Source organism: Hakea prostrata, chromosome 7, assembly GCF_041222555.1.
Source record: "Hakea prostrata isolate BN-2017 chromosome 7, UWA_Hpros_2, whole genome shotgun sequence".
In the NCBI taxonomy this organism is placed as follows: Eukaryota; Viridiplantae; Streptophyta; class Magnoliopsida; order Proteales; family Proteaceae; genus Hakea; species Hakea prostrata.
In genome coordinates, this window is record NC_142606.1 from 64126254 (window position 1) to 64190489 (window position 64236).

At 38.6% G+C, this 64236-nt stretch overlaps 1 long non-coding RNA gene and 1 pseudogene across 1 annotated transcript; both read right to left on the minus strand.

Annotated features, from left to right (window-relative positions):
• Positions 1 to 42080: 42080 nt before the first annotated feature.
• On the minus strand, positions 42081 to 43217 carry LOC149011677 (transcription termination factor MTERF8, chloroplastic pseudogene; annotated as a pseudogene).
• A 1511-nt stretch (positions 43218 to 44728) lies between these two features.
• On the minus strand, positions 44729 to 47879 carry LOC149011678 (uncharacterized). Its single transcript, XR_016174590.1, has 5 exons — positions 47755 to 47879; positions 47371 to 47475; positions 47205 to 47267; positions 45171 to 45230; positions 44729 to 44906 (listed from the first exon to the last, which is right to left on the minus strand). It is a non-coding gene; the product is annotated as an uncharacterized LOC149011678 (long non-coding RNA).
• Positions 47880 to 64236: the final 16357 nt, after the last annotated feature.

Here is a 64236-nt window from a genome sequence, read left to right on the forward strand (position 1 = left end):
TCCCTTTCGGGTGAATTTTCTCTGTACATAGATACACTTTGGAAAGCGGGGTTCACTTTCCCTTTTTTAATCCTTTATTTTCCATGAGTTTTGAATCAACTGGAACATTTGTCCCGGAATGCTCCTCCCCAATAGCTGGCGTCTCATCGTCGGCTTCTTGGGTTTGTGTTTTGAGCTTGGCATCACGCCATCTCTTTCTCTTTTTGTACATTTTCATGTTCTTTCTATCTCCCATCCTCCCGGATGGGTCTTTCTTTCCAAACGCAATAGGGCTGAACTTGATTGGAGGGGCAGCATCCTTGCCAAAGGAACTTGCCCTTCTAACCACAAAAGATGGCGCGGCGCGAACGATATTTTTTACTGTCGAGCGCCTCCATCGGATCTTAACTTCCCGACCACCACGGAGGAGGTTTACTTCTTCGTCCGAAAGTAACCGGGGCCTTCCCTTATCCAAAGAAGACGAGGCGGCCATCGGGAAGATCAAATCCATTCCGTGGTATCAAGAGATACATGGATATGAAATGGAGTATAACTCCATCCTTCGATCTTGGGGCTTGGCTCATTGTGAGCTTCTAACCATCATCCTTTGATTTGGTGAAGTGATATGTCTTGAATTCCGATTCTTGTCCTTCTTCTTTGCGGTGCCTCCCCCGAACAAACCACGAAAGCTGCGGGTGAAGGCCGCTAGAGCCGTTGTGACAGCCGAGCAACGATCGCCCGGGGTCTTGGCTGTAGATCAAGAGGCTTCTCTTCCCTCTCCCGACCCCTCTTACGGGGGTATCGGGAATATCGGGCCTGCAGCTGATGCTTCGGGTAAAGGGAAGAAACCAATGGTGGAGAGGGCCACCGTCTCCTCCTCCGTCCGAACCAAGAGGAGGCATGACACAATTGATGCTCCCTCCAACAAAAAATCCAAAGCTTCGACGGATAGTGAGGAAGTCTTCCTCCCTCGGTGGACCACGAAGATGACCGATGGGGTCACTCGGGATCTGAGAAAGCTGCTTGAGTGGAGCTCTCTCGGTCTTGCTCCTTCGATCGCCGGGAGTTTGAAGCCCTGGATGACACTTCCCTTGTGAGTCAATCTACAAGGTAACGGTCTTCTTGCTTATTTATGTTCTCATAATTTCTTATGACTTCTTCGATATCTTCCGTCTTCCCGGGAATGCTTTGTGTTGAGCTTTTATCAACACATGGAAGCTTTGAGCCGTGTTGGTCGCACCAGCTCCTTGCTTGCAAACTTGTGAAGAGAAATTGGCCAAGGCCAATTCCGAAATAAACCAGTGACTGCAGCTCTTTGTAGAGTTGCGAAAAAGCATGAGGAAGAAGTGACTTCCCTCAAGGAAGCCCTTGAAGCTTCAAGAATTCGCGTCTCTGCTGCCGAGCGCGAGGCCGGGAAGCAAAGGCAGCTGCCACGTTGTTTGGTGACCGCCTTGAAGTTAAGAGTAGGGATCTCGAAGATCATCCGAAGTTGGCAATCCCTAGCAAGCTTTGAGCATATCAAGCCAAACCTTCGGAAGGAGTGCATCCGGAAATACCGAGACAGCGTACCTTTCTCCGAATTGCTAGGTTTCTACAACATTCGGGCTTACCGCATGGGGCGGAACGACGTTTGGGAGCAGATCCTTGGAACGATCCACGACTTCGACTCTTGCTCCTTTTACGTGAGGTATGCCACCCCGAGGTCTTCGGGAAAGTTGGTATGGATCTCCCAGGTGGGCCCGGGGAGTAGAAGATCCTTTTCAGCTGACCCTCAATATGAGGCATATCTAGATGACGAGCCGGCACTTCCGAGAGGAGAAATCACAAGCCGAGTCTCAAGTTGTTGCTTTGTAGAGGATTCAGCCGATGACATTCTTGAGGAAGGCTCTTCTCGGGATCTGAGAAAAGTCATCCCGACCCGGGGTCCTTCGGGCAACAATGAAGAAAAGGCTTAGGGTGTTGTTCCTTTGTAAAGATGTACCCTCATTTTAATGAATAGACATTTCTTTATTCATATTGGCCTCAAAATTTCCCCATCTCTTGCCGAAGTATTGCCTTGAATATCAAAGTATTAATGATAAAACTTATCACTTAACTCTTCATTCCTCGCCGAATAATGATCTTGTAGAAATATTGTGAAGATACGTTTCGGGAAGATGCGTTAATCTTCCCCACTTCTTCATTTATTGCAAAGTCCGCACGTTTCCCTTCTGCGAAGTTCAAACGTTTTCTGCTTTTGTGTTCCATTCACTTGTTTCCAATGAATCGGAAATACCTCCATTATTTTAATGGCGGTGCGACGATTGGAGGTTTCTCTGCATCGGTGCTCGCTTCCACATGTTTCCATGTGGCATCCCTTCGACCGTTGATCTTGCTTTTTACGGATTTCGAAGCGTCGTTTCGATACGGGTCGTCGGTTGTCCTTAGCCTTCAACCGTCGTCTTATACACGAGGCTATTTAAAGCCTTCGTGGGTACCCTCCATCTATCCCGACTTCTGCAAGATAGATTTGCTAAAGTGCCAAAGCAACCTTTCGTCCTTCGGCTGCCTCCGTATTCCTCGTACTTCAACGACAGCTCTATCCATTTACGAACAAGTGAGTTTTTGATTTCTCATCTCTTTCCCCTCTTCCCCCAAAGTAAACTGCACAGTAGTTATACTTGGGGTTTAGTTTGTTGGTGCATCGGAAGCTTTAGAAAACTAGGGTTTCCCCATTGTTCTTTGTCGTTTTATTTACTGTCTTCGATACGGCTGTTTGTTTTTTTGTATAGTGGCTCCCAAAATCAACCCGGACTTTATCGAGCAAAATCTCGCAAGAATATCGTTCCGTCGGTGGTGATTGGGGCCGGTGCGGTGGTTTCAGCTAGTGAATCCTCCAAGCGTAAGGCGGCTGGCGGTGAATCTTCAAGTCGATTCCTGCAGCTTACGTTGATGCCGTCCCTGCGCCTCCTTTGCCCGAAGTGACCGCTTGTCTTTCCCGGGAAGATCTTGATCACTCCGTTGCCGATGGTCTTTGGCGGCAATCCTGCTGGTGAGCTTTGTTGGTGAGCACTTGTCGGTGCACCCCCCGAAGGAGACTCTTCGGGCATACGAGGCAACTATGTTGGCGTCGATGAAGGTGTGGCCCCAGCAGTGCTGCTCTCTATTTCCAACTCTAGTGCTTGTTTGGCATCCTCCTCCTCTCCTTCGAGTTGGAGGATTTTGCCACCCGGAAGCGCCGTCGGATGACAAGTGATGCAGCTCATCCTTCTCTTGGTGTAGTTCGTCCTTCTCTTGATGTAGCTCATCCTTCTCATCCTTCGCTGAATTAGTGTCAAACGAGTTTGATAGAGCGTTGGAATGGTGTCTTGCTGCTCGAATGACTTACGAGAGCGCGGTTCTTTCCAAACTTCCGGATGAAGTCTTTACGAAGTCACTTGGTGATGTAAGTCTTTCTTCATTTTTCTACGATTTGGAAAAATTACTTTTACTGCTCCTTGCTAACTCGAAAGTTGTTTGCGGGAGTCTTCTTTGTAACTTCCACAACCAAGTGGAAGCGGTTACTAGACTCGGTAGGTTGAGCAATGAAGTTTCTAGGCTTCGGGGAATCTCTGAAGCTAAAGATGTTGAGATTGCTCGCCTTCGGAATCTAGCTTGGGAGGTGGCGGGAGAAAAGAATTCGATGATTGGTCGTCTTCGGTCGGATTTGGATGATGCCGGGGAGAAGATCCGGCGACTGGAACGGACGGTTGGAAAGTCGGGAGCTAAAGGATCGAAACATTACCCGAAAGGCAAGCCGTCGTTCCTTTGCCCGAATCCCTTCCAAGCGATGTTCGCGAGCTTGTGTCTTCAAGTATTTACACGGTAAGCCTTTTGTTGATATGTTGAATGCTTACAACTTGCGGGCGTACCGGGATGGTGAGAACGAAGTATGGGAATCAATACTAAGGAAAGATCCTCATTTTGATACGACTCCCTACGATCTTGTTTGCCATCCTGAAGTATTTACCAACACGGGTATTCCTCCTCCCATTGGACCAAGGATAAGATTGATCCTCCACCTTCCGATCCAGATATTATGCAATATCTCGGAAGATTCTCCTGTTTATTCTCCGCTGGAAGAAGTCAATTATGACGAGCTTGTGCCGAATGCGAGTTTGGTCGAGGACCATTCTTCTCCTGGACAAGGTGGGCAAAGAGTATGAAATTGCGAGAGGATTTTCTGAATATTGGAATATTTTTGTAATCCTCATTGCTTCTCTTCTTTTCCTTGACTCTTCTCAATGGTTGACTCATATGTTTGTTCTAGCAAAGTCGCATCGATCTTGTATAACTTGTTAACAGTCACTGTAATGACCTTCTTCTTTGATCGGGAGATTGTATCCAGCTCTTGTAATTGTTTTGATACTTTGGCCTCTTTGGATCTTCCGAAGAAATAAGAAAATTACTTTATCTTGAACTTTGCTAGCCACTTGAATCGTCGTTGTATTAGGTCTTGGTTATGCAGAAACAATGCCTACACTTAAGGATTTCCGGAGAAATACAATAAGTCGAGAAGGTACTCACTCGGGTTTTAAACCGATGCCTTATACTTAAGGATTTCCGGAGAAATACAATAAGTCCGCGAAGGAACTCACTCGGGTTTTAAACCGATGCCTTATACTTAAGGATTTCCGGAGAAATACAATAAGTCGAGAGAAGGAACTCACTCGGGTTTTAAACCGATGCCTTATACTTAAGGATTTCCGGAGAAATACAATAAGTCTGAGAAGGAACTCACTCGGGTTTTAAACCGATGCCTTATACTTAAGGATAATTCAAAAATTCAATAAGTCTCGAAGGAACTTACTCGGGTATTAAACCGACGCCTTGCAAAAGGAACTCACTCGGATTTTCATCCGATGCCCCGACTTAAGAAAGTTTGAAAGATTTTCCATAAGTGTTGAAGTGTTGAAGGACCCACACGAATTTTCATCCGATGCCTTATAGTTGGATCTTGTTCTTGAATGTGGTGTATGATGCCCCCCAATCAAAAGATAGTTTGTTGAAAACCAAAAATTGCATTGATTGGGTTGAAAATGATTACATCGCGAACAAAATTGAAATCATCTTCAAGGATAAAATTTTTTGAGATGCCTAGCATTCCACGAACGATCCAATTCTTTATGGGAATCAATGTTCTTCAGCTTGTAAGCTCCTGAACCGACCGGTTTCACAACCATATAAGGTCCTTCCCAGGAAGGGTCCAACTTTCTTTGGTGACGCGGGTCGGAAGCTAGGGTGTTTCTCAACACCAAATCTCCGGCTAAGTACCGATGATTCTTCACTCGAGTATTATAATGAGACGCTATCCTTCTTTGATAATGTTGAGTTCGTGCTATTGCCTTTGCTCGAACTTCATCCAACAAATCAAGACTATCAAGCAGTCCTTGTTCATTTGCTTTTTCCTCGAACTCACGATCCCTTAACGTCCCTGCCATTATCTCCACTTGGTGCCAATGCTTCGGATCCATATGCCAACTTTGAATGGAGTTTCTCCTGTAGGTGTTCGAACCGTAGTTCTATAAGCCCACAGTACATTATATAGTTCTTCGACCCAAGAAGCTTTGTCAGCTTCGAGTCTTCTCTTTATTCCTTCCAGTAGCGTTCGGTTAGTAACCTCTACCTGGCCATTGCTTTGGGGGTATGCCACTGAGGACATACGATGCTCGATCATATATGTTCCACGAGAATTGCTCAAATTGTGGACGGTCGAACCGAGTACCATGGTCGGTGACAATTATCTTTGGAATCCCAAAGCGATATATGATTGATTCAAGCACAAATTTCTCCACTTTTTTCTCGATAATTGTCACCGGTGCACTGCTTCTACCCATTTGGTGAAGTAATCAATTGCTACTATCGGATATTCTCGTCCGCCCGATGCCTTGGTGAATTTGCCCATGATATCAATTCCCCACATTGCAAAGGGAATGGGATTTAGAATTGAAGTCATAATCTCCGCCGGGCGCTTAAATCTTGTAGCATGAATTTGTCAGATTACTACATCGACGAACGTAGTCCATAGCAGCTTCTTGGATCTTAGGCCAATATAACCCCAATCTTAGAATTTTGTGGGCCAGGGCTCTGCCACCCATGTGAGCGCCACAAATTCCTTCATGAACCTCAGCCAAAGCTGAGTTTGCTCCTTCGGGGCCTATACATCTCATAAGGGGTCCAGCATAAGATCTTTTATATAGTCTCCCATTTTGAATGACAAATCTAGCTGATCGAATCTTGATCAACCTTGCTTCTCTTTGGATCCTCGGGTAACTTGTCATCTCTTAGATATTCAATTATTGGATCCATCCAGCAACGTTCTACTTCAATATAAGAAATTTCTTTCTCATGATAACTTGGAAAAGTTACCTCTTCAATATAGACCGAAGGGTCTAGATTCTTTTCCTTGGCATTGGCTAGTCGGGATAGCTCATCTGCCACTGAATTTTCATTCCTCGAAATCTGAGATATCTTCAAATTCCGAAATTGGTTACGAAATGCTGCACTATCTCCCGATATTTTTGCAAGCGTGGTTCCTTAATGCCATACTCCCCTTGGACTTGGTTGACTATAAGTGAGAGTCACTATAAATAGTAACATCTGCAATAGCTAATGCCTTTGACAACCGAAGTCCTGCTATTAGGGCCTCGTACTCCGCTTCGTTATTACTCGCATCAAATGCGAATCTCAAAGCATATCGAATAATGAATCTGCCGGACTTTTTAATAGAATTCCAGCGCTTTGCTCCATCTTTATTACTCGAACCATCCACATATACCTCCCAAGTGGTTGGTATAATGGGATCTTCAATGGTGGGTTCCATTGGTGCGGTAGTTTCTACTACAAAGTCGGCTAATGCTTGAGCCTTGATTGCGATCCTGGGCTTAAAGCTCACTTGGAACTCACTTAGCTCAACCGACCGGGATACCATCCTTCCGGACAAATCGGGTTTGTTAAGAACTTTACTAAGAGGAAAAGTTGTAAATACCTCAATTGGATGAGCTTCGAAAATATGGCCTTAGCTTCTGGCGGCCATCATGAGAGCCAGAGCACTGCTTCTCAATCTGCGAATATCTCGTCTCCGCATCCGGCAACACGTGGCTTACATAGTAAATCGGCCACTTGTTTCTTATCTTTCTCCCGAACAAGTCTTGCCCGACCGCGGAAAGGGATGTCGCTAGATATAGCTGTAATATTTCCCCCTTCTCTACGCTTTGGACAAGATCGGTGGTTGTCCAAGTGCTTCTTTTAATTCCTCAAAAGCTTTACGGCACTCTTCGATCCACTTTGCTTCCTTGCTGCCCTTCGGGTCTTTAAGTGCCTTGAAGAAAGGCAAACATTTCTCTCCGGAGACTTGGAGATAAATCGATTTAAGGCAGCAACTCTCCTGTCAAACATTGTACATCCCGAACGGTTTTGGGAGCCTCCATATCAATCGAGCTTGTATTTTGGCGGGATTTGCCTCAATTCCCCTCTGTGATACCATGAAACCCAAGAATTTGCCCGAGGAGACTCCAAAGGCACATTTTTCGGGGTTCAACTTCATTTGATGTTTCCTCGATCTTGAGAAAACCTCGGTCAAATCTGCAATGTGATTTGCTTTTGTAAAGCTTTTCACCGACATGTCGTCAACATATGCTTCAACGTTCTTTCCTATCAGCTCTTTGAAAATCTTGTTGATGGCCCTCCGATATGTTGCTCCTGCATTCTTCGAGGCCAAAAGGCATGACCTTGTAATAATAGCTTTCACGATCAGTCATAAAAGCCGTATACTTCTCATCTTCCTTATTCATAAGGATCCGATTATACCCTAGTAGGCATCCATGAAACTTAAAGTTTCATACCCTGCGATAGCATCTATCAAGAGGTCAATCCGAGGCAACGGGTAGCAATCTTTTGGGCAAGCTTTGTTTAGATCCGTGTAGTCTGTACACATCCTCCACTTCCCATTCGCCTTTTTCACCATCACCACGTTGGCCCACCAAGTTGGGCACTCGATTGGTTCTATGAAACCAGAATTCTTAAGTTTTTCAACTTCATTCCGAACGGCTTCATACTTTTCAATAGAGAAATTTCTTCTTTTACGTATCCTTGGTTTCGCCTTAGGGTCTATCCGGGAGTTTGTGCTCTGCAATGGCACGATCGATCCCGGGCATGTCCTCGGCGGACCATGCGAATACATCTTTATTCTGTTGAAGAAATAACTTCAATTCATCTTTAAACTCTTCCAGCTGTTTAGACCCGACATAAGTAATCTTTTTCGCATCTTCGGTACACAGCTGAATTTGCTCCAGTTTCTCCACTGGTTCGGGCCTTTGCATCTCTGTCTCTTCCCGATCATCTCGAATTTCTATGGGGAGGGTAGTAACCTTCTTCGGACCCTCCTTGTCTTTTAAATAGGCAACATAACACTGCCGAGAGATCTTCTGGTCAGAGGAGACTTGACCGATTCCCATATCAGCCGGGAATTTTATCTTCAGGTGCTTTGTCGAAACAATAGCACCTATCTTGGATAAAGATGGTCGCCCAAGATTCATATTATAAGCTGGTAGTTCTCGAACCACCAGAAAGTTGATTCGGACAGTTGTTTCTTTGGGAAAACTTCCAATGGAAAGATCCAACTGAACCGATCCTTCCGCCATCTGCTGAGATGACCCTGCAAAGCCATATAGGTGTGTTGATGAAGGTTTCATCAAATCTTGATCCACCTTTAATTTTTGATACACTTCGTAAGAAATTAGGTCAGCTGCAGACCCTGTATCAATCAATACTCTATGCACTTCCCGCCGTGCAATCTCTACCTTGATGACTATAGCATCATTGTGAGGTAAACAAACATCTCTCTCGTCTTCTTCGCTAAAGGTGATAGAATCTTCACCATTCAGCTTCTTCCGCTTTTGCGCCTCTCCGGCTCCAACAAATTTGGATTTGGATTTTAAACTCCGGAATGATTCAGGCTCTGGACCCCCGAAGATGGTAAGGATCGGTGACCGAGTAGCAGCTTCAATCACCTCCTTACCTTTTTTGGACTTCGGGGCCTCCCTTGATCATTACGAGCCTGACCGAACGATTCCTTTTAGGGGCAGCCGCACGTGGCCCACGTGGCTCCTCCCTTCTCCTGCTAACAAAGCTGGACGGGATGTCCCCGAGATATCGGTCTCTCAATATCTGCCTTCGGGTGACGACAGTCATTAGTGTAATGACCATAGTCCTCGTGGAATCGGCAATACTTTTCCCGATCCTGCTGCTCTCCGGGTTTCAAAAGAATTTTTGGCGGCCACTTCAAAATATTTTTTCTTTTGAGGATATTCAGAATATCGGCCCGAGGAGCATTCAATGGAGTGTACTCACTTCTGCCGGGGGGATCTTTGGCGCCAAGGTTGGGATCTTCCAACCCGATCACGAACATTCTTCTTTGGCTTACGCTTTCGGCCTTTTGTTCCAGAGACTTTATTATCTCCTTGGCGCACATCTAGAATCTCCATGACTTCAGCTCAGCACGGCATCTCTGTACCAACTCGGCATAAGTCGTGGGTATATCATGTAGTAATAACTCCGGGAGTTTCCAATTTGTGAGTCCCGTGAATAGAGCGGTTACGGCTACTGTTCATCCAAGTTTTCTATCTCCATCGTCACCTTGTTGAATCTTTTCAGAAACTCTCTGATCGATTCGTCCTTTCCCTGTCTGACAATAAACAAGGTTTCTTCCGTTTTCTTGACCTGTATCCCACTCTGGAATCGCCCTATGAATTGGCGTGCCAATTCGTCAAAGTTTACGATCCTTCCAGAGGGGAGGTTAGAAAACCACTTTTGTGCCGCTCCGGTTAGAGATGATCCGAAAACCACGCATAAAATTTCATCGAAATTACGTGAAAGCGCCATGGTCTGTTGGTAATAGCCAATGTGAGCTATTGGATCTCCGGAGCCATCGAATGTTGAGAAGGTAGGCAAACGGAAGTTATGGGGAAACCGATATCCCGCGATTGGCTCAAAGAAAAGGAGTCTTCCGAATGACCGAGTATATATCCTCAGTTATCCTTCCCTTAGCCAATTGCCCTAACTTCTCATTGATGTTGGCCAATTCTTGACCAATCTGGGTCGGGTGATCTTCAGCAATACGATCACGACCTCGATTAACACGATCATCACGTGCTACTCGATCATCACGAACAGCCCGTCCTTCACGAACGTTTCTCTCGTCACGAACTGCTCGATCATCACGAACGGTTCTTCTGACAATGGGTGAGTGAGTTCTTACCCCAGAATCCAACCTCGTATTTGAATCAGTTGTACTCTCTTGCGGTCTATCAAACCGATCGCCTCGCCTTGGTTGATCATCAATCCTCCGAAGTCCTCGATCTCCTTCACGAAAATTCTGATCAACATTCCGGTCTTCAGCCATTCTTTGGTCACGTGGTAATGCGCGTCTCCCGAATCGTGTTGATCGGGTTCTTGTGGCAAAACCACTCGTCCGGTGAGCAAGCGAAGTGCTTGGCTCACCTCCAAGAGTTGAATCTTTAACCGATCCAATTGATCTTGGATTGTATCGGGAGGATTACGTCCTCCCGGCCTTTATCCACTTTGATAGGATTTTGGCTTTCCGGGGAATATCTGGATTATTCACCCCGGTGTCTCGAACACCGGAATTGCGTTGTGCAGCGGCTGCTGATCTGATCTAGTCACCATGGCTTTTTCAAGTCGTTTCCCACGAGACGGCGCCAAATGATGCGTCCAAAATCTGCTCAGCCCTTGGATCTCCACGTAATGTCTCCGCAAAACAAAAGCGTCGAGATGTGGCCCGACCGCTGGGGTCGGGAGTCCACCTCCGAAGGCTAAGTTAGTTGATGAACTTAATCACAAACGGCTCTGCTAGAAGTACAGAGCTAATGAATGAAGAAATGGGAAAGGTGATCTAGATAGCAGGACGCCGATAATTGAGGTCTATCAGTATGTATCTGAACCTGAGTTTCAGATAGTATTCTCCTTGATCAATTGATCCGTTCCTCACCTTGTATAGTAGTGAGGTTTATATAGAGTGTACCTTCGAATCTCCTTCGTTGGATGCACTCGAGCCTTCTTCGGGTAGTCGTTGGATCTTATCAATAAGACCCGTTGAGCGATAGACTTCTACTAGTTTGGGCTAGTAGAGGACTCCTGAGATAACCGTTAGGTTTATGCGATAGTTATCCCTTTGATGATGATTATCCGCAGCCGTCAGTTTGAGTCTGCTGTCATCAGGGTGATTACCCTAATCCATAAGTAAGATTAGGGCACGCTTGCAGCAGAATAATCTTTCTTCTTCAGCAAGCCATCTTCTGGATCCGGTTCGCTCGGGAGCGATTCGGTTTTCTCCGTCTCGACCGGGGTCGAGGGTTGGACCAGGTGTGAACCCGGTCTAATCATAAACTCTCCATATCACTAACCTTGGCCATAATAATCATTCAACAAAACCCATATGGTAAGGGTAACCTCCCAAGTTGTTGGCAATTTCATTGATTGCCTTACCTAATTCGACTCCTTCAAACCTTGGAGATCAATACATTGCTTCCAAGAAAGGAGATGTGCATGCTAGTCTACAGAATGTCTCCTAAAATATTTCTTCCTTTGCAAATGTGGACGTGATAACTTCTAGAGGGAGAATATTTTTATTTTTATTTTTTTAATAACCGGGCTAGCCACATTTAACATATTACCACATTTGTCATGTTGACTTTTGAGGACTAAATCACTAGAATATAGTTGGTAAGATTGCTCATTAATCTTGAAGATTTTGCTATAAAATGTCTTCCTATCTCTAAATTATTCTATGTAGATTCTCCTAATTACATTTAACACATTGACTTTTGATTTTTGAATCATTAGGATAGAATTGGTAAGATTGGGATAGAATCGCGAGAGAAATGACCTAAAAAGTGTAACAAATAGCATAAAAATCGCAACAACAAAAAAAATGATATTTTCCGATATATCGCGAGAAATGGCAGAGAATGGGCAATATTCCGCCAATCTCGTTTCGGGGGCCCTTTTTAGTTCGGTGATTACTGATATCACTGAAATTGTTCCATGGGTGGAATATTACTAATATAGGTGCCGCTGGATGGGTGCGAATCCAGGATCTCCTGGTAGGAGGGTGGGCTTTTAACCGCTCAACTAATCCACCATTGGCACCCCGGCCTTTCTTCTCCAATGAAAAATTGAAGAGAAGCTGGGAGGCAACTTACATCTAAATGAATCTCTTCCACAACAAGGACTTAGCCGGCAAGAACAACACACCCACTCGGGTGGATATAGAAGCCCACGTGGCCGAGTTAGACAGCAACCTTCTACTACTCAGCCATGAAAATTTGTGGGTCGGAACTTCAAGTAAACCTGTAAATAGATAGCCACCTCTAATTGATATTTGTAATTATTTAAGGGTCCAAATTCGGAATCTTCTTACGGAAAGATATCCAAATCCAAATTCATTTGATAAACAACAAGATTTGGATTTAGATAATTGCTTCTCAGGTTGGATAAATATCGGATTAGAGTAAAATGTACTTTTTTCTAACAAACTAATATAGCATGCTTACATTTTAATCGTTCCTCGCCAAATGACATTTTGTCACTCCCTAAAGTCTATACCAAAACCCTAGTTAACATGATGAACTCGCCCTAAACTATGGAAAAACCATTAGGTAATACATTTTTTTCTCCAAGAACGCTGGTAACTGGATACCAAAACTGGTAATCAAGCAACCGCATTTGGAAATCAAAGACAAAAAATGACAGTCGACAATTAGAAATTATATAGTTGATTGGATCTGATAATTATTGATATTTGATGGAGTTTCAGATTTGAATTCCGATACATTTTGTAAATATCTATTGGATCGGAATCGGATAGGGTTTTTCTTATCTGACCCGAATCTGATCCATTTATAGGACGTCAGGGGTTTGAATAACTCTGGTAAACAGAGAGCCATTATGGTTTGGATTAAGCAAACCAACTTTGCGTTATTTGCTCTTTTGGAGACACATGTCAAGAAGTTAATTTTTGAGAGTATCTCATATCAATTTAGCTACATATGGAAAAAGGATAACCACTATTGCCCCGCCTACTATAGGTTAATTATTAATCTAACCATTTTCTATATGAATTTACTATTTCCCCCCTCACTTCTAACGGTGTTGGCTGTTAATATTGGATATGTCATGTCTATTTTGTCCTCCATTAGAATTAAGAAAACAAAATGCAATATTACCCTCATTTATAAGAACCATAATGAATACCAATTTTACCTGTGCATTTCTATCATTTGGAATTTCTTTTTTGACCAAATTGCTCCAACGCCTTAAAATAGATGCCTTTAAATTGATTATGTATAACTGTTGAAAGACCCCCTTGACCATTGAAACTATAATTTTATCTAACAGTGCCATTATGTTTATTTACTTTTTAAGTGTAAAATTTAATACAAACTACAATTAGAAGTCCTAAATTGATATACTAAATTCACAAAAGAAGGATTAATTTTTGGAGGAAAAAAAATCACTCGATGCCCAAAGAGTCACATGAATTTACTGTCTCAATAGCTTGAAATCTTCAATCTCCAATAGTTCCCAACTCAAGCTTGACATTGTCTTCAAGAGATCCATGAATTTGCTTCTCAAGTTTGATTGGATTTAAGTTGGAATAATAAGGGCAATATCCACATCTGGCTTTCCTTTTTCTTCTTGAGAATAATCTAGGTATGTTATTTGCAGGAAGCTTATTTGATGGGATGGGGGGAAAAAATATTAATTAAATAAATCTGGTTCATTTGCTAAAACATAGGCTATGTGCTTATGCCTTGATTTTCATAACTTGGTGAACATGGTCTCTTTATTACTTTTGAACATCATAGGACTGTTATACATGCTTTAGAATAGTTGTATTGTGATTTCATATATTCTTGTTAAAATGATTAATTATTATTGTCACTTATACTTATGATGAATCATTTCAATATTATGACTGAACTTCCATGATGATGATGTATCAAATGTATGTGAGATGTTGGACTTGAGTATGTGGTTGCTTAGGTATAACTTGGGATTGGGGGGTGTTCTATTGACGCTTCTGTCCTTGGGCATCGGAGGGAATAGTATGGTTTGTTCTTTGAAGGTGCCCATCGACACTTTCCCGGGTTATTGGATGACATACATAGGATTGTCTAGTTGTGTGGCTAGGATGTCCCTGTCGTATCAGACCCGAATCGGAAGGGCATTGAAACCGAACGACCCGTGGTAGGGAATGGTTTGATGGGCGCTTAAGACCGGTAACCAACCCATGAGAGGACATAAACCATACTACGGATACCCGAAAGGGGCCATTTATTGGTAGGGTTGCAAATAGCTAGACTTGGGCTCACGGGTGCTCAAGACCGATAACCAACCCATAAGAGGACGTGAGAGCTTCCCGTTCACTATTTTTGGATGACCAATAGGGTTGATGAGTCCGTAATCTGGGATTACGCTAACTCTAGTGTGAAGGATACCTGAAAGGATCGCCCGGGGCAAGGAATGGACGTATCTGGATCTGAGTTGATATGACTGAGTAGATGACTTGCATTGGGCTAGGCTTTACCCTAACATGCGCCAATACTTATACCAAATGGTGATGTGAGAGAGTGGTAACCGAATCCCCTACCATGGTTTGAGAGGACTTTACCCAACTACCAAGGCAGACCCAAGATATGGAATGGGTTGAGGGGGAGTGACTGACGACTCAAAGAAGTATGATACTATGACTTAAAGCATGTCTACCTTAGAGACTAACATTCATAGAGTTAGAATCATACTTGCATCATGTGTTTCATAACATATTGCATCATGTTGTGGTTTGTATCATATGGCTTATGTTTTATGGAATAACTGCCTTGCTGAGTTCTTTTGAACTCACTCCTTTTTGCAACATATTTTGTTAGACTTTTCTGCAGGTACTACTACTGTTGACTGTGACGGTCAACTCTCTGAAGACCAAGTTGGTGACTCGTACCACACTGGTTGCGGTGAACATGTTGATAAAGACTAGCAGTCCGAGAATAATATTTGTCAAGAGCATATTCGACCTGGCTTAGTTTATTATGATTTTGTTTTTTAGGAAACATTGTATAAGCTAGAAAAACTGTAATTTAGTTGCTTACCTTTTCTTTCCCTTCTTTTGAGAACCGGTTGTAACCTTTACTTTTATTCGATCTACCTTCCGTTATTGTTGTAGAGTGGGTTTCCGCCTCCTTCCACATTTCAATTATTTATTTTATTGCTATCTTTTCCGCACTCTGATGTTCCTTGTGATTCTTCTGATATTCTTTCCTTGACTTTGATTATTAAATTACTTGAAAACTATGAATTGTTCTTGCTTTTGATTAAGTTATTGTGCCAAGTGGTTATGATCGTTCCTAAACTTGATCTTTTGGGCTGTGGATCACTCCACCGGGTATTCCAGATAAGGTATCCCCTGAGTGGATGTGACAAGAACTGTAGTCAAATCTATAAGCTCTTGCTAGAAAAGATGCTCTGGGTTTGTATGCATCACCTCAGCATAGAAACATGGAACATATCATGCACACCAACTAATGAAGGAGGAAGGGCTAATCTAAATGCAACTAGCCCAACCTTCTCAATGATCTCGAAACGTCCAATATACCTGGGGCTAAGCTTCCCTTTAATGTTGAACTTCATCACACCTTCCATTAGTGACACCTTTAGGAATGCTCGTCCACCAACTTGAAAGTCCAAGCCCGTTTTTCTTTTATCCGCATAGGACTTCTGCCTAGATTGTACAACCTTAATCCTTTCCATTATCATATCAACAATAGAACTAGTGGTCTCTATCAATTTAGGACCCAAAATTCGTCTTTCTCCCACTTCATCCTAGTTGAGGGGAGTCCTACATGTACTCCCATATAAAGCATTGAATGGGGTCATGCCAATTGTTGATTGGGAGCTATTGTTGTAGGCAAACTATACCAAGGCCTGGTGGTCATCCTAGTTACCACCCATATCCAAAACACAAGCTTATAGCATGTCCTTTAGTATTTGGATGGTCCTTTCTGATTGTCAATCTGTCTGAGGATGATGAATTGTACTCAAATTCAATTGGGTCCCTAGTACTTTCTGTAGGTTGTTCCATACTAGAGAGGTGAACCTTGGATCTCTATCCGTTATAATATTAACTGGTACTCCATGTAATATTACAATATTATCAACATACAGTCTTGCCAACCTGTCCATAGTATAGGCAATTTTGGTTGATGTGAAATGAGTTGATTTGGTCAATCTATCCATTACTACCCATACCATATCATTTCCTTTTCTTGTATGAGGCAACCTTTGATAAAATCCATAGCAATGTCTTCCCACTCTTAGCTAGGTATAGGGAGTGGTTATAGGAGACTTGACGATGCTTGTCTAATAGCTTTCAGTCACTAGCAATTACTACATTTGGCAACAAAAGTCTTCAACGTCATTCTTCATGCTAGGATGAATGCTGAAAACAGACTGATGAGCTTCACCTAGGATCTCTTTTCTAATTTCTTCCATTGGTTGTACAAAAATTCTTCCTTTGAGCATCAAAGTACCATCAGGTTCAGCTGAATTGATATGGCTGCTAGGATAGCTTTTGAACCTTCTAGAAAATCTCTAATCCACATTCAATGAAGAAGTACGACAAGGGCTTCCTAAGAGATGGCAGATCTACAGTCTGTCAGTTTCTCTTCCTACTTAAAGCATTGGCAACCACATTTTCCTTCCCTGTGTGATACTGAATATCGCAGTCATGATCCCTTATCAATTCCAACCATCTACTTTGCCTCATGTTCAGCTCCTTCTAGGCGAAAAATACTTTAAACTCTTGTGGTTGGTGTATATAGTTATTCTCTCACCATATATATAATGATGCCATATCTTCAAGACAAATACTACTGCTGCAAGTTCCAAATCATATGTAGGATAGTTATTTTCATAGTCCTTCAGTTGCCTACAAGCATATGCCACTACCTAGCCATGAGCCATTCTGCGTCAAGTCACATCCTAATCCAACTTTGGATGCATTTGTAAACACAGTCAAGCCTCCAAAATCATCTAGTGTGAAATCCAGCCCAAACCCTAACTTGGACACCCTGTCTGTTTTGGATGAAGAAGAGCTTGTTTGTTGTTTGACCTTGAAGTTGGACCTTGAGTACAATGTTGATATCTATAGAAGGTCCTAAGAAGTCAAGTCAAACCTCTCCCTTAGTGTAGATCTAAAGACCCGAAGTGAAGGAAGAAGGCTTTATGGGCCATCTCAGTGGAACACATGGTGTTTGACCAAAAACCCATGGAGATTGATGATGAAGTTCCCTCTTGGAAACCTTTTCTATTTGGATTTGAACTACATCTTGATGTTGAAGAGCTTAGTTGATGGACTTGAGGCCTAGTTGGACATGGTTTGGAAGGTCCCTCAATGATAGGTAAGTTACTTGTTAAGTTAGGAGAAGCCCCACTGAAAATCTTGAGGTTTGGAGCTTCAATTTCTCTAATTTGGGCTTACTATCAGCCTGTGTCGACTGCTTGGGTCGACTGGGCCATCGAGCCATAGTGTTAGGGGCAATTTGGTAAAATTCTATTTTTTTAAGGGTTTTGATGCTCTATTTATTGGGATTTCGTGGTAATCAGCCCCATTATGTTTCTAAGCCTCTAGAGAATGTGGGAAGGACCTTCGAACCTCCTCTTCAAAGCCAAGGAAGATCCCCAAGCATCCGTTAGAGTTTCTCCGTCGAATCTTCTTCTTCAAGTTTAGTAATCAATTTATTTCTCTCTAGATCTTCTCTCTCTACTATTTCTTCTAATTGTTTTGATTGTGAGGAAGGTATTACACTACTGTAATGGTCTATTCTCTGATCCTCATGGTCTTAGAGTGAATCCCCATTCACTCTATGTTCTCCCTTGAAGCCATATGGTGATGTTCCATGTTTTTTTTATCTTGCCTAAGACCATGAGTTACTATCTTCTTTACTTTCTACCTATCTTTATGATTATGAGGAAGACCTCATACCATTACCATGACCTTTCCTTATATCCCCATAATTTTTGGGTGAATTTCTTTCCCTTTTCTCTTTGTGAATCTGCGGTGGGTTGTTTTTGAATGAAAATTTTAGGGTAACCTTCAAGAAGGGGTATCCATTTGAAGACCTTGTTTTCTTGTTCTTGTTAGACCCTTCCCAATGCCAATTCTTGATTTTGAAATAATATTCTTTCTTTCCTAGAGTGAAACCCCTTTCTCTCTAGTCTTCCCATGAGATACACAGACTCTCTTCGGTAAAACCCTAATTTTATGGTTCGATTAGAATTCTTTTCCTTTGATTTTATTTGATGCTTGAATCATCCAAGATTGTATGAATATGTTTCTGGGGAACTCCCCTTCGAATTTCAGAGTAATTGGACTTCAAACGAAGAAATTATGACCGATTTAGGGTTTTCTATCCTGTATTGTTCGCTAGGTCGACCGCCTGGATCGATTGGGCCAGTAGACCCAACCAGTCAACCCACAGAGTCAGTAACTCCAATTTTGCTCTATTTTGCTTCCATTTTGTCTCTGATCGTTAGGGTTTGTTCCTTATGTTCAATACATGTTTGTTTAGGGTTATTTTGGTGATCTTGGACTTGCCCATTGATCTCTTTCTCGAAGTTTACAAAGTTGAATTCAAGGTGAGTACTCCACTCACAATATGCATATTTACATACCTTGTTATGATGTGATTTGAATGTAATGATTTAGCTACTATTATTTTACCTTTTTAACATTATATCACTTCTATAATTACAGTAGCATATTCATATTGGGATTTACATATTAGAATTGATTATGAAGTAATGTGAATGTGATTTGGACTATGATGTGAATGTGAATGTGATATGTATGAAAGCATGATGTGATGTGAATGCATAGGTTGTGATTGGGGAATGGGGAATGCCCTTTTGGCATTTCTGTTATTGGACACCAGTGGAGGTGGTATGGGACGCATTCCTATGGTGCCCCTTGGCGTTTTCCCTGATTACTGGTTGACATACCTAGGGCATGTCTAGAAGTGTTTGGCTAGGAATACCCTATTATATCATACCTGATTTATAAGAGTATTGAGACCGAGTGACCTGTGGTAGGAATGGGGGTTTGTGGGTGCTCAAGATCGGTAACCAACCCATGAGAGGACATGAATGACATTGTGGGGGCCATTCATTGGTAGGGTTGTAGTAGTAGACTTGGGCTCATGGGCACTCAAGACCGGTAACCAACCCGTGAGAAGACATGAGAGCTTTCTGTTTGCTATTTGTGGATGACCAATAGGGTTAATGAGTCCGTAGTCCGAGTTGGTTGTAGCCATAGGATACGATGACTCTAGTAGGAAGGATACCGGAAAGGATTGCGAGAGGCAAGGAATGAAAGTATCTAACCGTAAGTTGATATAACTAAGTAGAGGACTTGCATTGGGCTAAGATTAACCTTGACATGGACCAATACTCATACCAATGGTTTTGTGAGAAAGCGGTGACCTAAACCTCAGCCATGGAATGTCCGAGAGGGATGCAAGACCCAATTACCACCGGAGAACCCAAGATACCAAGATGGTTGAGGGAGACTGATTTGAGATCTACCCAGAGGAGTATGTTGCTATGACTTAAAGCATGTCTGCCAGTAGAGACCAGCATATGTAGAGTTAGAAGCATACTTACATCCATTGTCTCATATCATTGCATTTATGATTGCCTTGATTGTGAGTGAAGAAGTTTGTTATGATTGGACTACTTGCTAAATTCTTTTTGACCTTACCCTTTGGGGGACTTGTTTTTAGATGCTTTTGTAGGAATGGAAGAGAACCCGTGCTTCGGTATGGAGGACCCTTCCTTACTTGGTTCAACTTTGGAAGTCATTGGAGAAGGTCATGAACAGTGGTGTGACCACCTCACAGCTTGGACTGCACAGACGACTCCTATTGATGGCAGCCGGCATCGTCTTGTTTGCCGATGGGTCATGAGCTAGAAGCTGACCCGAAGTTACAGGAGTACAACCCTAAGGTGAAGAAGATGAAGACTGAAGAAGAAGGAGAGCCGACAGAAGATTTTGATTTGTTTACTTTATTCTTCTAGACTTATATTTTAATTCTAATAGCTTAGATATTGCTTTAGATTTTTTATCTACCTTCCGCTTTGTTTGTAGAGTATATTTTCGCTATACTCTACAGTTATCTTTTGATTTGTATTTTGTTTTTCCGCACTATGATATTCTTCTGTGATCCTTCTAAGATCCTTTCTTGATTTTATTATTAAATTACTTGAATACAATGATTTTTCTTGCTTTTGATTATGTGATTGTGCTAAGTGGATATGATCGTTCCTAAACTTGATCTTTGGGGCTATGGATCACACCTACGGGCATTCCAAATAAGGTACTGGCTGGAGGGATGTGACATCTAGTATTGTCAACTATGGAACTTAGTAAATCTCATCTTAAGTTCTTGGAAACTCTTCTCACATGATTCATTCCACTCAAACTCAACTATTTTCCTAGTAAGCTTTGTCATAGAGCCAAAAATCTAGAGAAATTCTCAATGTAACACCAAAATATCTGGGCATACCCAGGAAACCTCTAATTTTTATGACTGTCATGGGTTAATCCCAATCTGCCACAACCTTTACCTTTGATGGATCAACTCTAATACCTTCATCTAATGTTATATGTCCCAAAAATACCACTCTAGAGAACCATAATTCACATTTACTAAATTTTTGCAAACAACCTCTTCTCTCTCAACTGTTGCAAAGCAAATCTCAAGTGCTCAGCATTTTCCTTTTCATCCTTCGAATAGATCTGAATGTCGTCAATAAACACAATTATGAACTTGTCCAACATATCTTGAAATACTTGGTTCATAAGATCCATGAATCCTGCAGGCACATTAGTGAGTTTGAAAGGCATAACCCTAAACTCATAATGCTCATATATCACCTTGAATGCAGTCTTGCAAATATCACTGGCTTTCACTCTCAATTGGTGACACCCATATCTTAGATTAGTCTTTGGGAACACTATTGCACCTTTCAACTAACCAAATAAATCATTGATTCTAGGAAGATGATACTAGTTCTTGATAGTCAACTTGTTCAACTCACGATAGTCTATGCATAACTATGTACTACCATCCTTCTTTACCAAAAGAACCAAAGCACCCCATGGTGATAAATTGGGTTGGATGAACCCCTTATCAAGTAACTCCTTCAAATGAGCTTGTAGTTCCATCAATTTTGTCGATGTCATTCTATATGGAGTGAAGCTAAATGGCTAAGAAACATGATTGCAGATATACCTCTATGGCCCAAACCAATGCCACCTATATTGCTGCACTGTGACAGTAAAGCAACTATAGGAAGGGCCAAGAATCGGGTATATAATGGGAAAAGAAGACACATACGTCTTCGACATAATATTGTAATGCAATTTATTGATGAAGGAACAATAATTGCAATTGAACGTGAAATCAGAGGAGAATTTAGTTGATATGTTCACTAAAGCTATGCCTACAAGAGCTTTTAATGAAGCACTTACGGGAATGGGATTAAGAACTGTGACATAGGTCATGTGATGGACACCCAACCTATGTGAAGAGGTTAAATCCGGAATTAGGTTCAAAGGGTAAGCAACAAAGTCACTAGATGACCTGTTTGTACTACTAAACCCATTCTGAATAAATATAGTAAAGTAGTACCACCATATTGTTGATAGGATGAGTGACTGACTCTTAATCAAGTGTAGCTCACTAATATGGGGGTGTGTTAGATGTGGTGCACACCTAATGCTGACCTAAACAGATATAGAGGGTGAGGCCGCCTTCAGTTGGAAATGTTACACAAGAAAACGTCCTTAAATATCTGTGAGACCAAGATTCGAGACAAGGCCGATAAAATGTCTATTTCTCTTTATAAAGGGGTTGTAGGAAGGTCGACCAATTGGATATGAATGGTGGAGTAGCCAGCTACACTGAAGAGGATAGGTTCAAGAAGTCAGACTTCACCGATACTCTGTAGCATGCTTTATCAGATCTAGTGTAGATTCAAGTCCGAAAGACATCTACAACGAAGTGTCTTATTGTGTCTAATGTGTTCACTACTGCTTGAGTCTTCAGCCTTTGTATTTGAAGTTTTAACCATTGTGGGGGATTGTTGTAAATATGTTTAAAACTTATTTTATATAAATATCTGTTTTAATTGTGCCTTTTATCCATGGTTTTATTTAGTCCCACATCAGGTTAAGAGGATCTGATTTCGTTCTGTGCTAGCACTGTTTTGACCCAACTTTATTTGTCTGGTTCACTCCAGAACTAATTTATGACAATTCGTTTTCAGAGGCAGACTTTGCTTGCTATGACTGTTATATTAATAACACTTGCTAACTTGAAATCTAACGGTCATGTGATCTTCCCATGAATCTTGCTAAATCCACTTTGACATAGTTAACATAACTTAATCGCCTTTTGCTAGTAACTTGCTACCCAATTACCTTTAAAAGAAACGAACAAAAGAACACAGTATGAAAGTTGGAACTTCTAGGCGCATTACAACGTCACTTTCTTTAAGAACGTAATTCATCCTCACATCAAGTTGCTATGAGGTACTGTGAACCGTCTCCCAGGATATAAAGAAGCACAACTTGAGTTGAATCTCCCAAGTTTTGCTAAGCACAAACAAAGCTCAAGAACAAAGATATTTTCATCTATCTTGCTGTTGTGAAGCTAGAATGTATTTATAGGCATTGAGGTGCCTCTTCTGAACAGTTCATGACTCTGTTCGTATGAGTGCACCTCTCTGTAGGGATACGAATGCTAACGTTCAAATATGAGCCTTTGGATCGTTCGGCCGCACGATCTAACGGTCCATATTGAACCACCAAAAAGGATACTTATGGATCTACTTCCATCGCCCTAGATCTACCGTTGATCAAAATACACGGTTCAGATCTGATCTCGCTTGAAGCGATGCAAGTGTGCTAAGTGCCATAAACGCCCACGCCGTGCATGCACGCTCGAACGGTACACCGTCCTCGCTCATACACTACACACGCATTGGCGTGTCTGATTACTATAAATCAAAGTTAATATGTGGTACCTATTAATTAACCTGGATTCCGACACCTTGGTTTCCAATGTAGGACTATATAAAAAAAACACTTTCCTAAAATAAATTAGGAAAGTTTTCCGCACTTACAAATCCAATAAAATGAAACATATATTATTTTATTATATTAAAAATAATACAACCTTACCAACTCTCAGTTTTAACTTGCTACCCAATTACCAACATGCAAGATCTTGAATTTGTTGCACGGCTACCATTTGGCTCCTGCAATCATGACAACTGACGGCCCTGTGGCTTTGAATCTGAAGGCTAGTCTTATGAAATCTAGGAAATCCCTGCTGGCTTCCGGTGTTTGTACAAGCATTCTAACCTCAACTGATTCCAAAACAATCCTTGGCCCTAACTGCTTTTAGTCCCCTGGACTACCCAACTTTCCCCTCCATGGGGAAGAACACCTTCTAGCCACCCTACATTCCCCACAATATTACAATTTTGAAAAGTTTTTAATCATTTTTGGGCTACCCCACTTAATGCTTGGAATCGGTGGATTAGCCAGATTCGCAATAGTACATGGGGATCTCACTTCAAAGAACTAAGTATCTTTCAGGAGACTATGCTTTCTACTTTCTAGATTGTCCCAGAGCATCATTGCTCTGGGATGACTCGTCCTTTTTGAGTTTCCAATACCAATATACTCCCACAAGCCTTGCGCTTCACCCTCGTTATGGTGGATGACGTATTTTGATTCTTGCAAATTTGTGGCTCAAGTGATGTCTCTATGGCTTTTGGCTTAGCCACCTCTTCGTGAGAGGTCATGACTAAGCAGCCACCACTCAAAGGCCCACAAAGTAATTTCTTCGATAGCCTTTAGTGGATTCCCTCTTTCCAGAAATTTTATCTTTTTCTTACCTTCTACAACCTCACTTCTCAGCTCCTCTTCATGGTGCCAACTAACCCAAGGAGGGATCAGGGCCACAACTTGAGAAACAAAAAGGATCCTCTTCCTCCACTGAGTTTTCCCCTAAGGACAGGGCCCACTCTTTGGTGTGACCTCTTTTTTCTTTGCTTAAGGGTTCCTAAGACCATTCTACTCCCTAATGGCTTGGTCTCCTAGGATGAGATAGGAATGCCACACTAAGACATCTGGACGCTTCAAGATAGAGTAGGAGCTGAGGTCATGCACAACGCTTAACTTGAAAGTAGGATCATGATATCTATCCATCTGGCCCTCCCAGACTAGCTTTCCAAGTTGTCCATTTGCCCTTAAAAAACTTCAAATGCATAATTAATGATAAGATGCCCTATGGATTGTCCTTAGCCTTGTGTGATTTCTATCCATAAAGGGCCTTCCCAAACTCAAGCTTCCTAAGGCCGTAAATGGTATACAGCTCTTGCTATCCTCATCCGAGACTCCAGGCGATTTATACTCACGCGTGTCCCTTGTAAAAGGAGCTTTGTCCATGTTCTCCAGAGAAGTCAAAGGACCAAGACGACCCTTAGTTCAAGTTGAGGAAGATTCATTCAAGCTTAGAGATGTCACAGCCTAGCCTCTTAAAACTAAAGATAGGCTTCAACATCTATCCCACTGAGACATACTAGCGTCCAACAAAATCAAAGCCCGAAAGGCCATGATCGTCGAACTGGAATGCACCAAGGTCGACTACAACTCGTGGATCTTAGCTGTCCATGAGGAAGCTCAAGGCTTAAAAAACCTCCACGAAGAGATAAGCTCAAAGCTGTCCGCATGTCATCCTAAGGTCATAGGTGCTTCTAATCAATCGGCAATGCTTACAGTGAGGGTTGCAAAAGTATTGCTTGCCCTTTTCCTCCTTTTACCAACCACCTCCACAAAGAGCTAGGCTCAAAGCTATTCGTGTGTTGTCCTAAGGTCATAGGTGCTTCTGATCAATCGACAATGCTTATGGCAAGGGTGGCAAGGGTTGGAAAAGTACTGCTTGACCTTCATCCTTTTACCTACCTTTTGGTCCAAGTAGTTACTATTGAGCAGGGAAAGAAATTTCGGCGAATTTCGCCGAAATATCGGCGAAATTCGCCAGTTTGGCCCCCTGGCGAAACGAAACCAGGGGGCGAAACGATATTTACCAGATATCGCCGAGAAATCGGCGATATCTGGCGATATATCGCGAGATATCGCGATATTTCGCGATATTTCGAAAAAAATTATTTTTTTTATTTTTTGTGTGTGTGATTTTGATACTATTTCTTGCACTTTTTAGGCGATTTTCTCGCGATTGTATCACAATTTTACCAATTTTATCACAATGATTCAAGACTCAATAGTTAATGTATTAAATGTAATTTGGAAGAAAATCTATATAGAATAACTTATAAATAGAAAAACTTTTTATAGCAAAATTATCAAGATTAATGAGCAATCTTACCAACTATATTCTAGTGATCTAGTTCTCAAAAGTCAACATGCCAAATGGGGTTAGGGAAGAATATATACATGAAATAATTTATGGAAACAATTTACATTATGAAGATATTTTGTAATAGAATCGTCAGTTAATCTTTCCAACAATGTCTGAATGATTTAGGCCTGAGAAGGGTAACACATTAAATGTGGCTAGGCAGGAGATTTAAATGGAAATATTTATTAAGAAATAATTTAAATTATCAAAGTCAACATGCCAAATGTGATTAGGGAAGAGTGTATACATGAAATAATTTATGGAAACAATTTAAATTATTAATGAATCTTATAAAAGAATCTTTAGAGTGATTTGATAATCGTTCCAATTATGTCCTAATGATGTAGGCCTCATAAGGTAATATATTAAATGTGACTAGGTAAGAGAATTTAAATGGAATAATTTTTAGAAATAATTCAAATTTACCACATATTTACATCAGATTAGGATAAGTATCAAATTTACCAAAATTATTGGTTAAAATATTCAAAAAAAATTGGGGGCGAAATTTCTATATAGGGGGGCGAAATATCGCCGAGATATCGGCGATATTTCGCCAGTTCGCCCGGTTCGCTGGGTAGCGAACCGGGCGAAACTGTCAAAATGTCGTTCCCTGCTATTGAGCACCATTCGGTCAACAGTTTAGTAAAAGTTTTGTAAGCAAGAGCATTTTTGCTCAGTTGTTAGCTCCTAGATTTTTGCCATAATTTCTGAGTCCCACGAGCTGGGCATGTAGGCCTTAAGGAATTTTCTATTGATCGATCTTAAATGAATCCAACCATCTAGGTCTTGGAGCCTGTATATACCCCCTTTTTTGACTTGGGAAATCCTCAAGGGGTGCTCCCAATTGGGTGACCGCTTAGCAAGCTATGGATCCTTTATCTAGATGAAGATTACTGGTTTGAGGACCAAGTCCCCTTCCTTCAAGATCTTAGTCCTTATCGTCCAATCATAAACTTGTGCCACTCTACGCTTTTGAACTTTTAGGATTTCCAAGGCACTTTCTTGTCCAGATCGTTTGACTCGACCATCATAGCATATGAGTACTTGTCAGGGTTTAGGCCATGTTGTTGTGCCACCCTTAATGATTGCATTGTTAACTCCATGAGTAATACCGCCTCATGCCCATACACCAAAGAATAAGGGTATACTTGAGTGCTGGATCACTTTGAAGCCCAATTGGCCCATTGTATATTTTATAATTAAAGAAAAAAAGTAAAAGTTAAAAAGGGTGCATCCAATGACCACTTGGGCAAATTAGAATTACCTTTATAATTTACTCAAGGCTTAACCACATTTTTTTCCGCTAAAATGTCATTTGTATTAATAAGTGAAAAATACTCTAGTATAAGTAGATTAGATTACAAGGATCCTTCACTCATTCTTGCAACATCAGTTGTCCCATTTACACCCAACCTCACTGGGTCGTGATCATATCAATTGGCTCACAAAGAATACTAGAATCTAAATCTAGGATGCACTGTTGCATCTTGATCAAGCTCCCTTAGAATCAATGCTGTCCAAGGAATATCTTCTATAGAAATACCCAACCTAGCTGCCATCTTCGCCAAGAAATCAGCAGCCATGTTAGTCTGCCTATAATAGTGTGAAAGTTTCAATTTCACCTTCTCTAAATATGAAGTCAGGCCTCCTATGTTGCAAAAGAAACCAAGGAATTTTTTGTCTTTGTATGAGAAAGCTACTGCCACATATTCACATTCACCCCACAACACTAAATATTAGAGCATTTTACCCATTCAAGGCCATGCACAAGAGCCTCCATTTCAGAAACAAAATTTGTTTTAACACCCAAAAATATGTTGTAGTTTGTGAGAATACTTGCTGACTTAGTCTGAAATAAACCAGCGGCAGCTGCCTTTTCAAGATTCCATGGAGTAGCCGTTTATGTTTAGGTTTACCCACCCAAGAGAGGGAGGCATAAAGAACACGGAGTTGCTCTTTATATTGAAGGTTAATCCTAGCTGTCTAGCTAGACTAGGAGTAAACCTCTCGAATAACCTTCCTCTCCTCAATGTCAATAGCATAATGTGCCAGATCAACACGAATTTGTCTCATCCCTGTGAGTACAACACATCATCAAGTCTCTTTTATTTCGGACAAGCCAAAGATGGTATAGCATGAGTAGGCATTCGTTTAACCTAGTTTCCCAAAAGGAGTTGACCTAGCCTACTAAAACCACCACATTAAATTGTCTTGAAAGGTAGAATGAACTACCCAATTGAAGCCAAACATTGCAACAAGACCAGGGAACGGAACTTCGCCGGATTTCGGGGTTTCGCTGGCTGGCGAAACCAACGAAACCCTGAAATCTTGGCGAAAGTTCGCCGAGATTTTGTATATTTTCGGTTGGATTTCGTCGTAAAAAATAAAGAAACTGAGGGGCACCGATCATGGGCTGGTGCATCCGGAGTCGGAGAAGATGAGGCCATGAGATGGAGCGACAGCAATGATCTGCCTCGCTTTCACAGACTTGACGGCAAATTCCTTGGCAACCTTTACGGCCGATGGAGCGACAGCAACGGAGCTCTGAATGGTCAAAGAATGAGGTTTCCGAGAAGGAATGCAAGAGATCGAAGTAGAAGAAGACGATGCAGATGGAAGTTTGGTGGAAAATAAGGGCTTTTCAAAGAGGTTGCAGGCTTTCGATGTTAGAGCCATTTTCTGGGTAAAGATGAAGGTCAAAACAGGTCTTGGTTCTACTATTTCTATATGGAATGAAAAAGAGAGAGAACTAAACTGAAAAAAATGGATTTTCCGTCAAACTTGGGAGATTTTGCCGGAAAATCAGCGACTGTTGCTGTTTCGCCAGAAAATCGGCGATTTTCCGGCGACATGTTGCAATTTCGATTTCACTTATTTATTTATTTCGCTCTGTAGCGAATTGGGCGAATTTCGCCGAAATTTCGGCGGGCGAAATTCACCGAAATTTCCTTCCATGCACAAGACCTTCCCCATAACAGCAAGCAAAGGGACAAGAGAGCGTAAGATGCATCAAGTCTTCCTAGGCTGCCGTACACAAACGAAAGTGTGATAAGGTGCTTCAAGTCATCCTGGGCTGCCATACACCGATACACAAACTACAGTGAGATACTAGAGTCATACCCTCAGACATTACCAAGTCATCCAATACAGGAAGCTTACCATCGAAAAGATGCCAAGCAAACACTTGCTGCCTAGGCAGGAAGTGCAACTTCCAACCCAAAGAAACCAACTGGCCCCCCATTCAACGTAATAGATATTTTTGAAGATAATAGCATCTCATGAAGCTATGCACCCCACCTTTCTAAGAAGCCAAAACTTCTCAGAAAAGAAAATAAAGACCCCAATAGAGTGGTGTCGTATGTTTTTTTAATATCTAGTTTCAACCCCATTCCATGTCCTCTATTAGAAGCATGCAATATATTGGTAAGTTATGATGCAATAGAAATATTTTTAGAAATTAACTTACTTTTCTAGAAGGCACCTTACACCTCTAGATCAGCGATGGAAGAAGAACACTCAGGCAGGAAGTGATTACCTCGGATATAACCTTGCAGAAAAAATTTCCCATGTATTTGGGTCTTAATTTTTCCAAAGTGACAACATTCTCCACTCTAAACAACAACATTGTTATTCACCTCTTTTGGTATTTCTCCTATCCTAAAATAAGGTTGAATAGCAGCCCCAAAGTCTTGGTGAATAATTTCTCGATATTGTCTTTAAAAGTGATGAGCACATTTATGTGTGAAATCTTAGAACATAAAGCATGCATTTTAAACACTTAGAGTGGAGCTACCTTACGTTTTATGTTGTTTTTGCAGATTTTATGATTTTTTAGGACTGGAGTAAATATTTGGAGTTTTGTTTATGAAACATGTAATTTTACATGTTAAGAGGTTCGTTCAAATTTTCAAGTGCGGAAATGAGCCTGATTTAGAGCATGATGGGCTAGAGATGTAATTATGGGCCAACTCCAAAATATCTTATAAAATTATATTAGGATTTTTCTTTTATTTTTCTTTTATTTTTCTTTATTATAAGTGAATGAATGTATGGGGCCCACAAGTAGTTAAAGATTAAGATTTTCTATTTTTTTTTGAAGATTTCATTTTTTTCAAAAAATTTTTTATTTCTCTAATTAGTTTTCTCTCTCCCCACTTTCTATTCCTTTCACTTTTTTATTTTATTTTATTTCCTTAATTAACCTAAAATCACTTTTCTAAATTTTTTTCCCTTCGTTTTTTCTTACACTTTTTCTTTCTTTCTTCCACTTTTTCTCCACGTGAAAATCATGTTTTTATTTATTTAATTCTCCACTTACTTACTCTCTCTCTCTCTCTCTCTCTCTCTCTCTCTCTCTCTCTCTCTCTCTCTCTCTCTCTCTTTCTTAGGATCTCTAACGAATTTAGCTCTTTTCTTTTTTCTTTTTTTTTCTTTTTCTATTTTACTCCTTTTTTTATTATTATTAGTATTATTATTATATATTATTATTATATATTATTATATATTATTATATATTATTATATTTTATTATTTTATTTCAATATTTGTAAATCATTCTTCATCTCCTATAAATATACCCTCCCTTCTTGGGTTTAGTTTACACTTTAATTTTTCTTTAGTTTATTTAAGTCTTGCAGTTTCTATTCTCTTTAGCTTGTTCTGGGTTTTCTCTAGTTCTTTGATTAATTTGTGGATTATAGTTCTAGATTGAATGTTTAGGTTTTAATTTTCTATGTAATGCAAGGAATGTTGAGTCTTGCAGTTTCTATTCTCTTTATGCAACTGTATTTTCTTTATTTTTATCAATGCAATTTCAAGTTCAACTCAAAGTTTCAAGTTTGAGGATTCGTTTTTTCTCTAGGTCTAGCAATTACAGATCTAGATTATTCTATATCTGGTTGTTAGGGTTGGTTGAGATTCAAATCGTTTGTTCAAGTTTTTTTTGGAGATTTAGAGATGCAAGTAAGTAACCTTCACCAATAATCTTCTTTCCCCCCTCCGTTGCCGCTTTTATCTACCCCTCCATATTCTTAACTTAGGATTTACTTCCAGCATTTATTTATTATTTTCCTTTCCCTGGGTCTTTGATCAAAGATGCCTACAGTCATGCCTCTCTTTGTTTAAGGTTTATATTTTTCTTTTATTGCTTTGTTATTTATTTTCTGCATTTTTCTCTCTCTTTAGTATCCGTTCCCCCGATCGATGGACTATAAGCTACGACAAAGGGTCCATAGTCAAAGTCATTACAATTTACTCCCTTCCCTCAATCTAGAGCTAACACTCGGATCACTTCTCTTTTATTTTTATTGTTCACATTTTTTTCCTGTCTTTTATTTATGCGTTGGTTGTGTTAGCTTTATTTTTCATCTCAATTCGATTGCATTAGATGTATGGATTAGGATCACTTTAATTTAATTAATTAGTTAAAATCTTTGAATCGTTGCACTCTTGCATTACTATTAAGAGGTTAAATTCTAAGTGGCATATCTCCCTGAGATCGACCTGTTAGCTACACGATACTGTGCGCTTGCGGTTATTTTATTTAGCAAACAAAAAGCTACCTGGAAACTATAAGGACCAAGAGTACTTTCTCAGATCAAGTTCCCATATCACCCTTCTAATTCCTTCATCAGAGGGAATCATTTAAAGAGTAGTACAGTCAGCCTCTTTGACTACCTTTGGAATTACATCTAGCAATTCCTGGTGTATCACATAACATAGAATTTTTCGTTCATCCTTCCCTATTGTCCAAGAGCCATCCTCTTTTTTCAAAGACTTGATAGAATTTTTCTCTCTAAGTACATTGGTTGTTAAGTGGAAAATTTTAGAATTCCTATCACTTTCTTTCAACCAACGTACCTTGGCCTTTTTTTGAAGCAAGAATTCCTATAATTGTAAGGTTTTGAGAAGCCTTGTCTTCATCTCTGCCTCCTCATCGAGAACTTTATTAGACATTCCCCTGTAGATCAATTTGCAGCTGAATTTTTTCTAATTCCATTTCGCCATGCTTGACTTCCATAAAGATGTTGGGGAAGGTCTCCTTTTTCCCACACTTTTAAAACCCGTTTCAACCTCTTTAGTTTATGAGATAGAACAAAAGTAGGGACTCCCACTTCTTGTTCTTTCCAAGAATCATCAACCATATCTAAAAATTTCTCACTACTCATCAAAAAATTATTAAATCTAAAAGGAATGCTAAGAGGTTTCTCACCTTGTTTAGACATCACCAATGTTGGCTTATGATCTAAAGCTTGCATGGGAATAACACAATGCTTTGCCTCACTAAAACATTCTAGCCATTTTGCATAATAGAAGCTTCTATCCAAAACTCTTGTGCATTTCCACGACAACAATGGTTCAACCATGTGAATTTTTTGTTGAGGTATTTGAGTCATACCCAATTAGGTTGAGGTACTCAAGTTATACCCAACTTATTGTTGAGGTATTTGGGTCATACTCAACTTATGTTCTAATATGAGCCATCAGATTAGTTATGATCTAATGGTGTAATGGGCCTTGCAGGAGAGTCCAATTATCAATAGAATTCAGTATTTATTCTATAAATACTAGCTGGAAGCAGCGGTCTGGGCAGTGGCGGACTCAGGATGCAATAGTGGGGGGGGCCGAAGAATGAAAGCCAATAACCTTCCTATTTGGGGTCCCACCGCTAAATTATTTTATTAAATTAAAGAATAGACCTACATATATTTTGTGGGACCCACACATATTTGAAAAAAATGATAAATTATTGATAATGGTATTTTTTTTCGACAAAATATAGGTAAAATTAAAGCAACAATATAAAAAAAAATATACACATGACTTCAACCCTAAAAAGTTAAATGCAAACCAAAATTTTCACTGGTAGGAGATGTAAACCAAAATTTTTTTTAGGTAAGAGATGCAAATCAATGGTAGTTAGTTACCTACTAATTATAGACATTTTATTCACAATACAAAATCAAATAACAAAAATTGCAGAAGAAATAAAGAAACATAGAATATAAAATCAAATTAAAAGGAATAACAAAAGAAAAGAGCAAAAGAAAGAAACAATGAATAAATTGAGAAAGAGAAAGAAACTTAATTGTGGAGTAGATTTTTTTTCAAATTTTTCTTAAGCCACGATTATAGAAGGGGAAGAGAATAAATAGGAAAAAGAGAGGATAGAGGAGAGGAGATAAGAGAATAAATAGGGATTGAAGAGTTAGTTTTTAATTAGAAATAACATTTTGATTTTTGAATACCTAATAAGATTTTTTTTTCAAAAATTTCCTTTAACCCACGTTTATAGAAACATAAGAGAATAAATAGGAATAAAAGATGAGAGAGAAGAGAATGGAGAATAAATAGGGATTGATGGATTAGTTTTTTATTAGGAATGACATTTATACCCATCATTTTACTTTTAAAAATTGTTCACAATATTGGGGGGGGGCCAAATAGTGACATTTCACAAGTGGGAAGAGAAAAAACCGGAAAAATTAAAGGAATTAGGGGAATATGGATAAAATTTTAAAAAATCCGGGGGGGCCATGGCCCCCTCCGGCCCCTTCATAGGTCCGCCCATGGGTCTGGGTATTCCAAACTAGATACTCAGGGTGTAATGCTTTAAGCAACCTTGTGCTTAAACCCTAACCCTAATAATCTTAAAGCATTAGTTTTTCTTGGGAAGTTATTGTTCGGAGAAGTGATCAAACGCTGCTTGACTCGAAGTTATCTGCAATTTAGAGTGAGTTAACTCCTTCGCACAAGTAAGTGGCTCTTTCTATCTTTAGTTGGTTTCTTTCTAAAGAAAAAAAAATTTTCGTCTAGAAATCTGTTGCAATTCTTGAACGAATTAGCCATGATTTTTTTTCGTTTCGCTTGATTAAGAATTCCGATCAGTCGTAATGTTAAAAGGTACTTTTAACTCATGCAGGTTATTTTTTATGATTGAACTTTTAAGAAAGTAATCATTGTGTTTTCTCTTCTTTAATTGAATCCCTTTCATGCGTTGAAAATTGGGATGATATTAATTTTTGAATTTGTAGTGACGCTTTTGCTGAGAAACAAAAGCAATTCTGACAACCATATTTTTTGTTTTTTGACTCATTAATCGAGATTCAAAGTTTATGTTATGAGAATAGACTAATAGAGTTAACCTGACAATGATCTTTTGGACTCGGTTTTTGAGATATGCATAGTAATTTTAGTCTGACAACCATACTTTTTGGTTAGACAATGACCTTTTTCTTGGAATTAAGTGTTTGAGGTAGACATAAAGTGTTTTATGTTTAAAGAGTTTTTAAACAAAGAGTAACGACTTTATTGTTTTCCAATTTTCGAAATCAAATTTTATTCTGTTTCTCCCTCTTTCATTGCATTGAACTGAGATAAGGAAACGTATGAGTGTAATCAATCTCTGTTTCCGATTTTCTTTTGTTGTAATTCCCTGCTTTGAAAAGAAGGTCACAGAAATATTGTTTTGATACATTTGTTTATTTTGACAATAAACCGTGATAAAGCAAAGAAAGATTAGACATTGCTTTATTTCTCCTTTCTCTCTCTTTTCAACTGTACATCATATTTTTTGAAAAGAAGATGTCAATTTTTGATTTCTTGGAATTCAATTTTGTTGAGTTGACATAAAGTAGTTTGTTTTTTAACTCTAAAAGACATTATCAGATCTGATTTATTTATACTCAGCTTTATGAGATAAGGTAACTTTATGATTGAAGTTTGTTTTGTTAAATCAAAAAAGAGATAGAGTCTCTTACTGATTCGATTGTTTGGGTAACTAAATGTTCAGAAGGTTACAAGGTTTTAAAACCAAAGTCATCAAACGGTTCTTTATTAAATCATTATTTATTTATTGAACCTTGTTGAAGAAAGTCGTTTTGATAAGCTCTCCTTTATTGAATTGAAATTATGAATTTTTTAAAGAAAGCTATCATGATCAATTGTGGTTATCTCTTTTATTCGGTTATTTTTCATCTGCGGTTACTGTAGCATGAATTGATAAAAGTAATTATTGTTGTTTTGGTATTAATTGATACTTTACCAAAGTGAATTGGTTACTGCAACCTATTTTTGGTGGAACCGAAGTGACAACCATTGGTACTGGCTACTAAGATACCCTCAATAGATGCCATATTAACAGTTATAATTATTACCTGTATCTTTCTTTACTTGTTTTTCTTTATATCCAGGGCCAAAAATGGATGTTCCAATTGACATGGTCAAACTACAGACCTTTACTGGATCTGAATTTAATGCCTGGAAAAAAAAACACAATTTGGATTAAGGTATCTGAAAGTGTTCCATACGGTAGAATCCTCTTTTTTGAAAATACTGTTGAGGAGATCACCGAATCAAAATGGAAAAATGATGAGGTTTTTTGCAGAGACTACTTGTTGAATGTCCTGTCAAATAGACTTGCAGACACCTACAGCAAATTTGCAAGTGCTAAAGAAATATGGGACAACTTGGATGCTCAATACAAAAAGGAGGAAGAATTGTCCAAAACTCATCTAGTGGACAAATTCTTGAACTTCAAATTTGTTGAAGACAAAGAAATACTCCCTCAAGTTACAGATCTTGAAAATCTGAGATCCAAACTTGATGCAGAGAAAATAAATGTTTGTGATCAATTTTTTGTTGGGACAATTATTAACAAGTTACCATCGACCTGGCACTCATTTAAAACTGAGATGCATAGGAAAAAGGTACAGGTGGGGCTGGATGATCTCAAACGATTCATACGAATTGAAGATGAGAATAGACTTAGTATTAACTTGGAGATGGGTAGACAAAAATCTGCTGCAAATATGATCTCTAATCCCAAGTATAATTCCAAGCAAACCAAGCCACACAATAGTGAACCCAAGAAGTTGGAGGCCAAAAATACTACCTTACACAAGAAGAAGGGCAAGTGCCACAACTGTAAAAAATGGGGACACTATGCATCTGAATGTAGACTACCAAAAAGGAGTGATGGACACACCAAAAAGAAAGAAGTCAACATGACGACTGATAACACTGAGCCTAGACATTTTGTAGCCATGGTAGGCGCAAAGGAGGTCAAGACTAGTACTTCTTCAGTTGCAAATGGAGCATCAGCCATGGTAACCCATAGAGGAACTGCAAATCTGATTCTATATTCAAGTAAGAAACTAACTTTAAAAGATGTTAAAGTAGTTCCTAATTTAGAAAAGAATTTAATTTCACTTAGCCTTTTATGCAATGCTGGCATGTGTATTTCTTTTCATAGTGGTAGTGTAACTTTAATTGTTAACTCTCAAAGCACGTCTAGTAGCTAAGGGTTATGAATGCAAACTGGTAGAGACACCATATGATTATAACAAAAGCTTATACCGAATAATGGTAAAGCTATGAATCAGTTAGAATATTCTAAACTGATTGGTAGTCTCATGTATGCAATGAGTTGCACTAGGCCAGACATAGCCTATATAGTAGGCATGCAGAGTCGCTTCACATGTAATCCAGTACAGAGCACTGGACTGCCCTTGAAAGGTTAATGAGATATCTTAAGGGTACTACAAACTATAACCTTTGCTATACTGGACATCCTCCAATTTTGGAAGGATATTCTGATGCATCATGGTGCTCAGACATAGGAAACAGCAAATCCACTAGTGGTTATATATTTACACTAGGTGGAGCAGCTGTTGCGTGGAAATCTAAGAGACAGACTTGCATTGCTCTGAGCTCTATGAAATCAGAATTATATGCTCTAGCCTCAGTAGGGGATGAGGCAGAGTGGATAAGAGATTTGATCTTGGATATTCCATTGGTTAACTTGAAGGTAACTTCTTTGAGTTTGTTCTGTGATAATCAAGCAACGACAATGATAGCTAATAACTCACTCTATAATAAGTAAGAGGAGACAAATTAGGCTAAGACAAGCCGTGCTGAATTATCTTATTGAACATTGAGTGATCTCTTTGATTGATGTAAGATCAAAGAAGAACATGGCAGATGCCCTTACAAAGGGATTAGACAAAGATCGAACATTCAAAACTGTGGGGGAAATGGGGTTAAAGACCACAAAGGTAGGTCTTAATCCAAAATTCTATGTTATTTTGAAGTGTTTCGAATATGATCTAGCCATTGTTAGCATCCATGACAATGTACATATTTCAGATAATTTGGTAAGATTGTGAAGTATAAAGCTTTGTGAAGTCATTCCACTTTGATGATGTAGCAACCTTTATATATGAAGCTTGATTACCTTACTATTCCAAACAAGAAATATGAAAATTGTTAAATATGTTTCAATGATGTTATTGTTATCTATATATCATTCCACATCTGATGATATGTCTTCCATAAAAAGATTTGTCATTCCAATTTTGATGATACAATCAACAACTATGTTGGACAAGATGATTATAACATTCCAAATAGAAACATAGTATGGTTCTTGGTAAAAGAAACCATTTAGATCTTGTTCTTGTATAGAAACTTAATGAGAATGCAAATGTTCTTTCAGTCATTATGTGGAAATGTACTAAGTTCTTTTAGTAGAACTAGATACTTGAATTGTATATATATATATATATATATCTATCTAAATGATTGGATTCATTTTCTTATGAAATTCATTGACAATTTACAGGAAATGACGAAAATGGAGGAGAGCATCTTAATCTGGAGCTCGACGAGGATGATTTACTTGATGAGTAAATCGTTTCAAGGCTAGAAGGAACTATTCTTTGTCCATACAAATTAAATAGTTTATATAGAACCTTAATTTGATTTGATTTTGTTTAGATTGATTCTAAAACTAATGATTCTATTTTAAAGTATTCATTTGAATTTAATTGGATATTATTAAATTTGGAAAGTTATGAATGATTCTGTATTGAGTTTGAATATTACATTTCTGGGACTAATCCTAGAGCCATATGTAGAACATAGGAGGAGATTGTTGAGGTATTTGAGTCATACCCAATTAGTTTGAGGTACTCAAGTTATACCCAACTTGTTGTTGAGGTATTTGGGTCATACTCAACTTATGTTCTAATATGAGCCATCAGATTAGTTACGATTTAACGGTGTAATGGGCCTTGCAGGAGAGTCCAATTACCAATAAAATTCAGTATTTATTCTATAATACTAGCTGGAAGCAGCGGTCTGGGTATTCCAAACTAGATACTCAGGGTGTAATGCTTTAAGCAACCTTGTGCTTAAACCCTAACCCTAACATTTTCTACCCTTAAAAAGAAGCTCTAGAAGGTCGCGTGCATTGGAAGTCTGCTATAGCTCCCAAGTTAAATCTTCCAAGCCTCCATCTTTTTGATGATTTCAAAGTAACATTAAAATCTCCGATCACTGTCCACGATAGTCTTGGCATCTGTAAGCCAACTAGATCCAACCACAACTGTCTATGGTTTGCTCTAAAGCAGCGGCCTTACACCACAGTTTGCCCAAAGTCCATTCCCTTCCAGATGAACTCCATGGAAATATGTTGATTAGAAGAGGCAGTAACCATGCAGGGAGATAAATGCTGCTGCTGACTTCTTCACATTCAGCAAGGTATCAAGTATCTGAAGTTAATACTCCTTGGTCTGTCATGATCAAGCATTATTTAGATTGGGATGCCTCTAGGCACCCTTGTTTTCGATTCTAATCTTGTCTTGTGCTCAAAATTTTGCTTTTTGAGGTTCTAGTGAGGTAGGGTGTAATGGAGGCAATTGCTATTGCAGGATTGTGTGCTTGAGTGATATCCTATAAACCTGTGTTTGTGTGTAAAATTGTAAATATTTTATTTTTCCCTCTTAATATAATGGACCATTTAGTGGGGGAAATGAAAAGAAAAAAACCATGCACAAGATTTGAAATATTTCTTTTCCAAAAAACCCTCAAATTCGGAGCGTTGTTAATTTTATGATTATGTACAAAAATACTAAGGACAATTACTGTTACCCCTCATACTATAGCTCAATTACTAATCAAACCCTATTCTTTATGAAATTACTATTGTCCCCTCACTTTTAACGGTGTTAAGCTGTCAAGATTGGATATGTAATGTAGGTTTTGTCAATCATTAGAATTAAGAAACCAAAAAGCAATATTGCCCTCATTTATAACCATAATGAATGCCAGTTTTACCCTTATATTCTTGTCATTTTGAATTTTCTTTTTGAGCAAATTGCTCCAACACCCTGAAATAGAGGGCCTTTAAACAAATTATGTATAATGGTTAAAGGACCATCATACCCTTATGTATAATTGTTGGAAGACCTTCTTGACCCTTGAAACCACAAATTTATATAATGTTGTAATTATGTTTAATTATTTTTAAGTGTAAAACTTAATGTAATTTACAATTAGAAGTCCCTAATTGATTTTCTACCGCGATAAGATCAACAATTCCATGAGCTTGGGCTTTTGTTGTTGACATAAAAATATCGCTTTCCATGTCTTCGAATACAATCCCAAGGGCTTTCCCGTCCTTTGTACCTTGTGAGGGTTTCACAAAGTTTATGTATCTCTTCCACTTTCGAAACAAATTCTTCTGACCAAATTCACAAAAGAAGGATAAATTTTGGCAAAAAAAGGGGGAAATTTGAAGAACACCCAAAATATATAGCAAAAAACACAAACACCCCAAAAATATTTCAAGCTGGCTGAGATACCCCAAAATGTCTCATGAAATGGCAGTTGTCCCCTAGAATGTTAAATTCAATTAAAGGAAAAGACAAATATGTCCTTAAAAGTATTTTTGTATTAAAAATTAAAATTTTCATTTTATCGTATTCTAGTAATTGTAACTTAGAAAGATCAATATAGCTTTTATCCTTTTTTTTCTTTTTTCCTTTTATTTTTCTATCAAAATCTGCAATTTCTTTATTACCCCAAAAGAAAATTTTGTTTATCTGTTAAATATTTCATGATTTCCTGCCAAGAAAAAGTATATATAATCATGATTGATCTTTCATTTCAGACTTTTATCATGTACATTTCTAACATTGTCTATTTCCATTTATTCAATTTATTTCTTTAACCGTATGAACAAAATAAAATCTAATGGATATAATTATTTCAAATTAAAATAAATATTTTACCCCTGTCCATTCTCTCTCTCTCCTCTTCCCGTCTTTAGCGTTCCCGTTTTCTCTCTCTCTCATCTCATCTCATCTCTTCACTCCTATTTCTTTGCGAAGCTTTAACAAGATGTTGAGATGCATTCAAGTACCTTCAATCAGATTCTGTATCGGTTCTGATTTGGTCTAACATGGTTGATTTGATTTGCATGCTTAAATATCGAATTTAATAGGAATATGCTCCAATAGAATCTGAGTTGAGTTGGTTGAATCAGCTAATTCCAATTTGAATCAGTGATTCCTTTGTTTGTAGAGAAAGAGGAGTGAAGAAGGTGAAGAGATGAGAGAGAAGAGAGACAGTAAGATAAGAGGAATGCTAAAGACAGAAACAGGAGAGAGAATCGATTAGGGCAAAATATATATATTTTTAATTTGAAATAATTATAGCCATTAGAATTTTATTAATGGACATGTGTCTCAAACCTTGAGAGAAAAAAAATGGAAATAGACCACATAAAAAATGGACATGATAAAAATCTGAAATTTTCCAATGTATTTAACTCAAAAAGAAAATTTCGACAAAAAGGGTTAAGGGCAATATTATAAAGTCACAAGACATTAAGGATAATGTAGAAATTATGAGATTATCTAAACATTACTTAACGGAATTTGTAACATTATGCAAATTTAATTAAGAGACATTTGGGGGTGTCTTTGGCAATTTGATATATCCTTGGGTGTCTGCTTTTTCACTATTTATTTTCCGGTGTCTCTGAAATTTTTCCCAGAAAAAAAATAATAATAATCTGGCTTTCCTTTTTTTTCTTCTTTCCTTATTTTTTCTTCTTTCCTTATTTAAGTTGTAATAATGTAGAACAATATCCATATCAGGCTTTCCTTTTTTTCTTCTTGAGAATAATCCGGGTATGCTATTTGCCAGAAAGTTATCTGATGGATAGGGAAAAAAATATTAGCTGGAGGAAATCTGGTTCGGTTGGGGAAATAGATGCTTTGAAAAAAAAAAAAAAGAGAAAGTTTAGTGTTGTATAGGGGCACCGACATATGTATAGGCTTTAAAGAATCCAATAGCCGCTTCTAGGTCAGCATATTTTACCCCAAGCTCTCCCAATTTTTCTTAGAAAGAAGTGACTAGACATTTGTCTGAGAGAACTCAAAATCCTCGTACTCTGGTTCGTAAATTGAAGAATAGAATTGTTAGTGATATCAGTTCATGCAACATTTGGGGAGAAAAACCGATATCATTGATTAATTGGACGAATGTAGAGCACATCATGGGAACAAATACCTATCCCAGTCAATCACTAGCAAGCATTTAGAATAGACGAACTAAATCAAACCTAATCTCCCTAGGTGTCTTTATCTCTCAATAAATGTTGCTGCGTAACAAATATTAACTATACACCGACAAGTTCTAAGTTATTAGGAAAATACTCAAAACCATTACTACCACAATGATCATGGAAGCCAAAAGCAAAAGATTGGTGAACATGTAAAATAGATAGTGTTGCATCAAGACCTTCTTGGTGCTACCCCAGTAGTTGGATGACCTCTTAAGAGCTTCTTCTATGTTACCCGAGTAAGAGTATGACTTGCGCTCACAACGAAAGTTAGAGCATCCCAACCAACTGTAAGTTGGGGAACCACCTCCAACACTCAAGATAGTCTAGGCACAACAGTTAAAGGCTTGAGAGGGTTCTTAGAGCATGAGCAATAGGAGTAGATAGTTCTTCATACCTTGCGAGTTTCTTGAGTTGAGTTTGTGTAGAGGTTACTCTAGACGGTCACTCCTTGGATTTCGTCCACTTAGTGAGAAGTGGAGTGAGTTTTCTTAGAAAGCACATTCCCATTCTTTTGTGTTCCCTTAATGGACTTGGACTTGTTACTCCGAGAGTCACTGCCCCATACTTCGTTATGGGAATACGAAGCGATTACTTCCCCAATTGACCCCTTTGACTTAGTATTTCTTCGAAGACTAATCTAAACATGGTTCTCTAGATTTGGAGTACTTGCTTCCTAACCCAGGTCCTTCCCGACTGGGGGTCTTCACATTTATCTGGATAGGATCCTTCATGCTTACCCCAATAGGAGTTCTCCATACCTTACCTGATACGGATTCTTCGTGCTTTTCCCATTCTACCCCAATAGGGGTTGTTCATGTCTACCTTGACAAAGGTTCTTCATATCTACCTCAATAAGGTTTATTCATATCTACCTCGACAGAGGTTCTTCACATCTCCAAATACTTGTGCTTACCTACGTTAAAGTGTGCAAGGGTACTAATCAATTTTTAAATTGCATCAACTAAAGGATGGGACTTTTTTGTGATGACAAAATCCGAACTCTTACCATAGGGCACCTAAATAATGCAACTCTGCTGGAAGTACAAGAGGAATCAAGACAGCTAAACCAACAAAAGTATAATGATCATTAGGTATTATGAACTTCGAATGAATTGTTCTATTGAAAACATGGACAAAAGTATAATGATCAGACAATTAGAGCTTCCACACAAAACAGCTAAACCGACAAATCCATCTCCAAGCATAGATCAATTATTACTTACCTAGGTCAATAATAGATAGTGAACCTGGTATGGGAAGACATAGCATTACAAGCAGTGCCAAGTACACCAGCTGCATGCTGTGTCTAGACATGAGGGTGTAGGCACAACCATGGAACGAAATTTTGCCGGAAGTCGCTGGTTCTCTACCTGGTGAACCCGGCAAACCGGCGAAATCTCGCCGAGATTTCGCCGACCCCTACATTGCTTGAGGAAGTCAACCCGAGGACGCAGCTTCCTATCCTTGCTGACGCTGAAAACATTTGGGTAAACAAGAACAATCTTGAAAATTTCTGGGTCTGTCAAGCCGAGGGAGGACCTGAAGAACTCGGTATGGCTTCATAGTTGCTCCGTGCTGTAGGTTAGGACAGCTGGGAGTTTACGCAAGACGGCTCCCGTGGCAGCTTGATCACCGCCACTAAGCTCAGTGAGAATCGTGATACGTGGAATTAGTTGAGTTTCCAAATCCATCTTAAGAATTGCGGGGCGTCGAACGATCAAGTTGACACCATCGAAATGCTTCAGGTAAAGGATCATCCGCTCGATATCTTCAGTTGGCTTCTTACAGAACGCCATCAGATTAATGTTATTGAGAATACGAAGGAGCTCTTCCTCCGGAATTCCTTGACTATAAAGCAATTCAACCTTTCCGGCAACACCCTCAAAAAAGTCTAGTTTTGTAGACGTCAAAAAACGACCTAGCTTCACGGGTTCGATCTGCCCCTTCAAATCATCCCTCAAAAAGCAGAGAAGCCGTCCAATTTGTTCCGCTGTGAGTATTTCGGGGCGTTCGACCATCAAACGATAGAGAGTAAAACCATGAATTCCAACCGATTGCAGGAACTAACTCGGCCTTCGCAGGACTTTAAAGTCGCAAATCTCGCCGAAAAATCATAGTTTCGCCGGAAAATCGTCGATTTTCCGGCGAAATCTTGAAATATCGATTTCGACCCCTTTTCGCGCGCTCTCCGCTGGGCCGGGCGAATCCAGCTCCGCTGATTCACCTAAATATCCTTCCATGGGCACAACACGCTAGTAACATGAATCTAACCATAAACTAAAAAGGTAAGTATGAACAAATTATTAAAACCAAAGCAAATGCCATGTGACCATTGAAGTAATCATTGTAGATTGATAGTAATCATTATTATTATTACCAAAAAAAAAATGAACAAATTATTAAAACCAAAGAAAATGCCATGTGACCATTGAAGTAATCATTGTAGATTGATAGCATCGCCTATATCAAGCTTCTTGGCGCCGACAAATGTACTCCAACCGGTGGTAAACATGTGGCACCCTGATTGTCCTACATCAAACAAAAAGCATGCATTTTAGAATCTTTGGATGGAAGAGACAAAAGTAAATAATAGGGTTTTAAGGAAGAAGCATTGGTACAATCTATGTATATAGACTAGTAAACCATTTGCCAAATGAACCATAAATTATAAATAAGAACCCAAACAAATTGAGTTCGCACGTAGGCCACAACATAGTACCCAATATTAATGCTTGAATCTTTCAAAAGACCTAATAAATAAATAACAAAGATAATGCAATACATCCACAAAAAACATGGGTGAAGTGCCAAACTACCCCATGTAAATCAAGCGTCACAATACCCTGTGACGGGGTTTTGAGGGACATATCCTATGACAAGAAATGAGATCAGATATTACATGATCATCATTAATTATCAAAAATCATCGAAAGAAAACACTGAAGAACATAGGACTCCAGAAAGAATGAATATTGTTCTTAATGAAACTATAGAGATATGGAAGTACTGACCAGAGGTGGTAGACATTCCTCAGCATATTTCTTTGGAATGGTTAATCCACCTTGTATGCTTATATCTGATATAGTCAGTCTTTCGTAGGAGTAAACTCTAGTTCTTTGAGGTTGAGGACCACCCACAACTTCCAATTTAAGTGCCTTTTTGCTGAAGGACACACAATATAAACAATAAGACAATATCATAACAAATCTAGATAAACTAACACTAAAACCAAATTCAGCAAAGCCGAAGGCAATACCTTCATTCCGGATATTAGTGTGATATCTGCAAATAGATCATCATGCTCGCTTCGACCTACAAAATCATATAAATTTGGATTAAGGTTGGATTTGGATTTAATAGACCAGCTACATGTGCACAAAAACTTTATTCTATTTAACCATAAAAAGAAAAAAAATTTGACCCTATACATTAGCAAAAACTAATTCAATTTTAAAAAACACATGCAGGAGCATGCACATGCAAGGTTGAAGCCCAATGTTGAAAACCCAGAACACATTCTGGCAAGTCTCACTTTCAATCCGACTAAACAAGATTTGGAGCCTTGGTGAAACCATGATAAGGATACCTTTCACTGGATGTTAACAATTGTGCATAGCATCATCGATGGTACGTTAAAGGCATGACTTCCATCAGCAAGGTCAAAGATAGGTTCATCAATTGTGAATGCAGTAACCTAAATGAAATCCCATTTTAGTACTTAGAAACAAATTATGTATGAAGTAAATTAATCAAAAACCTACTATTTGGAACACATTTAAATTAGCTATTGAAGATTTATGTAGGAAGAACAGAACCTGTTCGATATGTCCTTGGGGAAAGTAAAAGATCTTCTCCCCAATGCAAGGAATAGACATGCTGATGCCAGCACATTTGTCCCACAATGCAACATGGGAAGTTTCTTGCTTCAGCTGAGGTGAAAATAAAAAAATAAATGAAACAGAAAAAGAGAAAGCTGTTTCCTCAAAGTTCAAAAATAACAAAGAAGTTCTTTGTCCGTGAACCCAAAAATAGAACATGATGAACCAGAGAAAATGAGTATTATAGAAGATCCTACTGAACAATCAAAGAGACAAAACTCAGTGAGACTACAACATCAAATGACATCATATTGAAAAAAAAAAAAAAAAAAAGGAAGATTCCAATTAATAATAATAATAATAAATTGAAGTCACCTTGGTTAGTATCAGTGATTCTGGGGTTGACCTCCTGCCTGCTTTCTGTTGCCATTGCACCTAAGAGATAAAATAAATACAAAATGGTATAAGAAAACAAAGACTACTATAGGAGATGCAAGTAGGGCTCTCCAAGCTTCTCAACTTACTTGGACCAACATAGAGAGAGGTTTTCACTCATAATAATTAGGTATCTTACAGAACACTCAATATGGGACTTCCACCATCATCTATACCTCCACCCTCACACACAGGTCCCTCGTTTATACCAGAAAACTGTTACATCTCTTTCTCTCTCACCTCATTTTTACCTCTTTTCTTCACTTTTATTTGACATTTATTGATGGTAGTCCATACTCCATTAGTTCCACTATTTATCGATGGCAATCCATACTCTATTGGATGCACCATTTATTGCCGGCAATCAATACCCCGTTAGTTAAATCCAATTAAATCATCGATTTTTTATTTTGTTTTATTTTTTCTCAAAAAGTTACTTAAAAGTGTTCTTTATGGTAAAATGGTAAATGATAAATTTCGTTAGACTTTTTTGGTAAAGTCAAATTTCTTGAAACTGGACACGTAATTATGGGAGAATTGATAACCCATATGGTGCTAACTCCCAGTATGTTAGTAGCTCATGTTTTGCTATGTTGATCAAGTGTTCATATATTTAATGTTTAAATCATAATTTCAAATCTTAGAAATAACCTTTCCCGAAATAGATGTATATGGCATATATTTAACCCCCTCAATGGGTCTAGAGGATCCTACTAATTATTGCAAGTCTTGTCAACTAATTAAATATGATTAATTAAAGAGAAGTTTTCTTAAGTTAGAATAAGTAGTCAAGAGTATCTCTTTCTTCACAAAGAAAATGGTTATATTGCCTTTCTATGTATGGTCTTTTGCTGCCCACCCCTCAAGAAGTGTTACCCAAAATTCATGCCACCTTTTGAGTTATCCTATATATCAATTAGATAGATCCCTTTAGGTTGAAAAGACATCCCTTGCCATTAAAAAGTTATAGTTAAATGTTAATGAAATCAAGTTAAATTGTTTAAGAATTTTTTTCTTTCTTTCTTCATGTATGTCTAAGTTGGTTGCACAAAACATCTCTATATACTCGAACTGGTGAGCTAGCATAGAAACATTACCAATCGTATACTTAGAATCATATATCATCAACTGATCCACTTACACAAAAGTTAATAAAGGTTGACTATTCTTCAAATGTATATGGATGCTTGGGATGAAACAACCTTAATAAAGGTTAACGCAAAACCTTACCTAACCAAACCAAGACCAGTTAGAACTAGGATAGGGTTAGAATACCCTTGAAATGACCAAGCATAGGTTGAGAGTATATTAGGTCTGGATTGAGTTGAGCATGGATTCAGTTGACGTTTCAATGATTCGGCTAGGGTATCATAGCCCAACCCAACCCTATCTCGAATGTCTAGGATTTCAGAAAATAATTTTAAATAAAGGAGTGGCGATCGGAAACTTAATATTTTGGAATTTTTAAAGTTCAAACTCATTGGAGGAAATGACCCAATTAATGCGGGGAAGGTGGATAATGTATTCGATTAAAGGGACACGTCATCACTCTAATTGTCACCAACATATTTTACTATACTAGCTGTCACCAACAAAATCAGATTCACATTCACTCTTGTTGGTGACAAAATAATAACACTTTTAGTTAGAAAAAATCAGATTTGTTTATGATAACACTACAAAACAAAGGCAACTTCTCCAAACTAATATAAGAAGTGGCTAGAACATAGTACAATATTAAGTCTAAAACATACCTCACGTACTCTAAATTCAAACAAAACACTACCATTTTTAATCAGAGGTGGCAGTTAAATGCTGTTTCATACTCCTTAGAGAGGGAAAAAAAACATCAAATATTACTGCCATTTATATTTAATAATATATTCTCTTTTAAGCTATTGAACATTATCTCACACATACAAAATATGTTCTAGATTTTGAAACATCAATTACGTGAATAGGAAACAAACAAACCTTATAATCATCTGGTAAAACGTTGATCCGATGTCCATATCCATCTTTCGTATCATTGTTTTGCTGAGATAGAAATATCATAATTACTTACTTTGTATGATCTAATATGGCGAATAAAATCAGATAGGAACTTATGAAGTAATTATATGAAAATAACTAATACTACCTTGTTATAACAAGGAATGGGAGGCGACTCTTCTAGATGGAATTCTTCGTCAATTATTTTTATGATGTGCCAAGTGATAGAGTGCTTTGGCCCCATATCAATCATCTGCAAAACAACTATAAAGTTAACTCAATTTATATATTGAACAAAATCTAATCATCCACCAAATAGATCTTTAGTCCCACACCTCCATGGAGGAAATTAACTCAGAGTTCTAGTTTTCAATTCATCAGGCTCTCTAATTTGCCTTCGATGAAAAGGAACACATTGATTTTATCAATATGATTAAAGTCCTTGATCATGAATCATGAAAGAATGGAAGCGAGTGAGTCTCAGAGGAAGGAAATGGGGATTTCAGAGGCAAAACAAAATCAGAATTCATACCTTGGTGAGTATTAAGGAGCCAAAGGGATGAAGGGAGCTACCATAGAAGATGCAGATGATCAGATTCCTTCCTCAAGAGCGGCTGGGGTTATACTGTTGAATGAGACACTAATTCCTTGTTCCAAAACATAACGTTTTATAGTCTAAACCTCTAGGGTTGGCAGGATGCAAATCTGTTGGGTTTTTATTAATCGGCTCAACTTTGGTTCGGGTCAAGAGGATGTTGTAGTGAACCGAAACTGAACCCTAAAACCATCTTGGTTCTGACGTTTGGCAATTTATTTAACAGAACTGATATTTTGTTAAGATTCCTATTCGAATACTCCTGATTCCAAAATTGAAACTCAAATCTAAGAATTTTAAGAGGACGGAATTTAATCGAGGGAAAGTTGTACAGAAAATCAATTCTGGCATACGAATACCTCAAAAAACTTGCAAACATAGCATTCCATAGTGGTTAGTCTTTGCTGATGAGGGTGAACCACAGCCCCAGTAATGCCGCCGAAATGATCTGTTGAAGTCTACCACTTTACCAAAAAAGGATTTTTTTTTTTGGTGTGGTGGGAGAAGGATTTGGCTTGTACAGGTTCCAAATATGATTTGGCTTTCACATCGGAACATAATCTCAAAAATTAGAACCCCTAGTGAAAACATGAAAACATCTTCTTCTGTTGATACTCCTAAGAATACTCTTTATTGTCTTTTCGGGCCTTTTTTGCTCATTGTAGTACTAGTGGTGCCTTGTGAAATTTCCAATTTATTCCACCTTTTGTTTTGAGAGCTTATCATATTTCTTTCTTAGGTAGCTTGTGTAATTTTTTTTTTCCTAGAAAAAATTATTCACCCAAAAAAAAATTTTACTATTTTTTTGTTGAAGGAAAAAAAATTATTCTCCCCAAGAAAGAAAATTTTATTATTTTTTTTTGTTAAGAATCAAGTTATAAACTCAATGATATTCCACTTACAATTTTTCTGATTTTTTGATTTAGTTTTATTTATTTATTTTGCAATATTTTCCTAAATAGCTAGCATGACAAAGAAGAGGAGCAAGGAGCCTTTTAGAAAGGTAAGTTAATCTCTGAAAATATTTTAGTTGCATTGGAATTAACAAATACGTTGCACACTTTGGTTAGGGGGTGGGATGGGTTTGAAACTTGACATTAAAAACACCTATCATACCTTGTATTCGGAATTTTTTTATTAGATATTTTGATGAGTTTGGGGTCTTAGGGTGCGGTGGCTTCATGAGTTACTGGCAACCTCTAAAATTTCTATTTTACTAAGTGGGGGCTAGATGGTTTCTTTGGAGTGGAGAGCAGTTTGCGTCAAGGGGACCCTATTTTGCCCTTGTTATTTTTATTTGCTGAAGAACTCCTACGTAGGGGCATACGTGCAATGATAATTAAGGGGAATCTAAAATTTTTGTTTTGTCCAATGGGTATGGAGGTTCCCTCTTTTCTAATGTATGTTGATGATGTCTTCATTCGTGCTAATTCATCTCCAATATATGTCAAGGCCTTAGTAGAATTTTTAAGTAAATATGAAGAATGCTCCGGGCAGCAAATAAATTTGGAGAAAAGTAAGCTTGTTCATCGTAGGATAACTCCTCATAGAAAACACATGATTGCAGAGCTTTTCCATATCTTGGTTACTCACTTCCACAAGATATCTTGGGGTGGATATTTTTAGAGGAAGAGTTGAACAAGGCTGCTGCTAGTACAGTGTCTGTTAGAAACGTGGGTGTGTGGGAGAGGGAGCGGGTTGGGTGGTTGGCGTGTGAGAGTGAGGTGGAGATAGGGATTACATGGTTTGGTTGTTTTGTCAACCGCGTCCATGGGAATAATTAATTGTGCTTCCTTAATTTAGTGATTGTATTACATCTTACATATATAAACTAGAGCCCTTGTTCATCACAAGTCTAGCACACTTAGACTTTAGAGCCCCCCCCCCCCCCCCCCCCCCCCCCCCCCCCCCCCTGCCCCCCGGGGGGGGGCCCCCCCCGGGGGGTGGCGCGGGGGGGGGGGGGGGGGGGGGGGGGGGGGGGTTTGGTTTGGGGGGGGGGGGGGGGTGGGGGGCCGGGGGGGGGGGGGGGCCCCCCCGGTTGTTTTTTTTTTTTTTTTTTTTTTTTGTGTGTGTGTATTTTATAGAAGAAAGAGAAAGAAAACCCCCCCCCCACACAAAAAAAAAAAAGAAAAGACTTTAGAGTTCTGTTTACACAAGTATAGCTAGGTACTAGGGTTTGAGTCCAGTCCATACCATTAAACCTATTAAGCCCAATTGGAATACATGTATCCATAAATAGAATAATAGAATCTAGGGTAGGGTGAAATTAGGGTTTAGGAAAAAAGATGATAAAAGGAAGTAAAAGAGAGACACAAGACTTTTACGTGCTTTAGTTGGATAGTGCAACCTACACCCATGGGAGAGGATGAGTTATTTTTTTATTCAATGATGCTTGTAATACATCACCTATAGAAAGACTCTCTCAAATATGAGTCCTTGTTTCCTATTCTTCAAGGACTCTTGTCATCACACACTTGTAAAGTTCTAGTTACATCAGGCTTTTGTGTAATACAACTCTTGTAGAGTTTTAGAGTACATGAAATACTAGATAAGAGATGGTGGCTATGGCTTTACAAGAGTCATAGTGTGATGCGGTAAAAAAATGCTTTACATGGATAAGGTTGAGATGGAGTAGGACACTTGCTGGCATTGACAACTTGAGATGGAGTGACGGTTAGGGTTGGTTTCTCCTTAACAATGTATTATCTAATACCTTTATGTAGAATAACACTTAAAGCTTTTGCTAATTTAACTCATCTAGTTAAAATCATTTTTTCTTAGGAAGAACTCTATGGTTAAATTTTTGAGGTAAGGAAAAACCTCAACTACGATCTATTACATATGAATATATTCAATGCTTAGTTGGCAAAAGTCCAATGCTTCCTCATAGGAGGTTAGAGTTTGAATCCCCTCAAGGCCACGAGCGAAATACATCGCCTATATTAATTATATAAATCTCTCATGAGGAATTAGTCAAGGTGCACGTAAGCAGGCTCGGATGAACCTTAGATCCCAGAATAAATAAATAAATAAAAATATATATATACACACACACACACTAGTAAAAAACGTGCAAATGCACGTAGTGATATATGGAGAAAAAATTGAAAGATTTTTTTTTTTGGGGGTAATAGAAAGAAAACAATTTTGAGGCAACTATAAATTTTAAAAACAAATGAAAAATAATCATATTAAACATCATTTTATTTTGTGACTTTCGAAGTCATTAATTTATCTCTATACCATTTTATTTGTCATTCTAATGCTTAGGTATTCTTTTTCTTTTCAATGTATACAATTTTTTTGACTTTGATATCCAAGAGGTACTTCAAGTGCAGAATGATTTACCTTAAGGAGCTTTACACCAAATAGCAAACAATATATATAAAGCAAGCATCATTGAAATTCTTTTGATGTTTATATTATGACCGAAAATCTTTGATGTTTATATATTCTTTTAAATATTTTTTTTTTTATTTTATTTTATTCGTTATTCATTTTTAACATAAATCCTTTAAAGTACAAAATAGTTCGGCTATAAAATCTAAGAGGTGCTAACAGAGCCTAGTTTGCTTTACTGTACATTGGAGAGTTTTGTAGCAATAGAAAATAAAATATATAACACGAGCAATCAATTCTTAATGATGGTAATTCTTTGGTTTGTTAAGATTGGGTCTCAATTTAAAAAATAAAAAATGAAGAATAACATAAATAAAGCAAGAAAATTTACCGATTTTAGAAAGGGGACAGGGTTTCTTAAATTGCATGACAATTTATTAAATTTCTTCTTTAGAAAATTCCATGTTCACTAATCAAATTCCACTTCCATATAGATAATTTATAATTTAAGTGATACCTTTATAGAGGTTTGGTCTTGAACTTGTAAAGAAGCTTTTTTTCTTCAAGTTATCAAGTGACCGCTACGTTTTCAAACTTGTCAAACTTTTTTTCTCTTTTTTTGGAGCCAAAGTTTGTGCATACTTGTTCAATCCGCGGAGGAAACGAGAGGGGAAAATAGGGTTTCGTAGAGTTGGATTCATGTTTTCCTTCTTTATGGAGATCGTTTGAGATATCTTTTGGTCTTTAAGGGTTTGATTCTGCTTGTTCTTATGTCTTTCCTCTTTTCCCGAGCTCGAAGATCTGGATTTCGCAATTCGGCAAGTTGGCTGATTGAGGTGGTTGGATTTCCCTCCTGGTAGTAGTTTCAGCTATGATGGAGACCTTTTTGTTCATTTCCAGTGCTCTCTATTATGACTTGCCTTGATCTCTTTCGGATCGAGAACATTTCTCTTCACGTGAAACTCAACTGCCTAGGTAGGGATCTTTATACCTTTTCCCCATTGGCTATGGATCCACTTTGTTCGAGGTTGGTGCTTCTCTCTCCTTTTCTCTGGTTTTCCCCAATTTTAACAGCATAATTTCTCTTCATTATTTTGATTGATGGTTGCTGCTTTTCACTTGTGTTTATTTCTGCATTTATTTCAAATCATTTTTATTGGTTGCATGAAAAATGCTTTCTTGAAACTTGGTTTATCTGCGATGATCTGTGCATGTTTTTGCTTGTGGGGCTCGATATGATATTTGAGCATGATTTACCCTAGAAACCCTCCCTCTTCTATTAGCCTTATCTCATTTTCTTCCCGAAAACTCTTTGTCTTCCCCTCTACCTGCTGCTCTCTACCTTTCCCTGACGGCGATAGGCTTTCATTAGGTCTACTTTCCCGCAGTTCTCATCTTCTAATCTCTCCATGATTCTTTCCCGTCCAGACTCATTGGCTATTTCTTCTACTCTTCGTCTATATATCTTCGAAGATGGTTTTGTTTACCTTATCCCATAGGAAACCTACATCAGGTGTTCGACACGATTAGTGTTAGTAAAATTGTGTTCAGGTACTCTGTGGCTGAGGCTAGTATGGCAAACCCATCCCCTGCTCAATCCTCCTCCCACCTCCACTCTGATTCTCTCAATTTTCTCCCAAATGACCCTTCAGCTGAGAGATTAGCAGCTGACTTTGCTGCGAAATTAGACCTTCCTGTTCGCCCTATTCACAAAGTCTCTCTTTCGTCACAACAACTCAATGAAGTGTAGCAAGACCTCAAATATACTATCATTGGGTGGGTTCACATGACTTATTCGAGTTGGGGTCCATGAGGATGGAAACTAAATCTGTGTGGTTCCATCTCATTGGCCCTTGATAGATTCATCATCAAATTTGCTCGTGCCAGAGATATGAATGTGGTTTTGTTTTCTCAACCTTGGTATTACAAGAACCATGTAGTTTTCATGCAACCTTGGGATCAATCCATTCTAGCCAACATTTCCCCCTTTCCTTTCGGTATCATGTGGGTACAAATCACAAACCTGCACTGGAGTTTACATAAGAATGAGATCCTTCATGATCTATTCTCCACAGTTGTACATGTCTTTGAAATTGAAAACCCTGATGGTCCTGTTGCTTCTAACAATCTTCCAGCAGCTAGAATTGCCATCCCACTGAGCCTTGATCTTGTCATGTCAGTGATTTTTGAGATTACTCCAAACAAGCATTAGGTGATTTACTTTAGCTTTGAGTATCTTCCTTCAAACATTTTCCAAAACTGCATTAGAATTGGCCACAAAGCTTGTGATTGTCCCTTTAAAACTTACGATAGGTTGATTCAGTCCATCTCTTCTAATAGGGAAGCAGACAACCTTAGGCTTCTTTTACCTAAACCTGCTATTCCCGCTAGAAGATCAAGTTTATTGGGAGAAATCCATAAAATCTATGATGACCTTTTCCTTGGATCTATCCCTTTCAATCCCACTGATCTTGAAGGCATTCCTAATCCACCACCCATAGAAGCTTCTTACACCAAGGAAAGACAACTGTGTATTCTGAAAACTTTCTTATGGATGACCCACACCTTTAACCTTGAAAACACTCATTATCACACTTTGAATGATCCAATTCCAATCAACATCATTCGGCCTTTCAAATCACAGAGCAGCCTAACACTCATAACACCCCTGAATTCGAGGAGATGGAGTTTTCTATTTCACAACCCACTGCATATACTCAGCCATAAACCAATCTTACATTAGCCCCCCCCCCCCATCTGCTAATCAAGCTAATAGTCCACTCAATCCTTATTCCCCAGATATTACTCCAATCATTCAGCACTTTCATTGGATGCTCCAACAGGTTCAACAACATAATCTTTCAGTTACTGCTCCAGATTCAAACTCTGTTACCAACAGAAATACTAGCATACAGGCTCAATGTTTGAATACTGATTCCACACATATTCAAAGCTACAACACTCTCATTCCCCACAAAAGAAAATGCACTACCAAAGAGATTGGTGAAAGCTCTGAGATTACTGGTTTGGATCTGAAAAAACAGAAAATTTTACAATCTGATTCTGAAGTGGTGATGGCAGACTAGCAACTGCCATCCAAGAAGCAATGATTGCATTTTGTTTGAATTGTCGAGGACTTGGCCTATCCTTGACACAAAAGGAAATCAAAGTCAACATCAGAAATCTGAGGCCATCACTTGTTTTTCTTTCTGAAATTAAAAGTTCTTCTATTTGCATTAGAACCTTTTGTAGGAAGTTAGGTTTTGATTCTCATCTTGCTGTCCCACCTCAACATGGTGCTGGTCTACTGATGTCAGTGTTAATGTTTTGTAGTCATCTGAGTGGTGTATTCACACCATGACTTTCCTTTACTTGAGTGCCTATGCTAACATTAGGAAATATCAATGGCTAACTCTTCATAATTTAGCACAATTTGTGGAGCATGCATGGATTCTTGGGGGAGACTGGAACTCTTATCTATTGAGTGATGATAAGCTGGGAGGTTTGACTTTAAAAATCATAGAACTACCAATTTTCAAAATTTTTCTTTTGAAGCAAATCTTTGTACTCTCCAAGCCCATGGTCCCAAAACACTTGGTGCAACAAACAAAAAGGGAAAAGGAGAGTTGAAGGCATCCTTGATACATCATGGCTAACCCTTCTTGGATTAGTTTGTTTTCTGAAGCCTACACTCAACACCTTACGGTCATAAAATCAGACCATGTTGCTTTGATTCTTCATGTTGATCCTCCCATTCTCAAAAACAAAATACCTTTCAGATTAAAAAAATTTTGGACCCTTGAACCTACATTCTTAAATGTCATCTTTGAGCACTGGAAAGTTGATTTCAAGGGGTCTCCATCTCGTATTCTTCATTCAAAGCTTATCCACCTCCAACAGCATCTTAAAAAGTGGAACTGGTCTCATATTGGAGACCTACATAAAAAAGAATCTCAAATTAGAAAGGACATTGATCTCCTTATGAAATGTCCTTCTCATCTTAGAGATTTACATTGGGAATGTACTGAAAACAAATTGTTGGCAGCACTTAGATTGACTCTCAATCAAATTGACCAGAAATGGTTTCAAAAATCTAGAGTTCAATGGCTCCAATCTGGAGAATTACAAAGTATTTTCCCATCACAACCATGAAAAGAAGAGCCTGAAATAGGATCAGATCTCTAAACTATAATTGAATATGCCATAATGATCCTAGCAGCATTGAATCAGCCTTCATCATTTTAAATCTGTCTTTAAATCCTCCAAATCCACCTTTGATGATTCTTATCTTGACCCTATTAGAGGAAGGATCTATGAAGAACACATCAGCTTTCTTAATTCCCCTTCACTTGATGAAGAAATTCAATCCACCATATTCAGTATTCCAAGTCAAAAAGCTCTGGGACCTGATAGATTTTCTAGTGGTTTCTATCATGCTACTTGGAACATCTGCAAAAAAGAGATCATTGATCATGTCAAGAACTTCTTTAGTACAGCCACCTTCACATCTACTATCAATCAAACTTCATATCTCTTATCCCCAAAGTTGACGTCCCTTCCTCGGTGAATGATTATAGACCTATTAGCCTATGCAATGTAAGCTATAAGGTCATCACCAAGATCAGGGTCAATAGGATCAAACATATCCTTTCAAAAATCATATCCTTCAATCAAAATGGATTCATCAAGGGGAGACATATTCAGGATAACATCCTGATTGGTCATGAAGTCATGCATAAGATCAATCAAAGAAAGAAAGGGAAAAGAGGCATAATGGCTATCAAACTTGATATGAGTAAGGCATATGATAGGCTCGAGTGGATTTTCATTGAACAAGTCCTTCAAGCTTATGGTTTTCCACCAAACTGGATCAAATGGATTATGTTTTGCATTACTACTCCACAATTCTCGATCCTTATCAATGGAAATCCATCTGATTTCTTCAAGCCCGAAAGGGGTCTAAGGCAGGGGGACCCTCTATCTTCTTATGTATTTGTATTATGTGCTGAAGTTCTATCCAGTCATTTGGAAGAAGCTAGATTAAAAAAGAAACTTAAAGGAATTAAACTCTGTAAGGGGGGAGAAAGTCTATCTCACCTGGCTTTTGCTGATGACCTCATCTTGTTTGGCCAAGCTAATTATAGGGAAGTATCAAACTTCCGAAAAATCATCAACAAGTATTGTATGGCTTCGGGTCAAGTTCTCAATGCACAAAAAACAAGAGCACACTACAACAAGAGCTCTTCCAACATAATCAAAAAACACATAGCTGAAAAGTTCAATATGACTCCCACTTCTGAACTTTATCTATACTTGGATATCCCATTATTCAGTGGTAAGCTCAAGCAACAATCTATTTGGGGCTTATAGAGAGAGTCAATAAGAGACTACAGGGATAGAAGAAAACTTGTTCAGAATTGAAAAGGAAACTGCATCTAGTTGAAGATGAGATTAGTTGATGGACTTGGAGTATTATTTGATTTGGTTCAAAGGCGTTTCTACATACTAGGTAAGTCATATGATGTGTGTGGAGATGCTCTATAAGTTTGGTTTGGGTTTGGTCCTTCAAATCCTTGTCTTGGCCTTGCTGTCCTGCTTGGTCGATTGGGCCAATCGACCAACCTGATCTGTTTTGCTGTTTAGGTCTTGGTTGCTCTATATATTGTTGTCTACGAGTTCTCTTTGTCTCCTCTACCTCCTAAGCCCTCTGAACGTGTAAAGACTCCATTCCAAGCTTCTATTTTGCATCCTTGGTGACATTCTTGCAAGAACTCAAGCAATTCTTCTTCTTCTTGCATCTAAGGTTTGTCTATCCTCTCATCTTCTTCTTCATCTCTAATTTTCTAATTCTTATTGTTTGAGACAGTGAAGATGATGCTGCATTCTCTGTTAGCAACCATCTCTTCACTAATTCCTTATTATGCTTAAGGTTTTATGATCATCATAGTGATCTTAACCTTAATCTTGCAAGTTTTTCATAAAGCTATGATCCTCTTCTTTGATTCAATCTTCAATTTGATTCTTAAGCATGATTAGATCTGTTTTCTTTGTAAATTAGTGTATAACCTCTGTTATTTCTTTACTATAATGATAATCCCCCAATCTCTGGTTTTCCTTCATGATCATACTACATTTTCATCAAAAACCCTAATTGTTACTTTTATAGAAAGTTTTGTTTCCTATTTAGTACCTTTATGTTTTGATCATTGTTAGTGTCTAGTCTTGCTCTTTAGTGTTAGAACACAATTATAGTAATCCCCTTCAAATTTGGTGATGTTTCGAATCATGTAAATCAAGTTTCGGATCAGAAACATCATTTCTATCTGGTACTGACTCAGTTGGTCGACTGGGTCAGTAGACCAACCAATCAACCAAGCAAGTCAGTAGCTTTGTGTTTGGTCTGTTTTGAATGGTTTGACCTTCTATCTCTTAGACCTCTTTCCTAATAAGGTATCTATGATTGTTTAGGATCTTCTTACAAAGTTTGGAACCACTCTCCTTGATTCTTGGGATATTCTTCGAAGTTATATAAGGTAAGGACAGTTACTTCTATAATTACATAGATTGCGTGAATCTTAGTTTCTATATTTGGATTCTTTTGGATTCATTACCATGAATGTATTCTCTTGTTGCTATACCACTGATGCAAGTACTTCAACTACAGTAGCATTACACATATGTAATCTTTTGTTTATGAATATCTTTTATTGTTATTTGTATATGAGATTGATCATGTCATTGTATATGTTCTATATGATGAATTACTGGAAGTGTGTATGATATGAGTGATTTGAGAATGTGCCTAATTAGGTATGGTTTGGGACTGAGAGGTGTCCTTTTGACACTTCTATCCTTGGACATCAACGGAAATAGTATGGGATGTTTCCGGGGGTGCCCATTGACACCTTCCCAAACTATTGGTTGCCATACCTAGGGTTGTCTAGCAGTGTTTGGCCAGGATGTCCCCATTATATCAGACCCGAATCAGAAGGGTATTGAGACCGAACGACCCATGGTAGCAATGGGGATTGATGGGTGCTCAAGACCGGTAACCAATCCGTGAGAGGACAAGAATCACATTGTGGATACTCGCAAGAGGTCATTTATTGGTAGGGTTGCAAATGGATAGATTTGGGCTCACGGGCACTCAAGACCGGTAACCATTCCGTGAGAGGACGTGAGAGCTTCCCGTTTACCATTTTTGGATGACCAATAGGGTTAATGAGTCCGTAGTCAGGGACTATGAGGACTCTAGTGTGAAGGATACCGGAAAGGATCACCGTGGGGGCGAGGAATGGACATATCTAGATCCGACTTGATGTAACTAAGTAGAACACTTGCATTTGGCTAGGCTTAACCTTGACATGCGCCAAGTATTTAGACTAATGGTGACGTGTGAGAGCGGTGTGACCTATACCCCTCAGCCATGGATTGTCTCGAGGGATGTAGGACCCACTACCAATCGGCGTTGTGTGATGAGACCCTCCTAAAGAAGTACGGTGCTATGACTTAAAGCATGTCTGCCAGTAGAGACCAGCATACATAGAGTTAGAATTATACATAAATCATCTGTTTCATATCATATTGCATCATGTTATGCTTTGTAATCGTGCTATTTATGTTATTGTAGATTTAACTTGCCTATTGAGTTACTTTGAAACTCACTCCTTTTGTACTAATATCTTTTGTTAGACTTCTCTTCAAAGTTATGAGTATTACGACTGGTCCATATGAGGAAGTGCAAGGTGAAGAGGTATACTTCACGCAAGGTAATAGCGATTTACTGACGATTACGGTGAAGATCCCTCGTGTGATCATGCTTCGTACTATGATTAGCCCGGACCGTGGAGTGGAAGCGTCCGTGCTCGATTTCGGTAGGTCTACACTTATAAAGACATTCTTTATAAAGTTGAAAACTCTTTAGTTTTGTTTTGTTACTTCCATTTTGAGAACAGTTGTAATATCTTTCCTTCTTTTTAGCTACTTTCCACAGCACTTATGGAGTGAGATTCCACCTCACTCTACTCCTTTGATTTGATACTTATCTCATATCTTTTGCTCTCTAATATTTTATGATCTTATTCTTTCCTTATTTTGGATCTCTTGATTATTATATTATACATTGATTATATCTCGTTCATGATTATTTTTTTTTCTTTTTTTTTTGGTACAAAGGCGCTTTATATATAGGGATAGGGATATTAAATATGCCGCCGGTAGGAGTTGAACCCATGACCTCTCCAACTGGAAGCTGCATTCCTAACCATCCTACTACTCCTTGATACTTGATCTTCGATACATCCATGATTATGTTATTAGCTTATGTGGGAGGATGATTTCCTTGATACTTGATCTTCCGGGCTATGGATCACACACCCGGGTATGCTAGATAGGATACCAGCTGGGTGGATGTGACAAAACACTTACCCCATATCCTACACTAAATTATATAGGTAGGTGAAGGGACCTTTCCTCATCTTCTTCCCCCGCTTTCTTCCACCACTAGGTAGAGGAACTGGTTTCTAAGGTAAGCAATTTCTTCCTTATGGCCACAACTCTTTTCCTCACTCTTCCCCATCACCCTCCAGTTAATAATCCAAGGCACCACCTCCATGCAATAAATCAATCAAATAGGTTTGTTGGCTCTCATTACTCTCATATTGTTCCTCTTTTCCTTCCAAGAGGAAGGAAGCTTATGCAAGGCACTGGTCACAAAGGCATCCGGCGTAATGATATTCTCTTTTGCCGATTCCCCCACCAACACTTGATACTTGTTTACTTGGTCGGAGATGCTAATCCCATCGACCATCGTAAACTCCCAGAAAGGTTTCAACCACAAACCTTAAGTTACCGGCATCCTCAAGAGTATACTTCTTGACTAATGCCTCCCGATTTCATAAGCAAATTCAAAAGAGCTATACACATTGTATAACTCATTTGACAACGCATTTAGAATGCGATTCTTACATTTGAAATCTGCAGTGAACCATTCGATCCTTTCGATCGACGGTAGGATCACCCGACTTATCAAGTTGGGGTTCACTCAACACAAATGCTATCCCAACTTCCATAAGTGCAAAATATAGCATTTGCTTCAACGTTTAAAGTTCTCACCTTTGAACCGCTCGATTTTGTCAAAATCGACTTTCCCCCGGTTGGTGGTTGTGAAGCTTGCAAAGATGGAAGAGGAGTGCTGTTCTCGGTGACTTTCTTATGTGTACTTACGCTTGCGAGTCCTTCATGTTGGTCTCTTTTCCAACCAGTTGTGTTGACTACTTTAGTGTTGTCGGTAGCCATAGTAGAAAATAATAAATACCTTAAACTTGTTGTAAACCATTGAGGGATCCGCACGCACTCCGCACCATCGTTGTAATCACAGTATTTCTTTAGAGGCTGAAATGTACATGAAGTACTTTCTTTATGGTATTTAGACACCCCGAATTGTGCAATACGGGTTCTAAAAGTGTCTTCACCCCAAGATTAGTCAGCCCAACCTTTGAGGTTGCACCCCGAAAAGGTTTACTCAAGGTATAATCAAAGTTGTGTTCTACCATAACAGAGAGAGGAGAGAGAGAGAGAGAGAGAGAGAGAGAGAGAGAGAGAGAGAGAGAGAGAGAGAGAGAGAGAGAGAGAGAGAGAGAGAGAGAGAGAGAAAGAGGAGGAGGAATTCGTGTCTCCAAGAATGAGCATGAAATGGAGTTTATATAGAGCCCCAAAGGCCGTGGGTGAAATGGTAAGGTCAGTGAGGGGTACCTTTCAGCTCAACTCTCTTCACCCGACCTCCCTACGGAGAGTGCCACTCAAATGGCATCTCCACGCATTCACCTAGTAGTGGGCTTTCCCAATAGGGCCCATGACAAACTGGACCTTCCGGATTAAAGCCCACGACCCAAGTCCCCAAGTCCCAAGTCCCAAGTCCCAAGTCCCAACCCGATGTGGGACTAAACAAAACCATGGATAAAAGACACAATTAAAATAAATAAAATATTTATATAAAGTTTTAAACATAATTACAACACTTTCCTATTCCAATCTGCAAGTGAAGCATATAGAACCCATATTGTAGTTCAACACAAATGTAATCTAGTCTCAAAAGAAAGATAATCATATGTCGAGATGATGTTCAAAATTATCCAACTAGAATTTCCTATTTATTCAACTTAAAAAAGGTTTCTGGAAAGAAGAGCTTAAGAAGATGGATGTATCAAGTTGAAGAAATTATCCGATAATAGGAAAGGATGGTATACAACAACAACAACAATAAGCCTTGTCCCAACTAAATGGGGGTCGGCTACATGGATTCTTGCCCTCCAATCGGTTCTGTTTGAGGCCATGCTAGATACAAGGCCTAAGTTATACATATCCTTTCTCACCACTTCTCCTAAGGTTATCTTAGGTCTACCCCTACTCTTCTAGTTCCTTCAATATGGATTATATCACTTCTCCGAGCAGAGCATTTTATAGGTCTCCGCTGAACGTGGGCGTACCACCTCAAAACCACTTTCTCTAGCTTATCACTTATGGGAGCAACTCCTTGCCAACTCTAATACGATCGTTTCTTATCTTATCCATCCTAGTTTTGCCACTCATCCATCTTAACATCCTCATTTCTGCTACACCGAGTTTATCTATATGATTTTTTTTTATAACTAACACTGCCCGTACATCATACTGGTCGAACAATGGTCCTATAAAATTTTCCTTGCTTTAATGGAATACGTCATCACATAAGACCCGGACGCACCTCTCCACTTACCATCCACCCTATTTTAATTCTTGGGGAAACCTCATCTTCCAAATCACCTCTTTTACTTATGATTGAACCTAGATACTTAAAACAATCACTCGAGAAATCTCTTTATCGTCAAGTATCACCACCTCATTATCCCGATCATGACTAAAGTTGCAACCTAAATATTCTGGCTTCGATCTACTAAGTTTAAAGCCTTCGCATTCCAAAGCTAATCTCCATGATTCTAATTTGGTATTTAATCCCCACCTGGGTCTCATACCAATCAACACAATATCATCCGCAAAGCATACTTCAGGACCTCTTATCTTGAATGTCTTTGGTTAATTCATCCATTACCACTGCCAAAGATATGGGCTTAAAGTTGACCCTTTTGATGTAGCCTGGGAACTCTTACGTGGAATTCATTACTTTGTCCCCCAACATTCATAACACCTCGTCACCAACTATCATACATATCCTTAACTATATCTATCTATTTACACGCAACACTTATTTTCTCTAGTACTTTCCCAAATTAAGCTCTTTGACTCTATCATAGCTTGTTACAAGTCAATAAATACCATATGAAAGATCTTTCTACATTCTCTACAACAATCCATAAGTCTCTAATTAGTAAATAGCCTCCATGTAGATCTTCACCGCATAAACCCAAATTGGTTCTCCGAGTTGCAGTTAAGTGTATCAAATCAAGTTTTAATTATTCTCTCCCATAATTTCATCGTGTGGCTCACCAATTCTAATGCCCCTATAAGTATTACAACTTTGAATATCTCCCTTTATTTTTGTAAATTGGAACCAAAATACTTCTCCTCAATCATTCCCCATTTCACAGTGCTCATAATCTTTATTAAACAACTAGTCAACCAAACTAGTCACTGTGTTTCTAAGTTTCCATACTTCACTTGGGATTTCATTGGATCTTTGTCTTGCCGTTTTGTTTAATCCTCAGCTTCTTATTACTTCGGATAAAATTCTCGTATATAAGTTCGGACCTTGGTGTTTTCTTGGTGGAGTGTAATCGTCTGAAGCATAGTGCTTGAAGAATGCTCATTTAGTAAACTTTGAGAAATAGAGTTTCCCATCTTTTCTCATCCTCCTCACAAACTAATACTTTACTATCTCCTTTTTTAATACATCTAACAAGTTCAAGATCTTTACTTCTTCCTATCCTTCATACTGGAGCTATCTTATAAATAAATTTTTCCCCTTCCTTTGTACCCAATTTATTATGCAACTCTTCATATTTCACTTTCCCCTGCTTTTCCTAGCAATTTTCTTAGCTTCACTTTCTCTCCAACCTATACCTATGAAGATCCTATATATCTTTAGTTCTTTTGCCATGCTTTAAATCAGCTTTTTATTCCTAATGGCAACTTGAATTCACTATCCCCATTAACGTCTCTCTATAAGATTGAGTCTTTTCAACTTTGATTCACCTAGAACATCTTTAGCCACCTTTCCCTAATATACATCCATCTCATTTCCATTGCATTGGCATCCTTTAAATCCCATTTCTTGTTTAAATATTCATTAATGAAGGATTTGATATCTCCTTTCAAATTTACCATCTTATTCTGGATAATTTACCTTGGACCTTTAATGTTTCTGTGGGACTATGTTAATGTCCAAGACCACAGTCTATGTTTTGCGCGATTAAGCTTTTCTAGTATCATCTTGTAATCCTTCACATTACAATCTACTAGTCCTACTAGTTTAGGAAGAATCTATTTCGCTTTATCTTGTCCACTTTCGAAAGTAATTAAATGTTCATCATCTCTTTTTGAAGTAAGCATTTAATATAGATAGATCAAAAGCATTGTAGAAATCCAAAAGTGAAATCCCTCCTCATTCACTTTCTCCAACCATATCATCCATGAACACTCTCATATCCTCTTTGATCTTTTCCAATATGTCCATTTAAATCACCTCCTATGATAATCTTTTCTCCTAATGACAATTCCTTCATTAATTCATCCATACTCTTCAAAATTCTAGCTTTAGACTTCTTCATCTAATCCTACTTGGGGTGCATATGCACAAATTATATTTTGCATTCTTTCTCCATTACCACTACTTGATAGAATAATCCTCTTCACTCTCTTCTTTTAATCCACCACATCATTTTTAAATCTTTTATCCACTAATATACCAACTTATTTTTATTTGTTTATCCTCAAGATACCAAAGTTTAAAGTCATCCAACTTTTTGGCTTTTTACTCCTCCATCCAATTTTGATGCCCTACTTTCATCCTTCTTCTCATAACATCAATCAATTAAGTCTACTAAATAAAGATCCTAGAACTCCAAGATGCCAATCTAATCCTAC